The sequence below is a fragment of the Panthera uncia genome, chromosome A2 (assembly GCF_023721935.1).
Source record: "Panthera uncia isolate 11264 chromosome A2, Puncia_PCG_1.0, whole genome shotgun sequence".
Lineage (NCBI taxonomy): Eukaryota > Metazoa > Chordata > Mammalia > Carnivora > Felidae > Panthera > Panthera uncia.
In genome coordinates this window covers 131,057,679-131,129,767 of record NC_064816.1, presented here as the reverse complement: position 1 = coordinate 131,129,767, position 72,089 = coordinate 131,057,679, and the positions used below count along the sequence as shown (strand labels likewise).

The 72,089-nt window shown below is 38.7% G+C and overlaps 1 long non-coding RNA gene and 1 pseudogene across 1 annotated transcript; one reads left to right on the top strand and one right to left on the bottom strand.

The window, feature by feature from the left end:
• Positions 1-31,118: 31,118 nt before the first annotated feature.
• LOC125930084 (FAU ubiquitin-like and ribosomal protein S30) lies at positions 31,119-31,515 on the bottom strand (annotated as a pseudogene).
• A 1,070-nt stretch (positions 31,516-32,585) lies between these two features.
• On the top strand, positions 32,586-44,902 carry LOC125930082 (uncharacterized). The gene is made up of 3 exons (XR_007460058.1): positions 32,586-32,853; positions 40,192-40,326; positions 44,552-44,902. It is a non-coding gene; the product is annotated as an uncharacterized LOC125930082 (long non-coding RNA).
• The last annotated feature ends 27,187 nt before the right edge of the window (positions 44,903-72,089 follow it).

Below are 72,089 nucleotides of genomic sequence, written 5' to 3'. Positions count from 1 at the left end.
TTTACAGCTGAGGAAATTGAGGCTAAGAGAAGTTAGTAAAACTTATATTTGAGTTTGTTTCTGAAACAGTGCTTTCTGATTATTGTTACGTCAAAACATACTGCATTTATTATTTTAGCTTTATCTTCTGCACATCAGGTAGAATAATGGACCAGCCTTCTAAATAGAGGTTTCTAAGAAAACCAAAGCAGGAGGCATCACAATTCCAGACTATTGCCTCTACTACAAAGTTACAAAGTTGTAATCATCATGATAGTATGGTATTTGCACAAAAGTAGACACATAGACAAATGGAATAGAATAGAGAACCCAGAATTGGACCCACAAATGTATGGCCAACTAATCTTTGACAAAGCAGGAAAGAGTATCCAATGGAAAAAAGACAGACTCTTTAGCAAATGGTGCTGGGAGAACTGGACAGAAAACATACAGAAGAATGAAACTAGACCACTTTCTTAAAAATTTTTTTTAATGTTTATTCATTTCTGAACAACAGAGAAAGAGCACAAGCAGGGGTGGGATGGAGAGAGAGGGGGACACAGAATCTGAAGCAGGCTCCAGGCTCTGAGCTGTCAACACAGAGCCCAATGCAGGGCTCGAACTCATGAACCACAGGATCATGACCTGATCAGACGCTTAACCGACTGAGCCACCCAGGCACCCCAAAACTAGACCACTTTCTTACACCATACACAAAAATAAACTCAAAATGGATGAAAGACCTAAATGTGAGACAGGAAACCATCAAAACCCTAGAGGAGAAAACAGGTAACAACCTCTTTGATCTCAGCCGCAGCAATTTCTTGCTTGATACGTCTCCAAAGGCAAGGGAATTAAAACACAAAAATGAACTACTGGGACCTCACCAAGATAAAAAGCTTCTGCACTGCAAAGGAAACAATCAACAAAACTAAAAGGCAACCAACGGAACATGAAAAGATATTTGCAAATGACATATCAGATTAAGGGTTAGTATCCAAAATCTATAAAGAACTTACCAAACTCAACACCCTAAAAACAAATAATCCAGCGTAGAAATGGGCAGAAGACATGAATAGACACTTTTCCAAAGAAGACATCCAGATGGTCAACAGACACATGAAAAGATGCTGAACCTCACTCATCATCAGGGAAATACAAATCAAAACCACACTCAGATACCACCTCACACCAGTCAGGGTGGCTAAGATTAACAACTCAGGAAACAACAGATGCTGGCATGGATGTGGAGAAATGGGAACCCTCTTGCACTGGTAGTGGGAATGCAAACTGGTGCAGCTGCTCTGGAAAACAGTGTGGAAGTTCCTCAAAAAATTAAAAATAGAACTGCCCTACGACCCAGCACTAGCACTACTAGTAATTTATCCAAAGGATACAGGTGTGCTGATTCATAGGGGCACATGTACCCCAATGCTTAGAGAAGCACTTTTAACAATAGCCAAATTGTGGAAAGAACCTAAATGTCCATCAACTGATGAATGGGTAAAGAAGATGTAGTTTATGTATACAATGGAATACTACTTGGCAATGAGAAAGAATGAAATCCTGCCATTTGCAGCAACATGGATGGAACTGCAGGGTATTATGCTAAGTGAAATAAGTCAGTCAGAGAAAGACAGATATCATATGTTTTCACTCATATGTGGAACTTGAGAAACTTAACAGAAGACCATGGGGGAAAGGAAGGGGAAAAAATAGTTACAAACAGAGAGGGAGGGAGGCAAACCATAAGAGACTCTTAAATACAGAGAACAAACAGGGTTGATGGGAGCATGGGGGAGAGGGCAAAGGGGGTCATGGGCATTGAGGAGGGCACTTTTTGGGATGAGCACTGAGTGTTGTATGTAAGCGATGAATCATAGGTATCTACCCCCAAAACCAAGAGCACACTACACATTGTATGTTAGACAATTTGACAATAAGTTATATTTTAAAAAATAACAATATAAATAAATAAATAGATAGATAATAAATAAATAAATAAATAAATAAATAAATAAAGGTTTCTGCTTTGTGTATTCTCCATACACAGTTAAGCCTCGTCTTCATTACTGATGTTTTTGCTCAGTACTCTCTTTCTAGTTGGAATAGTAGCTTAAGAACTCTGAGGATACAATCAAACCTATTTTTGAGTATTGTTAGGACCTCAACAAAGGAGATCCTTGGAGGTCTGTTCCCATGAGAAACATCTTGTATCTCCTCTACTTACTACTTGTGATACCAGCTACCTTGAAGGAGGAAAGTGGCAAGTTGTTTTTGGTGTCTTCTCTACCCAGACCTACCTGCCCTATATCTAATAGACATCAAGATCTTCTAGCTTGTATAAGGTATTTCTGTTTTTGTATTCTTGGGCCATTTCAATGAGGATGTGGGCATAGAATAGGAAGTTAGAGGTTTTCTAGAAATCCATCATGATCTTTAAAGGATGAGTAAATGTCTGTTTAGGCAGAAAAGAGGAGTAAGACATTCTAAATAAGAAAATTATTCATAGAAAATGTAGAAGTAAGAACGAAGCTGCCTGGAGCTGGTGTGATTGCAATTAGAAAGACATAAAGTAGGAAAGGTAGTTTGGAATCCGATTGTGCAGGGTTTTGTATGCCAACTGAGATACATGGGTTTTGTTCTTTAAGGAACCATAAGAATATTCTCTCCACAAATGACAATCCTTCCAACACATGAAATAGCTAACATATTTCCCTTGAGATTGTCTTCTGCAAACTAATATGTCCACTTTCTTTTCTCACATAGCGTAGTTCAGTTTTATTATTTTTTGATAGTTCTCCTGTGAACATACTTCAATTTATCTATGGCAGTTACTAAATGGACTTTATTCAGTTTCCTTTTGCATCTTTAAAATTCTGCTTCCATGTATATAATACCTTGAAAACACAGGCTTTATCATTTTCTCTTTTTTATACTCTCCTACTACCACACACACAATACCTCCAAACACACACAAAATACTGGAATCACTTTATTAACTCAGTATACAAATTTTGGTGAATAAGGTGATTAATTGCTAGTATCAGCAATCAATTGTATTTGGTAGTAATGCTGCAAACCTCTCTCTCTCTCTCTCTCCCTCTCTCTCCAACAGTGTATCAGCATGTCTCTTTTTCATTTCGTCTCTGAAATGAAGTGATGCCCAAAGATCAAAATTAGGAGACATCCAAACTCTCAATCGGGGACCTGTTAATTAGTACAAGTTCTAAAATCTTCCCAATATTTTACCCAAATGCAAGAGAATAATTTATTTGGAAACTTTTAATATCTATGGTTTCCTTAAAGCTGGTTTTACAATAGAGCTGAACCATTGCCATACTTCCATTAAACCAAAAATGGGGGGGGGGGGAGGAGAGTAAATGTTTCCTACTTGTTATATCCCTTAAATTGTCTCCAGCCATGCAGAGTATCTTTAATGGCATTATTGTTAGCTTGGAATGCTGTGTAAGAACCTTTGCAGATGTACCAACTTAAATAGGAAAAAAAAAAAACAAACCAACAATGGTTAACCATGACATAAAAAAAAAAAAAGGTGGGATAATAGCATACACACCCTGAATAGTTTAAGCAAATTTCCTGAAAGTTATCCAGTGGAAATTTGGAACACTGTCTAGTTGTCTAAGTCTGAGGTAAAATGTACTGTATTGGATACTGTTAAAGTGATCTTGAACTGAAATACATGATCAAGAAGAATTTGAATTAAAGAAAAAAAAAGAGTCCTGGTATGACAAAGTAGTGGGGAAAAACATACTATGGGAATATTTAAGTATTCCATAGCAAAAGTTGGCTCCTGGATGTTTAATATCATCTGTGACTATAAGGGTTAGTATGTTAGTATATGCGGGTGGGGATGTGTCTTTTGGTAAACACCTCAGTGTGCTGTGCTATTGTGTTCAGTGGGCAGCATCGATTCTGATACTGAATTTTTTAGATAAACAAATGATTTCAGAAGCAATAATAAGAAACTCAACAAAATATACCTAAACTTGATGAAATCTAAATTTTAACAAGAACATAGATGTTTGTGATTATAATTGGATACTAAAATGAAAATATTTAATGAAAGCCTTAGCTTTACTTGAGGCCTTACAAGTGTGCAAACTACTCCTGTGTTTTAAAATGAGGTATGAGAGTACTATACATATGGGACTTGCAAAGGAGATGGTCAAAAGCTAGGTTTGTGTAGGTCTTCACCCACGTTGAAGGCATAAAAGGGCAGGCATGGAGATCAGAAGAGTGTTTATTATGGGAACAGCTGTCAGAAAACTGAGTGCTCTACCCTCTGCCTGCCTCTTTATTATGCTCAGGAAAAATAGGCATCAAAATAACCACTCAGAAAGCTTGGCACATGTCCCTTGCTACTTGGAAGGCATAGTGGACAGTGTCTCAGGCCAAACAAATTAAAGGGTAGGAAGCTGGCTGTGGTTGGCTGGCTGCCTTGATGGTAGAACTGAGAGAAACCAATACATTGGGGCAGTCTGTTCTTTTCTCCCCGAATTTCTTAGCGGCAAAGAATGTGTGATGGTTTCTCACAGACTACATGAGGGAAAAGAGAGACAGAGCAGAGCAGGTGGGGTAGCTCGATTTTTTCTCCAACAATATTCTTTCAGAGGAGAGAAGCTGGAGGTGAACCCTGGATGTCCAGGGACTGAGGTATGCTGTCAACCAGAAGCGGTACTTTGCTCTACACCACAGGAACTTTGGAGAAGCGTTCCCCAGCAATAGGCTTCTCTCCAAAGAACCTTGAAAAGCATTCCAAAAACAGAACTAGAGCTTTAAACACCTGCCAAGCCTGGAGAATGTCATCTCCCGTTCTTTATGACAGTGTATGATGAATAAAATCTTTCCTGCTACCTCATCTTCCCAAACCCACCAGCTCCACCTTGGGAGAAGTCAGAAGCCACGGATTTGCAAGCTGGAGGAAGAGAGGTAGAAGCATAAAACAAACAGAAATAAAGCTGATATTCCTTTGAGCAGGTTTGATCTAGGGAGCAGAAGATTTGGTATAAGTATAGCTGGAAGTTTTTACAAGTCCACGGGACTGGTCATTTTATTATTAGAACTGTGATTTAGGGGGCTAATATGACCAGAGGTTACTCTGAAGGTGACCAAAAAAGGCAACGGTGCCTGCCCTAAAGTTCATCTTTTTTTTTTTTTTAATTTTTTTAACGTTTATTTATTTTTGAGACAGAGAGAGACAGAGCATGAACTGGGGAGGAGCAGAGAGAGAGGGAGACACAGAATCGGAAGCAGGCTCCAGGCTCTGAGCTGTCAGCACAGAGCCCGACGCGGGGCTTGAACTCACAGACCGTGAGATCATGACCTGAGCCGAAGTCGGACGCCCAACCGACCAAGCCACCCAGGCGCCCCCCTAAAGTTCATCTTTTAAAGCGAGGGAAGAACCAAGCCTGCAGAATGGGTTTGGATGGACAGCTATTTCCTGGTTGCGCATTTGATTTGTTCTTGTTACTGAACAATGTGATTAGTTGTTTACCTCTCCCCAAAGCCTTCTAGGTTCCAGACTGAGGCCATTTGGCTCCCATTGTTAACTTCATCCTAGCCCCAAAATAAAAGGGCCCCTTCATCCCAACATACCTCAGTAGTTCAGGATCCTTTTACCTCATTGCTCACCCCTCTAACCTTATACTTTGAGCCTTGTTTTAATAGCCATCATTTTGTATCCTTCCTTGGGACCAAGCTTCCATCTTCTCTTCCAACTCTGAGTTCAGTTTTTGATTTGCACCTGACATCCTCCAGCTGTTCCTCCTGTGGCCTGAGCTCCAGTCCCCTGATTGGAGTACCACCACACATTGACAGTCCACCTGCCAGCCAGCCCTCCTTGTTTCCAGACACTTAGGCTGTGCAGAGTTTACCTACTGGGCTATCCTACTCACTCATTCACAGAGCTCCCCGAAGCAGAATTCCTACCCAGACTTTTCCCTGCCTCTGGCTCTTTGTTTCATATCATTGCTAAAACAGACTCCTTTTGCCTATGTTGAGCCTCCTGATACTCTTTCCTTACTACTGAGAAAAACCTCAGTTACTGTCCCATGCCAATGGGCCTACCTCATTTCCTGTCCCAAGAACTCCTTACAGATCAGGCCTAAGCCCTTTCAGTCTTCTAGACTTTGGTTAAGACCATGGAGAGCATATTCCTCAATTTAAAAATGTTTATTTAATTGTCTAGTCTGGGTGTTTTAGAGTAACAAAGAAACATATCCCTGAGTACCCTCATGTGAGGAAGACCCATTTATACAATGCTTAAACTGATGAAAAGAAAGTTTAATGTATTTTTAAAAATCCACTTCTTTATTAATTGCTCTTACACTTTTGTATTCCTTTCTCACCCAACCCTCCTGAATGACAGTTCTAGCAGGGAAGGTGCCTTTTGTAATCCCAAGTCAATTTACCAGGCCACCAGGATAGTAAGCCTCTTCCAAAGCCATGAGCACATCAGGCAGCAATGCCACCTTGTAGAACAGGTATATCAAGATATCTAGGTTTTACCCTGTACTTTCATTTGTGGAAACCCGTATTCATGATTTATAACCTACACCAGCTTGATCAGCAGGAAAAGCAATACAGCTGTAATGGTGAGGATGTTGCCAAGAATGTAGGCTTGGATTTATGCATGTATATAAAGCAAACTCCCTTTCTTTCTTTGTCCCCTCTTTCTGATCCACCCAGATTCCCATTCAGTACCACCTTTGTGGCAGTTGCATGGTGAAGTCTACCCTTGCATCATATCCCACACCCGTCCCTATGATGTCTTTTTAATAAAAAGTGCTAGAACAATATTAATTTTTTTAATATTTTTATCCTTTTTTAATTGCTATAATTTCATTTAATTCTTACAGTTTACACTCAAATTTAAAGTGGGCACAGGGACCAAATAGTGCCATTTTATAAGGGTATGAGTGACACCAAAAAGTTAAGAAATTTGACCAAACTTAGTTGGTAAATTGGGTAAGCCCCTGTTCTCCCAACTCCCAGCCCAGCATTCTTTCCATTATGCCAGCCCTTATCCTTATGACTTCTATTCTATTCTTTTAATTGAGGTATAATTGACATACTATATATGTTTCAAGTGTACAACATGACAATTCCGTATTTGTGTATATCGATAACTACCATCAGTCTGGTTAGTATTCTTCACCAAACATAGTTACAAAACATTTTTTTTCTTGTGATGAGAACTTTTAAGAATTAGAACAATATTAATTCTAAAGATTAGGTTTGGTTGCAAGTGATAGGAAAACAAAACAAAACAAAAAATAGTGGTTTAAACAAGACAGAATTGGATAATTTCTTTGCTATCCTCAATACCTGGCTTTTCAAGATGACTACTCAAGTTCCAGTCATGAGGTCCACAGTCCAGCTAACAATACATTTTTCCCCTTTAAGGACATTTCCTAGAAATCATACAGGACACTTTTGCTAAATTCCATTGGTCAGAATTTAGTGACATGACCCTAGTTAGTTTCAAGGGAGGCTAGAAAGTATAAGCTTTATTATATGTGGTCACAAGCTTTGATAAATTTGTAGGTTCTATTACTGAGGAAGAAAAGGAGAGAGGATATTGAGGTGATAGCTAGCAATGCCTACCACAGCTTTGCATTTTATTGGCAGAGGTCTGTTTTCTTTAGATTATCTTTTTATTTGTATCCACTTATTTCTGGAATGCTGTGAGATTTTTAGGTCTCTTATTTTGTACCTGTGAACTGAGTACCATAAATGTCAGTAATGGTAAAATTATTTTTAAATTTTATCTTTGCCCTAATTAATCTTTAACGTGACATCTTGCTTGGGTTTTAATTAAGAAGGTCCTGCATAAACATTTTCTTTGACTTGTTTATCATACAAATCATGGTATTGAATACTCAGATATATTGATTAATAAAATAAAGTATATTATGCCACCAGTTAGACCAGTCCCTCCTTGTTACTCATTTGGACTCTTAATAATAATCAGTCTCAAACTCTTCCTCTTTTTTTTAAATTATTTTTTTAATGTTTATTTATTTTTGAGAGAGAGAAAGAGACAGAGCACAAGCGGGGGAGGGGCGGAGAGAGAGGGAGACAGAATCCAAAGCAGGCTCCAGGCTCTGAGCTGACAGAGCCGGACACAGGGCTCAAACCCATGAACTGCACAATCATGACCTGAGCTGAAGTCGGGCGCTTAACCGACTGAGCCACCCAGGGACCCCACAAACTCTTCCTCCTAAATCTGTTGAAAATTTCACTGCTGAAATAATTTCCCTGGAGTATAGCTATGATAATGTCACTTCCCCATGTAAACACCTTAATAAATCCCCATTTCCTGTAGAATAAATCCAAAGTTTTTAGCCTAGAATTTACCACTTCCCCCAATATTATACAAACCGTAATCTTTAGGTTTGTCTTTCACTATATCCTTTGTAACATTCATCCTTAGTGGAAATACTCCCTATATCCCCATAAATGCCTGGCACTTTTGCTCCTCTCTAACTTTGCTTCTGAAGTTTTGAATTAAGTACCTCCCCATACCTCCCCTGCACCTTTTCTCCCCTACATCTCTTCTTCTTCTATATATTTTATCATTCTTCAAGGACGTATGAAATGCCACCTCTCCATGAAGCCCTGGCACTGATATATTTTTTTAACATTACTACAGGTCAAATTTTAAGGAATTTATGCATCTCTTATCTCATCATACATTTTATTAAATAAATTTTATTTAATTTTACTCTTTTTTAGTTTATTTATTTTTTTGAGAAAGAGATAGAGCAGGGGAGGGGCAGAGAGGGAGAGAAAGAATCACAAGCAGGCTTCACACTGTCAGCACAGAGCCCGATGTATGGCTTGAACTCAGAAACCATGAGATCATGACCTGAGCTGAAATCAAGAGTCAGAGACTTAACTGAGTGAGCCACCCAGGTGCCCCCAAATACATTTTATTTAATTTTAATTCACCCCATAAGACTTTGAAGATAAGGTATATACAATAAGTGTTTATTGAATGAATGAATAACATAATGTTTTGACTTTATGAGTCAGGGCTCCTTGGAAATAACCTCATGAGATTTGAAGCAAACTTGGGCTCTAATATTTTACATCTAGTTTAAATCTAGTACCAGTTAATAGTAAGTGAATGGCATTACTCCTTGGGACCAAATGAACAATTCATAAGCTAACTCAGTTTCAGTGTAACATTTTTTTTGCAAGAAAAACAATAGCAACAAAAACACATTACAAACCCCACATATTTTGTTCTCCTAAGTGGTGGTGTATCTTTATTAATCATACCATTCATTCAGGATGATAGTTTAAACTTACAGGCAAATATTGTCTCAACAGTTTTTAAAACAGCAAAAAGTGGGTACCATAAATTTGGAGCAATTTGATTAACCTTAAATTTGGGCAGCACTCAGAACAGATAATTGAACTGGTAATGTATGAGTATTTATAATAGAATGTGGTGTCCATCAGAAGCCATAAAATACAAATTACACCAAATTAGATTTGCTACCTTCTTTTGACAGGTTTATCATAATGGAAAATCAGGAAGCATTATGTACCAAGGATATCTTGTTTTCTTTTTTTAGTTATTGAATAGTGTTCTTTATGTAATATAGAAATTATACTCTAATAGCAGTGAGAGAAACAAACATTAACCCCATCTGGTCATCTAATGATCGTCTCTCTTTATTCTTCCAAAATCCCTCCAGTTCTTTAATTCATTTATTCACCAAACATTTGTTGAACATCTTCTTTGTATTTCATATAGAATATTTGAATTTTTAATAGTTCATTTGACTTTCCAGATATCCATGTGAAGAAGAGGGTGAAATATAAATTTAGGGATAATATGATATGCCAGATCAATTCCCAATCTATCAAATCATACCTAAAGAATGTGGATTACTGATTTGGTATCAACCTAAAAGGATGCTAAAATTTCTATTTTCGGGCCTATTCGTAGTCAATATATTCATAATGGTCTTTACTATTGAAAGAAGTAATGCTTATCAAATGTGCAGATGTGCAGTTAAGACAGAATTGTTGGTGGTATCACAGATGATAAAAACTAGAATTTAATTCTGCTCCCATTTTCATGTCATAAGCCCCAGGATTTGTGTCTACATCATTGATAGTAATGATATTGATGGAAGTTAATGCTTTGAAAAGAGAGCTGTTATGTATCAGCCATGGTGCTAAATTTTACCAATTATATTTAATCCTCACCAAAAATTTTAGAATGAGACAGTCATTTTATAGATGAGGAAACAAAGGTTCAAATTGGTTGGGTAACAAGGCCCCCAGCTCAGTGAGGATTAAAATCAGGATCCCAAGCTTGATCTTCTGACCATAGAGCCTGTCTTGCTTTTATTTCAAATTCTTTGTATTTACGTATAACTAGGAAGTTCTTTTTTTCAGTATTTGCCCCATCCTCAACACATTCTGAAGGATTTCTGCTATGTCTACACTCTATTTACAGACCTGTAAAATTAGAAACAAAGGATAGATTCACCACAGAACTTTCTGTGAGACACACAGATCACTTTAGTTACCTCTCCCTCCTTTCTCTTTCCAGGAATGCTTTTGTAATCTTATTCCTACTTTTTCCTACTCTCCTCAGTCCATCATGGGAGACAATAGGGTTAGGCTAGTTTTTGATTATTTACTTTTTAAAAAATACTGAATTTGTTAAAGCAGTGTTGGATTCGCAGCAAAATTGAGTAGGCGGTACAGATATTTCCCATATGTCTTCTGTCCCCACAAATGCATAGCTTCTCTCGTAATCAACATCCTGCACCAGAATGCATATACATTTGTAACAGTTGATGAACCTACACTAACATATCATAATCACCCAAAGTCCATAGTTTACAATGGACTTCAGTCTTTGTGTCATATAATCGGTGGGTTTGTACAAAGGTATAAATGACATGTATCCATGACATTTATCCATCATTATGGTACCATACAGAGTGTACGTTTACCTCCTGAAAAATCCTGTCTGTTCACCCCCCAACCCTAAATTCTTTGCAACAACTGATCTTTTTACTGTTTCCATATTTCACCTTTTCCAGAATGTCAGATAGTTGGAATCATACAGTATGTAGCCTTTTCAGATTGGCTTCTTTTACCTAGTAATATGCATTTAAAGTTCCTCTGTATCTTTTTGGCTTGATGGCTCATTTTTTTTTGTGCTGAAATGATATTCATTGTCTGGATGTACTGCAGTTTATCCATTCATCTACTGATGGACATCTTGGTTGCTTCCAACTTTTGGTAATTATAAATAAAGCTGCTATGAACTTTGTGGGCAGGTTATTGTGTATACATGTTTTCAGTTCATTTGGGTACATACCAAGGAACATGATTTCTGCATTGTATGGTAAGGACATGCTTAGTTTTGTAAGAAAGCACCAGTCTTCCAAAGTGGCTGTCCCATTTTGCATTTCCACCAGCAATGAATGAGACTTAATGTTGTTTCACATCCTCACCAGCATTTCATATTGTCAGTATTCAGGAATACGTGAGTAGTGGGACTATTTACTCTTTCAAAGATTGATGACCTTCTTGCCAATGCCTGGTACCTAATTCCTTGGCTATTATAAATTCTTAAATGGCTTGGTTCTAAGGTTTTCATCAGTGTCTCTTCATCAACCCCCTGCAGTTTTCACAACCAAGTTTAGACTAGCGGTTTTCTTTATCACTTTCTCTAAAATCTGAAAAAATGATACTGTCTAGAAGATAAGGTAAATATTTACGGATGCACTGATTTTTAGCAGAATATAGCTTTAGAAAATGTCTGGACAATTTAGACTTCCCATTATGTGTATCTTTTGTTTCTGGGAAAGCCTTGTGATTTGCCTTTGGCAGCACTTCCACACCTTTTACCTGACTGAACAGCCCACAATTATAGAACCATGACATTTTCATTCATTTTATCCTCATCAAACTGTGGTCCCTACACCTTTATCTTTAGAAGATATCCAAAGTTTGTTCCAACATCAAGATTCTCTCATTTTTGTTTTGTGCAATTAATTGCACAAAACCAATTAATTGTAGATACTCTATATGTCGAGTAGGATGTCCTGAATGCATAATGTTGACATTTATTTATTTGTAATTTTCTCAAATTTGTATTTGTATTTGTATTTTCTCAAATAAGAATAGTCATTTTTAATTGTATAATTATGGTGGAACAGAGAAGAGGTAATTGCATCTTAGCTTGTTAAATATTTTAAACAGAGCATGAATATCTATTAATAGCAGCTACTCATGTAAATATTTAATTGAATTTTCCTAAATGAATTCCTCAGAGAATCACAAAGCAGCTGCTACTACATTAATTGAGATAAGAGTCAGATTTATAATGCCAGAAAGGAACTCAAGATTTAACCCCAACTTTCCTTGACTAAACACAAAGTCTTAGTTCTGTATCATTTCTCTAGTTCTTAGAGCTAGAAAGTTCAGGTTAGTTGTTACTATTGATCAGATCCTTTTTCTATGCAATTCAGATAGCTCTAATTCAATCAATACAAGGCACAAAATCTCTGGAAAACTCAGAATTATTTTTGATATTTGAAAAATGATGGCTTGGCATCACGTGTGTCCATAGACATACACAGAACTAGTTTCCAAAGCAACTGTAACAAAGTTGTCCTTATAAATTCAACTATGTGAATTATTTATTTCTCAGAGATTTTTCAGTAAGGATAATAAAAACAAGTACACCGTAGCTATCCCATATTTAGAGCAGCTGCCATTTAGGAGGAAAATCTTGTTGTATTTAGAAAATATGATATTTTGAACTGCTACAATTATGCATTATTTGTCCCATTTACCTTCTCCTAATGGTATGGAAAAAAATGTATAAGAGGAGAAATGAATGTTGAGCTTTTTATGTCATACGTAGGTTAAGTAGGCACATTTTTCTCAACAGCGATGAAAAGGTAATGGATAATATCTAAGTGCCATTCTACCAGCAAGACTCTAGCTATTTGAGTAGAGAGGTATCCCTCCCTCTATGAAATGAGGTCATTTATCTATTCTTTCTGCTGATGAGTGAGCAGTGGTTCAGTAGGTAATAGGAGAGAGAGAGAGGTGATTCCACAAGCTGGAGTCAAAAAGACCCAAATTTCATATGCATTTAAGCAATCTTTGATAGCCATCCACTATCACTGAGGGATGAGATTTTTCTGTCATCCTTCCATAAGGAAGTTTTCCTCATACCTGCACTTTAAACCTGTTTTCACCATATGCAAAGGTGAATGGTAGTGTTGAGTATTTAGCATGTCCTATATTAGCACCCTTGAGGCATAGCTTCAGAATGTTACTCTTACAGGTTTATAGCATGGAGGGTATTTAGCCCAGTTTTCTGACATGGACATATAGCATGATGCCATGTTTTCCTAGGTTGCTAGGGCTCTCCCTCAGCTTGTATTTTATGGCTTCTGTTGGACACCACATTCTATTCTAAGTACTCACAAGTTATCAGCTCAATTATCTGTTCTGAATGCTGCCCAAATTTCATATTAATCAAATTGGTCCAAACTTACAATATCCACTTTTTTCCTTTTTGACAGCTGAGGCAAGAAAAGCATTCATGGATACATAGCATAGCTGTTCATTAACATCTCCTATATATTGTCCTTAAGAATGTAGTTGAATTAAGCAAAACCAAAACTATCTGTTTTGGACCCATTTACTGAAAACATGGGCAAATTATTAGAAGTGATTCCAGTATTTTGTAACTGTTCTTTTAAAATTACATTAAAGATGTGAAACACTTGGCTTTATTCATTTATGGAGGTTTGAACTACTTTTTTTTCCCCTCTCAGGTGACGCTCAGTTTATAATTAATTTTCTAAAGTGTATTTATTGGCATTTAGCAATTACCTAATCAGTTCATGACCGCTGGGGTATCAGTTTCCCTAATCTGATGAGAAATAATTGCTCTTAAAATAGAGTCCACTGATAGCCACATTCCACTGAAATTATATGATTTTGACAATTAAAAAGCAGTAAATGGGCTGCCATTTTACTACTGGACTATCAGTGCAAAAATTAAGAACTTCCTGACTTTTAATAGCTTATAGGTTCTTGTTCTCCTCAAGTTTGGGGACTGAGGTGCCAAAGGCACGCTTCACCCGCTAAATATTTTTGAGTTGGGAGAGAATAGGGAGTCATGTACTGGCAAATAATAACTATAGTTGTTATGAATATGGCAATATGAGGTACCAAGATGTAAATAAGGCATTGTTTATTTGTTTTTATTTTCACTTATTTTATGTTTTAAAATTTTATTGAATAATAATTGCATACAATATTGTATTTCAGATGTACAACACAGTTATTCAATATTTATATATGTTACAAAATGGTCACCACAATAAGTCTAGGAAAGTTCTGTTTATTCACTTGAGCTACAGATTTCCTCATTTTTCTGTCCACACCCACATGGGTGTATTTATAGTTAACTCATTCATACATTTGAAGAGTCTTGATGTATATCAGAATTGCGGTAGACACAGGCAGTGGTGAGACCCAGTTGCCCTAAGATTTGCAATGAAGTAAAAATGTTAAGCTCCACAAATGTGTAGGAAGTGGAAAAAAGAGGTAAGCAGAAAGGTTTAACTTAGGAAGAAACATTTGAGCTGGTGAAGAAGAAAGAGAGAAGAGTATTCCAGCCCAGGGGTAAAACCAAGTGATATACACAAAGATGATGTGGTTGGGAGCACACCATATGTATGAATGGTTGGTAAGTTTGGGGACACAAGGAGAGAGAGAGGGGAAGAAGATGAAGTTGGAGGGGTAGTCTGTAGAAGAGGACTCAGCGAGCTAGGAATGGTGTTTGGATTTCTCATTTGGGCCCTAGGGAGAACCTGAATTTTTTAACACTGAGGATTAACATGATTAAATTTATTCCTTTGAACAAAAGTAGACTGCAAAGAGGAGAAAATGGATCAAAAGGGACCAATAATCAGGTCACTTATTTTTGTTTCTTATTTGATGCAATGTACAGACTCAGTGAATGTTTAAGGAAAGAATAAATTTCCACTTGTAAATTTAAACTATCGATGTGGAACTGAGAAGTGAGATGAAGGTATATACGGGTGGCCTGGAGTATCATTTGGGTGAGGTGCCCAGGAAAAGGAAGAAAACATAGGGTAGGGCTCCAAAAACACCAATATTTAGGGGTAGGTAAAAGACAAGAAACAAGCAAAATGTCTAGCGGAATGGGAAAAAGCATGGAGAATGTAGTGTCCATGATCCTGGTGGAAGTAAATTTGAAGAAGGATAGAAAAAATGAGCAAAATAAAATGGTGTGCAAGATGAATGTTGGTTTTCCTTTGAAGGCCATTGCTGGCCGTTATGACAGCAGCTTCAGAGTGACAGCAAGGAGGAACCAACCTATGGTGAAGAGGATAGGAATATATGGTGAGGGTAGTCATGGAGGAAGGAAAAGGATGGGATTGTAGCTGAAGTGGAAGATAGTGCTAAGCTTTTTTTTAGTACAGGTGGAGCTGAACTTGTTTATAAACTAACTACAGACAGTAAAAAATTGAATAAGAAAGGGAGAGACAGGGAGGATACTGATGGATGAAATTCTGAAGAAGTCCCCAAGCAGTGGGATACCACTGTATTGGCTGAAAGATGTTTTTATGAGAAGAACCTTAGAGCTTAAAAAATATTTAAAATGGAAGAGGCGTAGGGTTTGAGCTGGTGATTTATTCATACATCTGCCACAAAGAAATTGATCTAATTGAATCCCTAATCCTGTTAGGAAGGGGTAAAACCCTCCGTTTGAAAGAATAACTTTTATTATTAACTATTCACAGAGTCATAGATTTTTTTTTTTTTATCTGAAAGGGAATTAGAAGATTCCCTAAAATTTTATCGGGTCAGTGAAGTTGCTGAAAATGGAGGAAAATCATGACTTCGCGGCCTCTTTTTCTGGATCCTGCTTCTAGTGGTTGGAGTGGTTAATGGAGGGAGAGAAGTGCTCCTTTCTGCTTTCTGCTGAGGCTCCCCTCGCTGCAGGGAGGTCCAGATGGTAGGTGGGAGGGAATGGGCACTAAGATCAGTCTGGATTCTGCTGGTGCGTGCACTGAGGATTTATGTTCACTGTTTTGGATTGGTGGTTGATCTGTGATGAGAGTGAAGCAAGAATCCTTTAGACCTCATAGCAGATAATCAAAAGCATTTTAAAAGTTCAACTGGAATAAGAAAATATGAAGTTATAAAACCTATAATACAGAAGCTTTCATCTATAATATAGATGCCAATACAAAGTGATGACACCCTAGCAACACTGCTTGCACAATGGAAGCTGTATTTAATGGGAATGTCATAAATGCTCAGTATTTCTAAAATACATATTAGAGAGTAATAAAAAATTAATTTCAATGTTACTTTATTGAAAAATGGATTTGCATTAAAAATGTGTAGTTTTTCTGTGGTTGAGTCTACTTTCTTGGTTGGTCTTTTTTTTTTTTTTTTTCCTTTGTTCGTTTTGTTTCTTAAATTTCACTTCTGTGGGGAGATGGATAAAATAGGTGGTGGAGATTAAGGAGGGCAGTTGTTGTGATGAGCCCTGGATGATGTCTGGAATTGCTGAATTGCTTTGTACACCTGAAACTAATTTAACGCTATATGTTAACTATACTGGAGTTAAAATAAAAATTTTAAAAAAGTAGAACAAAAAAATGTACTTTTTATAATATAACTTTCAACTCTGAAAAATAATTGGTGTTTGAAATATTTCATGAACTACTTTTTAATTTGAGAAGGAAATAATTTTATTTTCTTTATTATAAAAATAATGCATACTCTAAAATATTAAAATATATGAACACAAAAAGAAGAAAGTTTTAAAAAATCATATAACATACCACCATCTAGAGATAAATATTGTTCATATTTAGGAAAATATCTCCTCAGATATAGCCCTATAAAAGCACCAATACACATACTCTTGTCAATTTTACTAAATAATTCTTTACTTTTTGATTGATGTCATAAAACATTTCAGAATTTAATTTCCAGGGCTTGGATCCTCTGGCTTCTAAACATCTTTTGTGTTTTGGCCTATACTGCAACAAGGATAAACATACATTTGGCCTGTAAAGATATTTTTTTTAATTTTTTTTAACATTTTATTTATTTTTGAGAGACAGAGCATGAGTGGGGAGGGGCAGAGAGAGAAGGAGACACAAAACCCAAAGCAGGCTCCTGGCTTTGAGTTGTCAGCACAGAGCCCAATGGGGGGCTCAAACTCAGAAACCCTGAGATCATGACCTGAGCCGAAGTCAGACACTTAACCAACTGAGCCACCCAGGCACCCCAAGATATTTTGTTTCTTCACTTTAGTAGGCAGTTTTCAATTAGGAGACCAGTTCAGAAGTTCTTTTGTGTCTGTAAGTGATTTTTCACTGTTCTTTTCATATAAATCTTTATGATGTCTTTCTTTTCCTACTAGCTGTGGTTTTCCTCCATAAAATGAGGCAAAAGCACAGTACTTGCTCATGGTAGTTTTTTTTCCATGCATGGATTTACAAATTACTAAGAGAATATTTTATTCCATTAGGCTGAGAAGTCTTAGTAACAACTTGAAGACATGCTGTGAGGAGACTTAACTCAGAATGAAACTTAGAAGACCTTGGGGGAGGGGAAGGGGGAAAAAATTACAGAGAGGGAAGGAGGCAAACCTTGAGAGGCTCTTAAAAACTGAGAATAAACTGAAGGTTGATGGGGGAGTGGGAGGGAGGGGGAAGTGGGTGATGGGCTTTGAGGAGGGCACCTGTTGGGATGAGCACTGGGTGTTGTATGGAAACCAATTTGACAATAAATTTCATATTAAAAAAAAAAAAAAGAATGAATCTTTTTTTCATTTCAAGAAAGGGAATCTTTTTTTTTTTCTTTTTTCATATTGAAGAGAATGTAGGAGAAAAGATCATGGCCATGTCAACTAGAATTTATTCTCTGACAAAAGGAGGAACCCAAAGAAGGCATATGAAAAAGGTGGGACAGTGCTCATAAATTCCTAGAGAGAGCTCAAAGCATCCTGTTTGCTGCAGTTGTTTCAAAAGAGCTAACCTGTTTTGGTGGGAGAGTTTAAAAGGGGAAAGGAGGGGCGCCTGGGTGGCACAGTCGGTTAAGCGTCCGACTTCAGCCAGGTCACGATCTCGCGGTCCGTGAGTTCGAGCCCCGTGTCAGGCTCTGGGCTGATGGCTCGGAGCCTGGAGCCTGTTTCTGATTCTGTGTCTCCCTCTCTCTCTGCCCCTCCCCCGTTCATGCTCTGTCTCTCTCTGTCCCAAAAATAAATAAAAAACGTTGAAAAAAAAAATAAAAATAAAAGGGGAAAGGAAAATAACAGAGAGCACAGGGAGAAATAAATAGAGTCAGAAAGAGAAAATCGAAGCAGGTGGTGGATGTGGGTGAGCCAGTACCTCCAATGCCCACGAACCCTTGTTCCTTTCTCCACCCAGAGCGGCCAAGCACCGAGCTCTGGTTTCTGCCCTTGCAGACAGTTGCTCCTTCACCTGGGCCCGCATGATTTATTCCATTTGTTCTTGTGCTTATGCTGTTTGGATTTGCTGACCAGTCTTGGATTCCTATGTTTCTTTTGGCCTTTCTTCTGCCTACCTAGGAAAGCAAGGTTAAAGCTCTTACCAGTGAGTATCTGGATAAAAGACACCTGAAGGAGAGAAGACATCCTGAATGGCCAGGGGAGCATCATGTGTCCATCTCTTTTCCTTTCAGAACAAGTCTCCCGACATCTACCTCAAACCAAATGAGCCCCAGGCAGTGACTCTGACCCCTCCTAGAAAACAAGGTAGCAATCTTGGTTGCAAACCTAGAATATAACTTCTGTCACTAGTTTTAGCATTTGGTATCACATGTTCTGTCAATATTTACCCATCTGTATTTTTCTTACTGCTGTTTAAAAGAGACTGTTGAAAGGTTTTTTTGAGTAGTCAGTCCTTCTTTATACTATAGTTTCAGTTAAATGGCACCTTTGGAGTGGTTTTTCTATGTGGATTCCAACAAAATTAAGACAACAAATAAAGTACTTCCTTTTCATTTTTTGATAGATGGGGGAAAAAAATATATTTTTGCTTTTCCATAGAAAGTAAAATAGAAATTTAACCCCTTAAGCCTTTTGCAGAATAACTAAATTATGTTCTAAGCTTTACCGCAGGTTTCATAGTCTCTAAGGATACATAGAACATAATCTTTATTCTGGGGTTGATTATTTCTTAATTTAAGGAATGATTAAACCTGCTTTATAGTCTACAACCTTTGCCATTCTCCTCCTTTTCTATAGTCCCCCCCCCACAATAATTTTGTTTCTAAATGTTACAAGGTAGTATTTTGCTTAAAAAGTGACTGAAAGTACATAAGACAGTATTAGCTATTGTTTATTCTAGTCACAGGGAACATTGTTATGTTATTCTTTATGCTTTTCTAAAAATTTCAAGTATTTCAAAAGAATTTTTACTGAAATCCTTTTTATTTTGACATAATTTCCAATTTACCAAAATAATGCAAGAATAGTACAAAGAATTCCTACATACCCTTTGTTCATATTCTCAAAAATTAACATTTTACTACACTCCCTTTACAATTCAGTCTTTCTACGTGTACATGCTGTTTGTTTTTTTCCTGAACATTTGAGAGTAACTTGCACATATGATATCCTTTTACCCTTAAATACTTCAAGGACATTTCTTACCTAACAGTACAATTTTCAATATCAGAAAATTGATATATTAGCATTGTATTGATACAACACTAGTTGCTAATCAATAGACTGTATTCAAGTTTTCTCCATCTGTCTCAATAATGTCCTCTGTAGGGAAAGGACTCAAGTATGATACCTGAATGCGTTTAGTGGTCAGGTCTCCTCAGTCTGCTTTAATCTGGAAGACTTTTTGTCTGTCCTTACCTGTCATGACCTGGACATTTTTCATAAGTATAGCTCAGCTGTTTTTGTTCAGTGATCTTAAACTTAGGTTCTCAAATTTTTTGTTTTAATATTTTAGGGGAAATAGCCTTCCTGTTTCTCAGACTAACTTAAAACTGCATCTAATATTGCATTCATTTCCCCTCCACAGACCTAATTCTCCTCCATATCCTATATCTGTAAAAAGGGGTCATCATTTTACCAGCTTTTTAATCCAGAAACCTAAGCATTGCCCTCCTCCTTCTCATTCAGCTTCCCTGACAGAAGTGCTATAAAGAGATTTTTGTAGTTCTGCTCTCTTCTCCCCTCACCACTACCCCTGAGTTCCAGCCCTCCTGTCTTCTCACTTCCAGTAGCCTCCATCTGGTCTCTACTGTGTCCACCTTTCCACATCTTCCCCTCCCCATGATTAGTCCTTCCTCCCTAACACTCCCAAAGCAATTCTTTACATCTAAACCAGGAATCAGTGGTTGAGCATCCAACTCTTGATTTCGGCTCAGGTCATGATCTCACAGTTGGTAAGTTAGAGTGCTGAGTCAGGCTCTGCACTGACAGCAGGGAGCCTGCTTGAGATATTCTCTCTCTCTCTCTCTCTCTCTCTCTCGCCCCTTCCCTGCTCGCTCGCTCTCTCTCTCTCTCTCTCTCTCGCTTTCTCCAAATAAATAAATAAAATTTTAAAGAAACATAAATTTTTCAGTGTTTCCCTATTAGTAAAGATACTTAAAGGATTACACAGAGTTTGTGGGAGAAATTACAGATGCCTTTTTAGTGCACCAGAGTCTGCCTCTCTGGCTTTAATGCCCAGCTCTCCCTCTGTACCTCCCAAGCTGCAGTCATATTGAACTACTTGGAAACTTCCAAACAACTGTGCTGGTTTATGCCTTAGAGCCTTCACATATATCACTCCCTTAGCCTTAAATATGTTCCTCCCTCCCCAACTACACATTCTTTTTTAAAAATTTTTTTTAAATGTTTGTTTATTTTCTGAGAGAGAGAGAGAGAGACAGAGAGTGCAAGCTGGGGAGGGGCAGAGAGCGAGGGAGACAGAATGTGAAGCAGGCTCCAGACTCTGAGCTGTCAGCATAGAGCCCAATGCGGGGTTCACTCACGAACCGTGAGATCATGACCTGAGCCAAAGTCGGACGCTTAACCAACTGAGCCACGCAGGCACCCCCCCTTTTTAAAAAATTTTTTTTTTCCCATGCATTCTTTTTTACTCATCTGATTGCTATTCTTCCATTAAGACTCAGCTCAAATAGCACTTCTTCTGACAAGACTTTCCTACCCTCATCTCCCACCTCCAACAATGAGATTTTGTTCTTTTTACTATGAGCTCTGAAAAGGAAAAAACTTTGCACCAATCCTAACAGCCAGAGAACACTTTCTGGTAAACTAAGCCATTCCTGAACCAAACCAGCAGTCCAGAAGACAGAACTCAATGCACCACCCTAAAGAGCAAAAAGGGCTCTTTTAGTTTATTCTCCCTGTTTGGTCCTGCCATAGTTAGCTTCGTCTCTGACTATTCCAAGGTGTTTACTTGTGTGACTGGTTGAGTGAAGTTTCTTATGATGTCGTTACTACACTTACAAACAGAGGCTTTTCCTCCCGGGAATAGATTCCTGGCTGTCCTTTAAAAATTACATCAGTGCTAATATATACGTAAATCACAGAAGTTGGCATTGTAAGAATAGTGAGTGGTAGCAGTGTTACTGCAGCAAAGGTTAATTCGACAGGAAAAAAGTTCCATGTGGTTATTATTGTCAGTATGTTCTGTAAAGTATGATAGTTGGTACATCTGGTTTATGGGCCTCTGACTAGGCTTTCTCTGCTCCAGGTCATTTTGTGCCTAGCAGGATGCATGGAACTCAACCAATATTTGTGAAATAAATAGTAGCTTTGTCCACCCTAGATATAATCAGGCCTATAAGTACATGGAGAAACTATTATTCAAGTTATCTGCTTCGAAGAAAAGTCTTAGCATTTAGCACTGTAGGGATTAAAACTAATTTTGATTTGCTTCCACCCAGGTCTCTGAGACTGTGATCAGAGCCTTGCCCTGAATCATGCCATAGCTCATATTTTCTATAAACTGACTCCAGCCTGTGTTTAGTTTCTAATTTACACTCCTGTAAACCAGTGTTTTTTCAAATCTGCCTTCACATGAAAATCATCTGAAGTGCTTTGAAAAATAATGAAGGCTGGGACCCATCTCTAGAGGTTCATATTTAACTCTCCCAACACTGGAATGTTTGAAATTGGGCATTTGAATGTAAAGTGCCAGGTGAAAATCCTTGCTGGAAAAGAATGTATTTTATTTCTGTCTAGCGTCTGAACAAATTTTCTTTTCAATTTCACTTTTGTATATGTTTTATTTATTGTTTTTAGAATTTGCACGGGGCTACCATGCTAGTTATGAGTTGCATAATCATTAGAATTTGCACGGGGCTACCATGCTAGTTATGAGTTGCATAATCATCTTTATATGACTGTAAATGTTACTATATTTCTCATGTCGTTTCTTCAGAGAATAGCAGCGTAAAGACACTGGAAGGATTTAGTCATTTGAATTCCCACATAGGATTCCTGGGAAAACATCAGTATAACTGATGACACTGAAGTTATCAATGCATAAATAAAGACTTGTCCTAAACTGCTACATTGTTTTGAGTGATGAAATGAAAGCTACTAATGGCATTTTCTGTTAGTTCCAGGAAAAGTGAAACAGCTAGGAACTCTAGTAGCTGAGTGGATAGAAAGTCTTTAACTGATGAATGATTGTTGAGTCGTCTGCTTCTTTAAGTGGCAACATGTCCAATCTTTCATGAAAAAATATGACTTTCATTGATACAACAATAAATTAAAACCATTAAGCATTATTGTCAGCCATCATCTTGCATAGCAATTGCAAGAAAAGATAATTAAGTAACTGGCTGTTGCACTAATGTAAGATTTAGGTGTCAATTTAAAACTTGAAATAAAAAAAAATACTCTTTTTATTAAATGTTGTTTTTCCACATTATGGTTGCTATTTGGCTTCTAAAATGATAGTCTAGGGGCACCTGGGTGGCTCATTTGGTTAAGCATCTGACTCCTTGATTTTGGCTTAGGTCATGATCTCACTGTCCTGGGATTGAGCCCCAGGATGGTGGTCCATGCTGAGCATGGAGCCTGCTTAGGATTCTCTCTCCCTCTCCCTCTGCCCCTGCCCCTTTCCTGCTTGCATATTTTTTCTCTCTCTCTCTGCCTCTCTCTCTCTCTCAAAATAAAATAAAATAAAATAAAATAAAATAAAATAAAATAAAGGTCTAAATTCAGTCCATTTTGGTTGGGCATATAAAAAAAAGAAAGGCTAAACAAATTGAATTATGGTTATCTAGATTTTAAAAAAATCTATTATAATTAAGATACAGTGTTATATTAGTTTTGGGTGTGCAATATATTTATTCAACTTTTCTAAACATTACTTTGTGCTCATCACAGTAAGTGTACACCCCCACCACCTCTTACACCCTTTCCCCCCACCCACTTCCCCTATAGCAACCACCAATTTGTTCTCTGAGAGTCTGTCTCTTTTTACCTTTGTTTGTTTTGTTTCTTAAATTCCACATATGAGCGAAATGATGGTGTTTGTCTTTCTCTGACTGACATTTCACTTACCATTATACCTTCTAGGTGTTGTTGCAAATGGCAAGATGATTTTTAAAAGTTCTAGAAATTCAGCCCCGCTGATTATAAAATCTCACGATGTTAAGCCCCTCTGGTTTTCAAAGCCAAATGTTGTGGGGATTTGTCTTCCCAATACAGGTCCCCTGTGCCTGGGGTGCCTATGTATCTACTCTTCTCCCTTCTCTGTGCTTGTGGTGGCCCTCCCTCTCCTGAACAATCTTGAGGTCAGCTTGATTCCAACCACTTGTCCATTCTTCCTGTGGTTTTTGATGTGGCCTCTTCTCTATGTTGAGCTGTGGAAAGTCTGTTCTGCCAGTTTCCAGGTCGTTCTCTGGGTTATTTACATTGATGTGTGTATTATCTAGGTGTATCTGTAGGACGAGGTGAGTTTGGGAACCTCCTCCTCCACCATCTTCCCCCTAGCAATCTAGATTTTTAAAACTTTGACACCAGATTAATATATTAAAAAGTCAAATTAGGGTTATGAAGACGTTTTTAAAGTGACTCAATCCCTGTACTTTGCAGGGAGAAGAGTGGGTGAGAGTGCTCAGAATAATGTATAATGGACCAAATTCAAGTCCCTTGTTCTAAAACATTATTAAAAAAAAAAAAACCATTTTGGATATCAACTAACTCTTACAGAATATTATCAACATTTAAGTGTAAATGAGTAAGAAACATGTGCACTCTGTTTTCCTTAAAATGCAATTTTTAAAAGGCTGGTAAAAGTACAGAAGAGAACAAAGGAGCAGCCGGTCTCCAAGTGCCCCCTGTACCCACACAAGAGCTGGCCCTGATTCTGCTTCTCAGATGGGCCCAAGCTTCTTGGCTAATGTTCTAGTGGAAGGACTGTTCCTATATATTCATCTCCAGCAAAAAGGTAAAGTACTAATCAGCTTGATCAGTGGTTGTAATACATGCACTATAGTGGTCCTCACTTAGCCATGGTTTTGTTTTTGTTTTCTGAGGTTTCAGTTACCCAAAGTCAGCCTCAGTCTTCTGAGATTAGTAGCAGTAGCCTAACACTATGGCACAGTGCCTAAGTCATTTACCTCATTTCCTCTTATCACGTGGGCATTTTGTCACTTCCCATCATGACAAGAAGGGTGAGTACAGCATAGCAATATATTTTGAGAGAGGGTGACCACATTCATATAACTTTTATTACAGTTTATTATAATTGTTCTATTTTACTATTGGTTGTTGTTCATCCCTTGCTGTGTCTAATTTATAAATTAAACTTTATCATAACTGTGGATGTAATGGAAGAAACATAGTATATATAGGTTCAGTACTAACTTTGCCTTCAGGCATCCACTGGAGGCCTTAGAAGTGTCCCCATGGATGGGGGGGTACTATATTTACAGAAAACAACGTGAATGTCTTAAATGTGTCCTGTCTCACATTGGAACATAATGACCACAAACACAGTAAAAGAGCTGCCTCAGAAGTTATATGACCCATTTGACAATATGCTTGCTTGTCACCTAGTTATCTTGTGGGAACTTCCTTGCCAATAATCTTTCCTCCTTGGCTCTGACTTTATGGTTGAGAGGTATCAGACAATTCAGTACTAGGCTTCAATTTTTTTGATCAATATTCATTTCTGAGAAGACTTGCTATTTCTGTGGCTCTGCTTGCTCATTCGCTTTTTTTAGGTAATCGAATATCCCCTTTGCAATAATCTATAAAATGCATAATGCCTCCTGGGCATATGTGATTTTTCTTTTAAGAGTAGCATAGTTGCACTTAGGTGTCTCTACGCTGCTTCTGTTGTCTGGCTGAGCAAGAGATTGTCATGACTCCTACTGAGAGTTTCTGCTGGCGAGTGCCACACTTTTTCTTCTTCCATAATCAGAGAGCATCTGATTGTTTAAAACCAGAGGTAATACAAGTTAATGGGTCTGGAGAGCGCCATGGGATGTCTTGGAGGGCTCCTCTGAAGTGTTGGGTTTGCATAAGGATTAAATATTGAGACATGGCTTGGATACTGATTTAGGAGATTTGGAAGAGAAATTGGAAAGAAAAAAAAAGTCAGTTTCCATCAGCCAGTATGTTCATTCATCCTGTATCAGGCATGAGAGAAGAGTGAAGGCTGTCAGCTCCATTAAATGGTCTCATTTGCTTGAGAGAAGTGGGTATAGTTGTGACAACTCAAATGAAGGTGATTTTGTTGAAGTTGTTACACAGTTGTTGGCAAAGCAGACTTGCTGCCATTCAAAGCAAAGGACACTGGGCAAACCACTGCAGTGGAGGTGGGTTCAAATGCTCACAAAAGAGGAGATACTCCATTTTCTACCTCTAGCATCTATAAAATGGGACAGGTTACATTTTGATCAAGAGTTTGAAATATCTGCTTATTTCAAAATAGGATGTTATTTTGGGCATCTGAGGAGAAAGGTTTAAACCTAAGGTTTTGTAGCAAATTTTACATGTGTTGGCCAAGTAGAAAAGGACTCGTGCTAGGTATATCCTTAGCCATTCACATTCGTCACCATAAAATATAGCCTCACTAGCACAGATGGAAAGAATGGCTCAGCTTTTCACAAAACTTTTAGGAGATACTGTGTGTGTGTGTGTGTGTGTGTGTTTAATATTTATTTATTTATTTTTGAGAGAGAAAGAGAGAGAGAGAGATGTGGGATGATGGAGGAAAGTGCATGAGCATGGGTGGGAGGGGTGAAGGCGGGGGGGGGGGGGTCGAATGGGGAGCGGGGGGGGGGGGAAGAGCAGAGAGAGAGGAAGACAAGAGAATACCAAGCAGGCTTCACAGTCTCAGCGCAGAGCCCAATGTGGGGCTCAGACTCAGGAACCTGAAATCATGACCTGGGCCCAAATCAAGAGTTTGATGCTCAACCAACTGAGCCACCCAGGTGCCCGGATACTGTGTGCTTTGTATGGAGTATTTTAGGATCTTAATCTGTTCAGATGAGAAGCAATGGATACTATTGTATCATAAACACTTAAAAAAAAATAGATGACCACCACCTAAAGGATTGCCAGTTTTTTTACCACTCTGATTTTAAAAAAGGAAGAAATAGAACTGTTTCATAAAAAAGGGTGCAGTATTTATCTTAGCCATTTTAAATATTGACGACAATGTTTTTCAAATACTCTAACCACCTCCAGATGAAGCACCCTGCAACATTGTGAATTTAGGGATGATATAAATTTGGTCACAGTGTGATCAGTGATTGACCAGCCTCGCATTTCATTTACCTAGCAAATTGTTACCCCCACAATCCATGCATCTGGAGTTTGATCTAGTGTATGATGGATTTTTACTTTGTGGTGAAAACTGTTTCAAAACCAATCAGTAACTCTTAGGACCCTACATATTCCTCATGTTCCTTCAAGTATACTTGGAAAGGAAGTATTATAGGCAGTGTCAGATCTAGAGACATTATGATTCAGAAGGAAGAATGGTAATGAGAGTTCTGAGACTGAACTCAACTTTCTCTGATGACCTTGCTTCCTTTCATAGATGGGAAGAAGGGATGAAAAGGACTAGCAATATTGGGGGTGGGTATGAAAACCTTAATTTTTCTAATTAAAGATAAATTTCTTCTTGAAAATTTGTCTCTTCCACATTAACCCATCTTGTTGGAGATGATAGTTTTACATAATTCCCTCCCCTTCCTCCTTTGCTTCTAACCAGATGGTGTGTAGGTACCAGAATACTTGTGAAACCTTGTGACCTCAGAGGGATAGTTATCTGATCCACATGCTGACCTGGGATGGTCCCTGATAGCTCTGGGTGCTTCATTCCCTGTGGTCATTATGATATTCTAAAGCAATGGGTTCCATCTGTATTTGGGTCAAGTCAACAGCTGTTACTATTGATGTTTGTGGTCCCTGTCATAGCCTCTGGAAGTGACATCTACATGCCTCATCCCCACCTGGAGAACCCACAAGTCCATGTACTCTCTCAACAGTTTTAGCCCCTGGTGGGGGTGGTGATGGGGGTGGAGGGGAGGGTTCTGGACCTTTCCTTGGCTTGCATAAATCCTAGAGAACCAGGAGCAAATGCTCCCTTGAGATTCCCTACTGACATAAACACAGATAATTGCTGTCTCACCCCATGTCAATCAATGCAGATCACTTTGGTGCCAGTTGGGAAGAGAAGTGTAAGTCCTCTTTGCTCTCAGATCTCTCCACCTTTCCTTTCCTCCAACCTCCACCCCAGCTCCCAGTCAGGATTTCCACCTTGGAAGAGGGGAAGGGCCAAAACACTATCAGAGGCACCACACTCACCTCATTTGTGTCTCCTTTCCTCATTCTCTGGTGCAACTAGACATTGTCTCTAAAAAGATCATAATGTACACCCTTTCTCCCCTATAGCTTATAGTAAATCTCTATGCTTTATGATTCTAGACCTTTAAGAGGAAGCTTTAGGAATTTAGAAAATCCTTTTCTTTCTCCAGTGCAAGGCTATTGTTACAGGAAGCCTATGCTTCCATGATTTTTGTACCTAACTTTTAACAGTTTATTTTGAGACCTAAAGATGAATACTTTCTTCTTTGCTCTTGGCTGGTTCTGCTTATGCTCTGAAGTAATTGTGGCTTCATTCTTGTTGGGTAAAGTGTTAGACAATAACAGTTATCAGAAGTAAAGATTATGTCAGATAATATTTCAAAATATCCTATTATGAAATTATTAACAACTTGCAATTATTCCCAAGTATAATTATATTCTTCTTCAGGGACAAGCATGATAGACAAGTTATAAGAAGTGAAGTAGGGGTGCCTGGGTGGCTCAGTCAGTTAAGCATCTGACTTTGACTCAGGTCATGATCTCATGGTTCGTGAATTCGATTCCTGCATCGGACTCTGCTGTCAGCACAGAGCCCACTTCGGATCATCTGTCCTCCACTTTCTCTGCCTCTCCCTTGCACATGTTGTTTCTCTCAAAAATAAATAATGAAAACATTTTTAAAAAGAAAGTAGTATTCAGTGATAGAGTGAAATCATGCTATGAAACAAGTTTGAACAACATAGACTTTCTGCATTTTAATTCATATGGGCCTAGGTGAAGAGAGGGACTAGGAAATAGGTTGGATTAATGTATAGCAGGCATCACATAACAAGTTATGATGTTAAATTTATATGTTGGCCAGGTTAGTTTACTAACATTACCCCTACTCTCTCAAGACCTTCTCTGAGATGCAAACATCTGTATTTGGTGACAGACAGCTGAGAGCAGTAGGATTGAGTTATTCACTAGGAATAACTCTGATTAATCAGCTTTAAGTAAGGACTAACTTCCAGGCAACCATCTATGCCATTACTAGAACCTGGAAGTTCCCATTTATATTCAATGTCAAGGGTGAAAAGCGAAATTTACTTTGAAACAGCAAAACCTATTTTAGTCTCTCCCTTACTTTCAAAAGGTAAGCACTTGTAAGTAACAACTTCACTTGTTTTCAAAAGATTAAGAATATACGTATCTTGTCTATGTTCTCTGATTTCTTCACAGGGGAAGATTGTACCTTTATAATAAGATAGAGTCTTTAAGAGGAGTGGCCATGCAATACATGTATTGTGTATCCCTGAGAATACCTAACAAATATTGGGTATGTTCTAAATAAATTGGTATATTATACTCAATTAGTTGATTGATGTTCCATAACTTCATGGTAGATACAGAGAAATTGTTTAAATCATTTTGCATGATATATAGAATTTAGGATTTCCCTTGAACTTTGCAAATGGATGGGCATTACATTCGGAGAGAAAAGGAGGTTATAGTCAGTGGTAAGGCTACTGAGAGTGAATACAATGCATTATGAGAGCATGAACACATCCATAATAGAAGGAGAAGCCAAATGTTGGAATGCTCAAAAGCAAGCAACAAAAGTAGTGATGTGACATGATGGAAGCAGGTTAGGTCTATATTTTCCATTTTCCACCTATGTGGAAGATAAATTGGGACCTAACAGTACAAAAGAAACAAGGTGCTTTCTGGCTTTAGGTACCAGCTCCCTTTAGATTAGAATTACTGAATTCTAATTTTTTTTTTCTGCTGGTGTTCTCTCCAATTCCCTGTGATGGACTCTAACAATGGCTGCATGTATTCTGCATTGTTGCCATGACATCGCCTGTCGTTTCTGATGTAGATAATGTGGCTTACTACCGAAGTCATAGTCATGTCTCCTGATTTTGTTATGCCTCTGATATCCATTACACTTAACTCCTCCCATTTCCTTTGCTACTCCCATCATATATTACACTCTGTTATTTGCTCCATGAAGCAGCAAGCTATTTCTTATCAGGGCTTTGCCAAAAATTATTATCACAGCCTATTACCCCCTTGGTTCCAACCATAAGTTATAGAGGGAGAGGAGGAAGCTAAGAAACAATCTGGATTTATATACACATAAACTGTTGTATTAGTTATCTATTGCTACATAATAAAGTGTCCCAAAACTTAACAGCTTAAAACAGTATGCATTTATTATTTCATGGTTTCTGTCAGTTAAAAATTGAGGCTTAGCTGGGTCCTTTGGCCCAGAGTTCCTCATCAAGGTGCAATAAAGGTGTCAGCAAGGGCTGTGGTCTCATCTCAAGACTCAACTGGGGGAGGATCCATTTCCAGGCTCACTCACGTAGCTATTGGCAGGACTCCAATCTCTTGCCGAGACACTAGTTCCTTGTCACATTTGCCTGTCATAGGGCAGTTCACAGCATGACAGTTGGCTTCCCTCAGAGCCCCTGAGGGAGAGAGTGAGTGAGAGCCAGCAAGATGAGTTAAAGTTTTTTTGTAAATAAATCTCTGAAGTGCCATCTCATTGTTTTACCATTTTAGTAATATTCTATTTGTTAGAAGCAAGTCAGCTGGTCTAGCCCGCATTCAAGGGGAGAGAATTACACAAGAGCATGAATACCACAGAGGAAAGATCATTGGGACCATGTTAGTAGCTGCCTACCACAACTGTGGAGAATTTCCCTACTTTCTGTTGACCATACCCTTTTAAAATCTTGAGTTCCTTATGCAACTACCAGGCAAACTCAGACAAATATGAATTTGGATAGGCTCTCACTCTCAGACTCCTGTTTTACAGTCTCTTCAGAAAAGTAATCTGGCAGCAATATACAAGATGGATTAAGGAAGGCTTAATGTGGGCTGGGGAAATAAACCAAGAGACTATCATAATAGTACCGATGAAAAGTAGTAAAAAGTCCAAACCAGGATGGTGGTAGGGAGCATAAAGGGAGATGCAAAAGAGACAAAAAAAAAAAAAAAAAAGGAAGAATCAAAAATACTTGCTTCCAAACTGAATACAGAAAATGGAAAGAAAGGAACAATGATGACTTGGATTCTCAGGTGGCTCCAGGCTTCTGCTGGCATTTATGAAAAATGGGAAAATTTGGAAAGAAGTGCAGGTTTGGGGGGAAATGGTCAAATTTGATAGGCTAAATTTGAGGTGTTTTTGTTTTTGTTTTGACTCGACTAAGTGGCTTTATTGGGGAAAGCCAGGATTACAGCGGACTTAAGAGTTGGCATTGAGGCCCTTCTTCTTGCAAAAATGGGCACAACACTGACAAAGCACCAGTTGTACTGCATCTGCCACTTGGCTCCGCCTGTCTGTCTTCTTTTTCTCCTGTTTCACCACCTTGGGAGTCTGCCCTCTTACTTTCCCAGCAGGGGCCAGTGAACCATGGACTTTACCTCCAAGCATACGCCTAGCTACTTCCAGGGTGCTCAGAGCCTCCTCTCCACACTGACTTAGGGTAGCCTCATCCTCTAGCACTGCCTGCTGGGAGTACAACTTGACCTTCTGGAGCGATGCCCTCCAGCAAGGCTGCATGAGCCTAGATCTGGGCGACCATGTCCTGGCTGGTCACTTGAAGGGTGTGTAGCTCCTGGGCATGGACAGAGAGCTGCATGTCCGCGACCAAACTGCACCACCACAGCTGCTACTACGAAGATGGAGTCAAGAAAGAGGTTTGATTTATGAAGAATAGATATAATTTGCCTAGTTTTACGTCCGTTGGTCTCAGGTACACAAAGACTTAGAAGAGTCCCATGACTTTATAGGCGCATAACATCTAGACAGCAGGGGAGAGTGACTGAAGCCAGGGACAGAGGTCAGGACAGAAGTTGTAGATTTATTTGCCATCAATATGGAAACTTTGACAGAAGATAGAGTCAGAGGAAGGCTCCAAGTAGGAAGGTAGAAGACAGAGGGCCTTCCAATAATACTCTACATTTGAAATCTTCCCTGGGAGCTAGGTAGCCTCTGCACTATGGTGGGGTGGAGCTGTGTGCCAGAATGCTTCTCTGTCCAGTCAGACGCTTGCCTAACAAGTGGATTCTGCCTTGACATCAATACCACCAGCGCTGTGATCCCCGCACCTGCCACGGGGAAACAAAAGAAGATGAAGAGGAGTAGACATGCTTTATCTGAAAGAAAAACTATAGTCTGTTCTCCATAGAAAGCTTGTAGCCTTTGCAACAAAAGGAAATAAGAGAATAACCCTTAAAATTAAAAAAAAAAACCCAAACAACAAAATGAAGCCAATCAACCAAATAAACAGTCAAGAAACTCCAAAAGTTGTTGTTGTTGTTGTTGTTGTTGTTGTTTTCAAAACTCCTCGAAATTATCAAACAAAAAAAGGTTATTTAAAGAAGTCTGGGGAGGACACCTGGGTACTAAGTGTTGCTTAACTCCTCCCCTTTTGTCTTTCTCCTCCCCATTTACCCTCCTATCATTATTTTCTCTCCTGTCTCCTCATTCTCCCTATTTTGTCCTCTCTCCCCTGCAGAATGCTCCCACCCTCCAGTCTCTAAAAAAAATTTTTTTTTAAAGTTAAAAAACATTGAAGTTTATTGTAGGACACTTGGACAGTATGGGTAAATGGAATGGAAATGCTGGCAGTCATTTTGAGAATCATCTATGATGTGAATTCTAAAATTGCTACAAGCAGGATTTTATTCACCATGATGCTTTCTTTTGTTTCCTCTTTTCATTTTCTTTATTTTCAGTTTCAGTTTCAAGAATGGATTTCTCCATGTCTCAGGGATTTTAAATCTTGAGGAGATGATCTTACCTCATGGCAGCCAGTCCAGTGTTTTTGCCACATGACCAAACCACTTCCAGAAGGACCTTGATAACCAGTTTGATGGTCAGATTGTCCATTTCGATGACTTTGTCAGTATAGAGTTTCTCCAGAAGTTCGCACAATGACTTGGCACCCTGGCCTGTGACATCATTGGCCTTCCAGGTATGATATGTTCCTGTGGGGCCAGGCTCCCAAGGGGCGGGAGTGTGAGGGTGAGGATAGGTTGGGTTATGGAGGGAGGGTGGGGTGGGAAAGAGGCAGCCTCAGAAGCAGGAGCTTAAGCTCAGACTCCATGAGCCTAGGAGGCCCATAGGGAGAGGACTCCTGACTCCTGGCAGCAGGCATGGAGAAAATTTATTGGTTTTCTCTTTTCTCTCAACTCATCTATAGCAGAGTCCAACAAAAGGCAAACAAAATGTTTTCTCGACAAATATAAATAAAAACAATAATAGAATTTCCATATTGTAGGATGCTATAAAAGAGGAATACTTCATTTCCAGTGTCTCTTAAAAATGAGGACTGTTAGTGTAAGGAATATTCTTTGGAATGCTTTTCTTTTTTTAAATTTAAGTTTATAGAATATGGAAATGACCAAGAGTATTAACATAAAACTTGATTATGGATATTTTGTAGGAAATAATTCAAAATGTCAAAAGAATTTTTAGCATGGAGTTTTTAGCATAGCAAAATGTGTTACAGAAATGTGTAAAAATGAATCCGTGGATCTATAAATCGTGGTGTACACATACAATGAAACCTTATGCAGCTACTAAAAACACTTCTTTCCAAGTTTTCAATGATATATGGAGGTACCTAAGTAGGAAAAAAACAGTATATCTTAAAAGCAAGGTAAAAAATTGTGATCAATCTGCATGTATTGATATGGAGCCATTTTCAAGACAGATGACATAGCAAGTAGGATTTTTCATTGTCACAAGCTTTGTTTTACAAAAATACAGTTGACCCTTGAACAGCATAGCCTTGACCCCCACATGGGTCCATTTATGCACATTTTTTCCAAAAACACAGTCCAGTAAATGCATTTTCTTTCTTATGATTTTCTTAATAACATTTTCTTTTCTTTAGCTTATTTTGTTGTCAAAATACAGTGTATAATACATATAATATGCAAAAATATGTGTTAATTGACTGTATGTTATCTGTAAGGCTTCTGGTGAACAGTGGGCTATTAAGTAAAGTTTTGGGCAAGTCAAAAGTTATATGCCCCTAACCCCTGGAATAATGCAGGGGTTATATATATATATACGTGTATATATATATATATATATATATACACGTATATATATATATATTTGTAGGACACTTGTAGGATATATATATATATATATATATATGTGTGTATATATATATGTATTTACTTGTCCTTAATGGCTGTAATATCTGACTCTTATTCCCCATCATCCCTGATAGAAGAAGAAATAATTTAGTCATTTCTAAGTAGACTCTGTCAAAGGCAGTGATTTCTCAGTCAAGCAAATCGAGATGTTGGATGCTGGAATTCTACCATACTGTTGACCCTGCAACACCAGATGCCTTCACTACTGTGCTTGCCACAAGGCACATGCACATTACTTTATTTTTTAATTTTTTAAAATATTTATTTATTTTTGAGAGAGAGAGCAGGAGAAGCAGAGAGAGGCAGAATGAGAGAGAGAGAATCCCAAGCAGGCTCTACGTTGTCAGCATGGAGCCAGCTGTGGGGTTCAATCTCATAATCATGAGATCATGACCTCAGCCAAAATCAAGAGCCGGATGCTCAACTGACTGAGCCACCCAGGTACCCCTGTGCATTACTTTATATAGTCAGCTCTGTGTCCAAACCTCACTGTGGGTTCAACTGATTGGCAGATAAGTTACATGCTTCTCATGGTTTCAAGGCAATGTTAGAAATGTCATTTGTTGTTTTGTTTTACTTCCCAGCTTCTCTGATATATAATGGAACTTATATAGGGTTGAAACTATTTGATAATGGAACCATAAGTGGCTACAGCATCATCCCTGTTAGGATGACCAGATTGGTCTACAGTTTGAGGTTACTAACAGTGTACCAGCCCCATGGTACCTAATAAGTGATTTTAACAATGCAATTTAATTATTCAACTTGATTATTCAATTTGATTGAAAACGAATGACTTTAGTGGTTAAGTTTCCCTTCCCAATTATGCCAGATTTACCCCTGTGGAATTGCAAATATCTCTCAGAATGATAACATTTGTCAAAGGAGACAGTGTATTCATTTAGCAATCACTCAGAGTATCCACCGAGCACCATGTGCAAGATAATCAAGTAGAAATCTATTGTGTCTTATATTTGCACAGTACTTAGATTTTGTAGAGCATGCCTACATGTCTTTTCTTACTTGATCCTAAAAATAGGTTTGTGAGGTGAACTGGGAAGAGATCCCCATTTCATAGATGAAGAAACAGGGATCAGAGTTGAACCATTTGCCCTAAATCAAACCAGTAGTATATGGTGATGTTGGGACCAGGACTTAGCTGAGGATATATTGGGTACTGTTTCTAGTATTTCACATTGTCACATTTTCTATTGACTCCATAAAGAGGCTTTTGTAGGGAGGCTAGAGAAAACCTGAGGAATGGGAAGGAGACATGTCTCAAATGGTGAGGATGAGGGAGGGCATCTTTTAGGAGAGGCTAATAGAGCTGAGGGCCCATTCTTCTGCTAACTTCCCAACATTGGCCAGGGCCAGCCCTCCATGAGTAGGTACATCTCCAGCTCAGATTCTGTACCTTCTTCTGTCCCCGATATGCTGCCTTTTGTGTGTCCCTGGCCAAAAAATACCCTGACCATTAGAAAAAAGTTACAGGTTATGAGATCCCACAAGATCCCACTTGTCAAGGAACACTATAAACATCTGTGGTGCAACAGCCTTGGAAAGGGAGCTTTCCTTCATTTTCAGAACTCTGTGAACCTCTCTACCTCTGATCTGTAAACACAGCATTCTCTTTAGGGCCAGAGACTTCTTTGGTGTGTGCTAAAAGGACAACAAAGACTGGAAAAACAAGCCCACTGATTCTGAGAAAAACCACAGTCTAAAAGTCACAGCATCTCTGCTAATATTTTGTATTCTTAATGTTTGTCATGGTACTTGGGAATAATTCACTAAGGCGCCATTAGATTTACATAAAGACAGTAGGCTTTCTGCAATCACAGGTGAGGAGCGGGTGGGAGGTAGGAGGTGATGAGAGCAAGGCTGTCCATGTAACACAGCGGAAGCCTCTAGTTTTCTATAGCAGCTCAACACCCAGTGTCAGCAAAGGAAAAGAACAAAGGGATGAAGACAAAAAACATCATGTCTTTTGCAGGAGAAAAGAGTGAAGGTGGAAATTCTGCTAAATAATTTTAACTACATGAGGCTACCTGTTTAGCGAATCATCAGGTTCTTCCCATGTGTGTCTCTCAGGAAAATGTTTTCACATTTGTGTTTGCTAAACTAAGCACATTGTGATTGTTAAGCTAAAGTTGTGGGTTTAGTTAGTTACATGTTTGTGTATTCATTTATACTTGGCTTTGTTCTAAAAATGCTTTGAGGTGACAGTGTCCAATAGCTCATTGTGCTTTGTGCATTGATCATATTTAGTCAGTTATTAAAAGCACAAGTGATCATTTCAAAGGGTACCTGTATGAATAGAAGAGTACAGATTTATTACCATAACTAGGAAAACATGCCACAATGTTTGTTTTTTTTTAATCATTAAACTAACAATAGGTCTGCAGCCATTTCAGCGATAGATGATGGTAGGACAATTTTAGATAAAAATGATCAACAGCATATATGCCCCAAAGGATCATGAAGGCCCATTGAGGCTGACAAACTCAACTGCCATGCCTCTGGTAGACCCAGAAGTGCATTCCTGTGATCCTCAGTCTCAGAGAAGTTTGGCCCAAACCAATGCTTCTTTTTTCAGATAAACTATAGCATAGAAGTGCTGAGATGTCACTAGAGATTGAACAAGATGTTTACATAATTACTGATCATTTCATTCCATCTCATTTTAATCTCAAACCAATTTGGTTTCTCTCCAAGGTTCAAGAACAAAACATTTATTATGGCAGAGTTGCAAAATGGCTAAAAGTGAAATCTCTGTGTTTAGAGAGATGGGTTTGAGGATTACTGCAACCACTTTCTAGCTAGTTCTGTAGCCAGTGCTATGGGTTTGGACAAGTCCCTTAAACTGTCAGTGCCTTAGTTTCCATATTTGAAAATGGGGTAATAATAACACCTACCTCATCATCTTGTTGTATCAAATGAAATAACACTTGTAAAATGCTTAGGCACAATGTGAAAGTTTGTTGATGTTGGCAACTTAGGCCTTTCAGATGCGAAGATATCTTAGTCCATTTGGGCTGCTATAACAAAAGGCCATCAACTGAGCGGATTATAAACAACAGAAATTTATTTCTCACAGTTCTGGAGGCTGAGAACTCTTAAGATCACAGTGCCAGCAGATTCGATGTCTGGTGAGAAACTACTTCCTGATTCATAGGCACTATGTCCTCACACAGCAGAGGAGTGAGGAACTCTATGAGGTCCCTTTAAAAGGTCACTTATAGGGGTGCCTGGGGGCTCAGTCGGTTGAGTAACTGACTTCGGCTCAGGTCATGATCTCATGGTTTGTGAGTTTGACCTCCGCATCGGGCTCTGTGCTGACAGCTCAGAACCTGGAGCCTGCTTCAGATTCTGTGTCTCCCTCTCTCTCTGCCTCTCCCCCACTCGTGCTCTGTCTCTCTCTGTCTCAGAAATAAATAAACATTAAAAAAATTTAAAAAAATAAAATAAAAGGTCACTTATCCCATTTATGAGGCTTCCATGATCATGACCTAATCACCTCCCAGAGGTCTTACCTCCAAATACTATCACATTAGGGATTAGGATTTAACATATGAACTGGGGGGAGGGAGGGAGATACACATATTTAGTCTATAGCACAAGATGATTAAATAATCTGCCCTCAAGGAGCTTGTATTAGTCTGGGCTCTCCAGAGAAACGGAACCAATAGCATATGGAGGTAAAGATTCTTTTTTTTTTTTTTTTTTTCCATCAGACATTTTTTAAAAGCTAAGACACTTTTTCCAGTCTGGGATAAATAGCTTTAGTTTCAGTAGCATACATTAAGTGGCACTAATTACAGTGGCAGTAATTATAAGGTGACTAACATGAAACCACAGTATAACTTTGCCACCGCCACATAGACTTGGCCTTCCTGTCTGAGCACATTTTTTTTAAAAACTGGATGCTCGCACCAAAACTATGCCAATGAAATCTGTTAAGGAGTAAAGCTCCTCTAAGTGGTGACTCACTAGAGTACCTAGATATAAATATAGATTCAGATTTACTGTAAGAAACTGGTATAGATAGAAAGAGATTTACTCTAGATATAGAGAGATTTACTATAAAAAAAAAAAAATCTGAGAAGGAAGCCGAGAAGTTTGAGACCTACAGTCATCAGCAAGCTGGAGACCCAGGAGATACAATGGCATAAGTTCTGATCTGAAGCTGAGGCAAAAGATAAGAAGACCAAAGGCCCAGCTCGGAGTCAGTCAGGTAGAGAGAAGGGATTCTTTCTTATTCAGCCCTTTATTCTACTCAGGCCTTCAATGAATTGGATTAGGCCCACCTTCCCTGGGGAGGGTGATCTGCTTTACTTTGTCTACAGATTCAAATGTTGATCTCATCCAGAAACACCCTCACGGGCATACCCAGGAATAATGTTTAACCCAATATCTGGATACTCTATGGCCCACTCATGTTGACACATAAAATTAACCATTAGAGTTTGCAGTGAGGTACAAAAGACTGATATATAAGTAAGTATTACAAAGAAATAAATGAAGTGTAGAATTAGAAGAATATACAAAGAGCTGTGAGAGTCCTGACAAGGGAGACTCCCATGAACCTGGGGTGGCTGGGGAAGGTTTCCAGATGTTTGGGTGCTTGGCCTGAGGTTTGCAGTGTGGGGAGGAGTTTTCCACGTGTCTAGAAAAATGGAAGGGGCACAGGACTCTGGGCCATTTCTCACCTACTTAGTCGCTAACACACTAGTCCAAGCAACTTCCATTTCCCCTACACTCTCCTGCTAGCCTTCTACCTGGACTCCTTGCCTTTGCTCTTTGTACCTCGACCATTAATTATCCACACAACAGCCTACGGAGAGGCCTTAAATCCATCAGTCAACTCATGGTACACCCTGCTGTCAATGATCTAGTAATTTTCCATAATACTTGGTAGAAAATTCAAAGCCCTAACACTACAATGCCCCATACGATATGACTCCCCATCACATCTCCCACCTAATTTCCTGTGACTTCCCTTCTCTGTTGTGGGAGACCTTCCGTGAGTCTGACGACCTGCTTTCGCTTCAGGGTATTTGTTTCTACCCAGAACACTTTTCCTACAAATAGTCATATGGCACTCTCTCTTACTGCATTCAGGTTTTCGTCCAGAGTCAGCATTCTTCAATGGCACAACATCCCTGTTGTCAGTTTATCCTGCTTTCTATAGTTTGTATAGTCAGTTTTGTTGTTGTTTTGCACATATCTGGAAACCTTCCTGGACAAGGTGATGCTTGAGTTGTATGTTGAAGGATGAGATAGCAGGTAAGAAAGAGGGAGAAGAGAATCCCAGGCCAAAGGAACAGCATGTGCAAAGGCTCAGCATCAAGAAATAGAATGCCACCTTGGAGAAATGCAGGTGGTTCCATTGGGGTAAAAAGTGCAGCATGGGTGAATGAGAGAAAGGAGCTAGAGGAAGACAGGGCCATCTGTTGACATACTAACAGTGGTGCCTGTAGGCCCACTGCATCTGCCAACACCCCATCCTTCCTCCTTCATTCAGAGGGGCTGGTCTCAGATTTCATGTCTTAGAGCAGTGTTTCTCAACCTTTTTTTCATATTGTCACTCCACCCAAGTCTACTTAAACATTTTTTTTCTGACACCACTCCCTATGAAACTTTAATACCACAGGTATGCTGTGTATGTGTTTATCTACTGTATATGCTTATCTGCACTTTTTATATAAAAATAGGATTTTCTCCTCCTGAAAGCCAGTTTTCACCTCTATTGAGAATGTATGTTTTATAATTTTCACTGATGGCATGATTTTGTCTCTGTCTTGTCTCCTCTGTCTCTGTTTCCTTCAGACATACAGTTTCCAGGGAGCATCTAAATACAATAGGATATCACAGATGTGACAATCTTTGAGCCACTCTAGCATAGTAGTAACTAAACTTACATAAAACTGGAGTGATTTTTCTTTAATACCCTGTTAATTCTGCCCTGTCCCTCATATCTGGACCACCTTATTCTACATCAATGCTTCTTAGTGGCATTTGAGACTCTGAAACGTTCCAAGGAATGTCACATATCAGATCCTTAGAGCTCTGCCTTCAGTGATAACTGATTTATTCAGATGCTATTTATCCTCAAAGTCACTCCTCTGTCTCCCCACCCCGACCAGGGAAGCGAGCTGAAAACACCTGCAAAGGGCACAGGAGGAAAGCAAAAAGGCCTCTGAGTAACCAGCCTGAATTCTACACTGCAGCAAAGCTTGTGTATTTTTTTTTAAAAAAATCAGTTTTTCCAGCTGTTGAATGTAAGTATTGAATCACTAAATTGTACACTGAAACTAATATTATACTGTATGGTAACTAACTGGAATTTAAATAAAAATGAAAAAGAAAAAAAGGAATAGAACTAAATAAAAGGAAAGATATGCCATGTTTATTTAAAAAATCAGCTTTTGGGGGCACCTGGGTGGCTCAGTCAGCTAAGCATCCCACTTCAGCTCAGGTCATGATCTTGTGGTTCATGAGTTTGAGCCCCACATCGGGCTCTGTGCTGACAGCTCAGAGCCTGGAGCCTGCTTTGGATTCTGTGTCTCCCTCTCTTTCTGCCGCTCCCCTATTTGTGCTCTGTCTCTGTCTCTCTCTCTCTCTCTGTCTTAAAAATAAACAACATTAAAATTTTTTTCAAAATCTTTTTTATACAATATCTATTTACATTTAATATACACAATTCTATTAAGATTTGTAAACTTATTTCCAAACTCATGATTGATTTGGGGTAGCAAAATAGAAAAGGGAGAAAAGGGCTGATGATAACAAGTAAAGTACAGAAAAGCAGTGCTAATCACGTTTAATAATATTAAAACATGTCAGTCTAGGCCCAGTTAGTACCGGGGCAAGTGGACCCAGGTATGTCACCAGGATTTTACTGGTTATAATGTTGTTCCTAAATGATCATATGACCTTTTGTTTAGGAAAACAGAATATGAATCTTATTTTCCAAAGCTTCCAACTAAGAATAAAGTTCTTTGCTTAAAATAATAAAGCTTCCTCTAACTGGAAAATTTAGCTATCCATAAGGACTTATCTCCATGAGGATCCTGGGCAGTGTCTGGTTTTAATAATTGCAGGAGCTGTCACATAGAAATAAATGCAGGGTGTTCAAAGGTTCCATGAGACAAAATACAGACTTTGCTCATTTGGAGTAATGATATATGGTATGAGTGAACCTGAAATGAAAAAATTAAAAGGTTATTGTTTTACGTGTCCAAAATTTAAAAAATATAATTCCATATCACAAGTAGTTTCAACACTGGCCAGCACATGCTGTGATAAAAGCTTAGCTAATTCCCTTGATGGTGATAATGGAAACTAAATGTGTACAGAGACTTACATCAATATATGTAAACGAGTTACCCAATGATTGAGCAGTGTTGCATAGCTAGCAGAATTGTGTTCAGGTTAATGTTGCCTGCAGAGATAATAAGCCATTAGGATAAATTCTTCACTTCCCCCTAATCTAATACCTGAGCTTCATTGAGAGAAAAATAAAGCAATATCTCAGTTGCAGTAGCAGTAGCAGTATGATGATCCCCGAAAAGGACTTTGGGATCAAGAATCAAACAAGATCGGGGTGCCTGGTGGCTCAGTCAGTTAAACATCTGACGTTGGCTTAGGTCATGATCTCATGGCTTGTGGGTTCGAGCCCCGTGTCAGGCTCTGTGCTGACAGCTCAGAGCCTGGAGTCTGCTTTAGATGCTGTGTCTCCCTCTCTCTCTGCCCCTCCCCTGCTCTCTCTCTCTCTCTCTCTCAAAAATAAATAAACATTAAAAATAAGAAGAATCAAACAAGATCAATTTGTTGAATATGGCTGGGTGATGTGGATGGGGGTGGGGTACAGACACATTCTGGCCCACAGGTGATCGATTATAACTCTTCCACCTGTATTATCAATAGAAAGATGACAATCAATTTAGTCACAAAGGTGGGCACTTTTCTTTCTTTTTCTTTTCTAACCAGTCACCCAGTTGGTTTCAGTGAACTTTTCTCAGAATTGACCGAGTCAGGTTTATGAAATTGATTAAATTAGCTGCTCAAAAAGAAACAGACTGAGAGATTTAAAAATAAAATTAACCAAAAGCAAAGCTTAAAAAAAAATCTTTCTTAGTATAAGGTAGTATGGTAAAAACCCATCAGCATCGAAGTCTCAAGGGAGAGTAATTGTGGGTGAAGAAAAGGGACCAGATCCAAAGGGAAAAGGCATGTGGCACCATTGGTTCTTTTTGCCTGCTGTCGCTCTCCTCTAGCCTGTGCAGCCAGTTGAGGGGTCCTCTGGCCTGCTTTCTAGACACCGGGCTCAGGAGGCTCTGAGGAGCTCCTTTATTTGGAGGAGATTCAAAGAAACTTTAAGGAGAAAGTGGCTGGTGATTTAACATAAAACCTTGACAAGGCGAAGGACTGGGTTATATGCCACAGCTGAGTTGTATTAATAAGAGAGAAACTCCCATTAATTAAACAATTTGCCCTGTTTCCTTTATTTCTATTTAACTATTACAACTTTAAAAATAAAAGCCTAGACTTGAAACATTTTTAAATTTTAGAGAGTCACTCTTGTGTAAACAGTCCTTGAATTCCAAGCAGTGAATTTTATAAGGTAATTTCAAGGACTAACATTTTGAAAATGCAGAATTAGAGGCCATTATGTTCACCTTTCTTAAAACTCTCTTCTCCCTGGGATAAAGAAATTGTGGTTTATATACACAATGGAATACTACTTGGCAATGAGAAAGAATGAAATATGGCCTTTTGTAGCAACATTGATGGAACTGGAGAGTGTTATGCGGAGTGAAATAAGTCATGTAGAGAAAGAGAGATACCATATGTTTTCACTTTTATGTGGATCCTGAGAAACTTGACAGAAGACCACGGAGGAGGGGAAGGGAATAAAAAAAAAAGTTAGAGAGGGAAGGAGCCAAACCATAAGAGGCTCTTAAAAACTGTGAATAAACTGAGCGTTGATGGGGGGTGGGAGGGAGGGGAAAGTGGATGATGGGCACTGAGGAGGGCACCTGTTGGGATGAGCACTGGGTGTTGTATGGAAACCAATTTGACAATAAATTTCATATTAAAAAGACAAAAAACAAAAAAAAGTCTCTTCTCCCTGATCTACACAATTAGTTTCTGGTTCTTTCCTACCTGCCTGACCACTCCTGTTAGCTATGTCTACTTTTTCCTTGTCAGAACCCACATCAGTGCATTCCCCATGGTTTTAGTCTTGGCACCTCTTTGCCTTCTCCCTCTAAATACTCTGTCTTCGGAGTTTGGTTTACTTCATGGATTCAACTATTACCCATATTCTATAAGAATGCTATATGAAAAGAAAAGAAAAAAAGTTTTCCAAAGAATAGTCCTTACACTAACAGCCCATGGTTATAAGAGAAACTGGAAATGAAATAGCCCTCTTTATGGTATTCTATGATATGAAAATTCTACAGTAGTCTTATTTATATTTTCCCAGAAATCATTTTACTTACCCTTGTTTGACTCTGCTGTGACTGAGTTCAGAGAGAATAAAGAACTCTCTCCATCATGATGGATGACCTGCCAACCTGAGTAAACAAGTTACTCTCAGAGATGTACTGTAGCACAACAACATGGCATTGACATTTTGGTCTTAATTTAAGTGAAAATGTGATTTTTAAAACTCAGAATTCATCTAATTTTTTTCATCATTGAAATTAAAGATTTAACGCACTTAAAGTGCTAAAATTGACACAACTTTTATAGAACATGTAAAAATATAAATGTATAAAAATAGTAGAAGCTCAGTGGATAACCTAGAGGTGGGTGGGGCTAGACTTTTCCAATCTGCTTACACAGATGGCCAAGATAGTCATTTGGTGCCTGGGTCTTTGGTAATTCATGGGATGGGATTCTCCTAGATCTTCCCACCTTCTATTCCCTGTGTGATTTCTGTCAAAACTGGACCAGTTTATCTTTCAAGTACCAGGGGCCCTGAATGTGAGCTGAGGAGGGCAAGAATGCCACCTAGCCGGGGTGGCAGGGATCACCTGCAGGGATCAGGTTGGAATTCCTGTTCCCATCAGGATCCCAGGGACTCTGAGCTGGGACTTCAGCTCTGGCTCTTGGATCTGCCTCTCACCCACCCCATCCTCCAAGCAGGATCTAACTTGCCTTCAACCACACCCCCAGCAATGGGAGATACTATAGGAATTAGACTGGAGGAGGCGGGAGGAGGAAAGACAGAAGGGCAAGGGGATGAGAAAGCTAAGGAGGGAGAGCAGAGGAGAAAGGAGAGGAGTTGGAAACACGCTGCTTCCAGATATCTTCCTCAGATTTCAGATGAGCCTGCCTCTTGTTTGATAACTTTGAGGACTTTTTTTTGTTAACAGCCTTTGGGTTTTTTGTCTGATTGGTTTGTTAGTTTGGATTTTTGTGTGTTTGTTGATTTGTTTTGTTTGATTTTTTTTTTTTTTTAATTTTAAGAGTTGTTTTATTTTATTTTGTTGCCAGGACTTCAGGAAGCGTTCCCAAGGCCCCATCTGATGCAAAGGCCTCCCCTGTGCTTCACCACTGCTTGTCTTTACCCTGATCCCAGCACAATGGCTCTGCTTGTTGTCTGGTTTGCCACGTCTGTTGTTAATTTAAACCACCAGGAAGTCAGGGACGGCTCTGTTTTGTTTGAATGGCATGCGTTCACCGGAAAATAATCTTCTCTCCAATGTAGAATCCTGAGCATGAGAATTCTCAAGACACACTAGGTCAAGAGTGAGAGGAAAGTACAAAATATATGTTCACTGTCTTATATGGTGTTTCTTCTTGTGAACATATGGGTATAATCGTGGCTCAATAAAAGATGTGCTCCAATTATCTCTCTTTGGTCCTCCCTTTGAAATACTCCCTAATTGGTAACACATTTGCTTAGCCACTCTACTAGGTAGTTACTACTTAAAAACTGGAGAATTTTTAAGAGTTTAGCAGAACATCTGGGAGCTGTGAAAACTGATTTTGGCTGAACTTCTCTTCGTTTTTTTCCAGTGTTTGGTTTTTTTTTTTTTTTTTTTTTTTTTTTCTATACAATTACACTTGCATCCAACTTCTGTCAAACCTGATTGTTCGGGAATTTTACCCGTAGTACTCTTATTCCTCACAGAACCCTAGAAACCTGAGCATTGATCTTTCCTGCTTGTCTCCAGCCCATATCTGAGTCTGACATTTATTACTTTCTTCAGCTGTAACATTTTAATCCATTCATAACTTTGCTTATATCTCTGACTTGGAGATCTTGGGCCACCTTTTAATTTATTCTTTTATGCATTCGTTCATTCACGTGTTCAACAAATATTTACTGAGTTGCCTTGGCATCACTAGAGATAAAAGATGAATAATGGTTCCTGCCCTCAAAAACTTTACTATGGGGAAATAGTCAAACAATCCATTAAAATACAACAAAATAATGCTATTTATTCATTCAGGTAGTCTCTGGGTTCCTACTCTGTCCCAGCACTGTGCAAGGCAGATGTTACAAATAGATTGCCATATAGGAGGAATACCTAATGGGGGAAGGGGAAGTCTTCCAGAAGAGATGATCCCAAGTTTGGTCCTGAATGATGAAGAGGCTCTAACCAGGGAAGTTGGAGGCAGAGAAACAAGGAGGGATTATTATGTTCACAGCAGAGGGAGCAGCATCTAAAAAGTTTTAGAAGGAAGAAAGATGTGCCAAGGGCATTGCAAGCTCTTGGCTATGGCCAGGAACTGTGTCATAGTAGCATTTATCAAATATATGCTGAATGAAAGAGTAGAGAGAAATAATGCTGTAGAAGCAAGGAGGGATGAAGTTTTTTTTAATGTTTATTTATAAATTTATTTTGAGAGAGGGAGAGAGAGAATCGCAAGCAGGCTCTACACTTAACACAGAGCCCAATGTGGGGCTTGATCTTATGACTGTGAAATTAAGAGTTTGATGCTCAACCTACAGAGCCACCCACGTGCCCCTTAAGAAGCCTTTTAAGTTATGCGAAGGAGTTTGGACTTCACCTTGACAATTATGGGAGACCATTGAAAAGAATGTTAGGATGATGGGGCTGAGAGTAGGGGTACAGAATAGATATGATCAGACCTGTATTTTAAATTTCTCACTTTGGTCTTATCATCAAGATTGACACAGGCAAGAGTGAGGGCAGGGAGCCCAGGAATGAAGCTGTTGCTATAATATAGATCTTAGTAACCCAGAATGTGGTCCTGGACCAACAACATCGTCTACATAACTCAGGAGCTTGTTATAAGTGCAGAATCTTGGGGCACACCAAGATTGAGTCAGAGACTGCATTTCATTATAATAAGTTCACTCAGTGATTCCAATACATATTAAAGTTTGAGATGCACTTATCTAAACTTAATTATGTTAGTGGTAGCAGGGTTAAGAAGAATGGGAAGATTTGAGAGGTATTTCACTGGAACAATCAACCAGATTTGGTGAGCTAATGGATGAGAGGGAAGGATAATAAACAGATGTAGTATCTCTAAGTGAAGAAAAAGGGTTGGAGAGAGAGCTGGTACTGATCTCTTGGGCCTGTACTTTAAAAAAATTGATTTGAAATCTATTCATAGAAGTAATAAAATTGTTATATAGCTAATCTCTGCTCTGAAAACCACAGCCAGGGGAACGCTTAGAATTATAACATAGAAAATATTATGGAATCAAAGATATCTGCTCAGTAGGGTAGCACTTTTTTGATTACATTATACCTCAAAACTTCTCTCTTTATGGCAACATATCAGAGACTGAAATAGCACTCTTAGTTTAGGTTAGCATGTGTCTAGCAGACCAGAAAGGGAGAAAGGAAAGGAGCTTGCTCAAAAGAGAGAAACAGAGAGACAGAGACAGAAAGACCGAAGAATTTTTCAAGTCACAGCTCCAGCCTGTTGGAGAGCCTGTTGGAGAAAAGTGAACTTCTTTATACATAAAGATCACAAAAGTTCTAAACCTAAGTAAATTTGCCTTGAAAATTTAAGGGAATTGATAAGATACCTAATGATTTTGAATGCTAACTATGTACCAATCACTGCCTATTCACTGTTAGTATTTAATGTCACTTGTTTTTGACAATCCTATAAGGTAAGTGTCTCCCTCCTCTTCTTTCAGTTAAGGAGATTGAGTATCATCAATGTGAAAGTGTTTGCTGGAGGCAGATCAGCCAACCACAACTTCCACCCAGGATTTCAACCCTGTATGTCCAGGCTTTTCCTACCATTCTGTGCTGTCTTTTAAAATAGACAACTCTTTACATTTGACAATCCTTTAAAGGAACCAACATCCAGCACATGTGACGTGGGACATAAAACACCTTGCATGGAATACATAACCAGTTCAAGAAGAGGAGAGCATACAGACCAGACAAGGTCAGAAACATTCCCTTTAGCCACACAGCTAAGAATCCATCAGTTCCCTAAAGTGAAGATTAGAAAGGTTAACACCAGACCCATAATGCATATTGTTTGTATTTATATTACATTCATATATATTATTGTATTTTATTAGTTACATTCCACATGTTGCTACATTCATTCTTGTACATTCAGTTCTCAACATTTTGTTGTCTTCGTATTGTCGATGGAATATAAGGTCTTTAATTTCATTAAGCAAGGTGAAGATAAATGACAATTAGGGCCAGGAATTTGGAACCAAGCAAAAGCAGAAACATGCCTTAGGAAGGCTATTTCTTGTCTGTGCTGGAAGTTACCAATTTTGAATACATTTTAAGACAAGTCATTGCAGAAGATACAAAAATCAATAAACTAGGAGTTCTGCCATCAAGTACCTAGCAATCTAGGGTGGGAGACACAGCAAGTTTAGTAATAAAAATAGTGAAAGAATATGTTAAGTACCATATGTGACCATATAGAGATAAAATGAGAGAAGTGAGTTTCCATTATTATGGCTGTGTAACAAGTTATCCTGAGACTTAGTGTTGTTAAATACCCATTTATTCTATGGTTTGGGAAATAAGACAGGGAATATCAGGGATAAATTGTCTCTACTTCATGATGTCTGGGACCTCAGTTGGATGACTTGAAGCTTAGGGGTTGGAATCATCCGAAGGTTCATTTGTTTGCATGTCTGGCAGTTGATGCTACCTAGACTCAAAAAGCTGGTCTGCTGGGATAGTTGAGCTTCTCAGGCATCTCACTCTGTCTTTTTGTGGTCCCTCTACCTGGTCTCTCTATCTTGGGCTGCATGTTGAAAGAGAGCAGCAGGTGGCTGTATGGCTTTTTCTAACCCAGTCTTACTTAAAAGTCACTTCTACCACATTGTTTGTTGGAATCAATTCACTAGGGCTAGCCTGTATTTAAAGGGAAAGGAATTATACTCTACCTTTTGTGGGAAAAGAGTCCAACAATTTGTGGGCATGTTCTAAAAACACCACACTGGAAGGGCACCTAGGTGTCTCAGTCGGTTGAGTGTCCGACTTTGATCTCACAGTTTGAGTTTGAGCCCCGCATTGGGCTTGCTGCTGTCAGCACAGATCCCACTTGAGCTCTTCTGCCCCCCTCTCTCTCTGTCCCTTACCCGCTTGCACTCTCAAACATAAATAAATGTTAAAAACCACACTGGGGAATCAGGGAACACTTCCTGGAAATACTATCATTGGAGCTGGGTATTGAAAGATGAATGTAATTTGAATAAGCGAAGGTAATATAAGTGGAAGTAAACACAGGGATCTTTATCTGCAGGTAAACCATGCAAGAACATAACAGACTGATAAAGCTAGTGCATTGGGAGTACAAGAAATAAGCCTGAAACATAAATGGGGCCCAAGGTGTGGCAGGAGTTCAGCACCAAGCTAAGGAGAATGGATTTGATTCAGCTGGCAATGCAAATCTATTATAGTTGTGGTTCTCAACCTGAGCCACCATTGGAATCATCTGGGGAGCCTTAAAAATACCAATGCCTGGATCCCACCCCCTAAGATTCTAATTTAGTTGTTCTAGAATACAGCCTAAGCTTCAGGACTTTTGAAAGCTTCCCAGGTGATTCTTTTGTTAGCCAACGTTGTAAACTAGTACACTAAAGGCGTTTGAAGAGATGAGATATTATCAGAAATCAGTTTGCATGCTCTCTCTGGGAACCAGTGAGTAGTTTACAGCAGGTTAGTTTTTATTTGTTTGTTTGTGTTTTACTGAGCCAGACTCCTGGAGACCGTTTTGGCTATTTGGGGTGCCATGGAGGCCAGTAATTCTGACTTCATTAAAATCTGGGCTACTCCTTTTTATCATTTAATATTATAGTTTTAATGTAATCTTCAAGGGAGAAAAACCTACTGCTGTGTTTCCTCTCTCCAGAAGCCAGGATTTCTGAGGAGCTGCCACTCAGGCACTGAGATCCTAGTAGATCTGCCTTAGCTTTGAAAATGAAGTTCTTATTCAGTAATCTTTTTTTTTTTTTACTGTTTTTATTTTATTTTTGAGAGAGAGAGACAGTGTGTGAGTGGGGGAGTGGGGGGGGGTAGAGAGATGGGGAGACAGAATCTGAAGTAGGCTTCAGGCTCTGAGCTGTCAGCGCAGAGCCTGACGTGGGGCTTGAACTCACACACTGTGAGATCATGACCTGAGCCGAAGGGACGCCCAACCAACTGAGCCACCCAGACACCCCTATTTTTTTTTTAATGTTTATTAATTTTTGAGAGAGAGCACACACACAGGGGAGGGGCAGAGGGAGACACAGGATCTGAAGCAGGCTCTGCGCTGTTAATGCAGAACCCAGTGCGGGGGTCGAACACATGAAACGCAAGATCATGACCTGGGTGGAAATCAAGAGTCAGAGAGGCTTAATCGACTGAGCCACCCAGGCGTCCCTTACTCAGTAATCTTTATACCATCCCTTGTATCTGCTCATGCCAGGGAAATGGTGAAGGTTGCCAGGTTTTAGAACTTGTAATCTCCTCAGGCATTTTTTAAAAGGCCATCAGGGGGCGCCTGGGTGTCTCAGTTGGTTAAGCCTCTGACTCTTGATTCTGATTCAGGTCATGATCTCACAGTTTGATTTGTGGGTTCGAACCCCACATTGGGCCTGGCACAGAGCCTGATTGGGATTCTCTCTCTTCTCTCTCTCTCTCTCTCTCTCTCAAAATAAATAAATAAACTTTCAAAGAAGAATAAAAGGCCATTAGAATCCCCTCCTTTCCGTACCTACCTTCCCATCTAGCCCTGCATTCTAAGAATAAATGGTAGGTGTTTGTACTAAGTACCCATGGCAGAGGTAACTACTGTCATAAAATTAGTATATTCCCAGCAGAATGTCAATTGGAAATTTGATAAACGGAGACTTTGGATATTCTCAAACTATCAGTGTCACCTTGGGTCATCCTAATAGTCTATATCTTAGTGATTCCAACGAATTATTTCATACCTTGTATATGATATATCCATTTGTGCTGAATGTACATTCAACTAAATCATTGTATTTATTATTCAGGGGAGATCTTACTATCCCCATTTCACAGATGACAAAATGAGATTTAGAGGAATTGTGACTTGTGCAAGGTCATAGAGCTAGTAGGTAGCAGAATAAAATTGAGTACAGCTATTCTGATTTCAAAGTTAGTGTTTTTCACACTATACACAATTTATGCCTTGAGGGGGTTAGAGCATAGTTTCTTCCAATTGTATCAGTCTCAGAAATTTAGGACACTTAAACATTCCTGCTTCCTTGAATATATATTTTTATGTTAAACCCTTTTTAAAAAGCTCATACACATTTTCAGCATGTGTACCTTGTGAAGTAATGAGATATGTACATTTACTGTGTGCTTTGCAAATCCTTTTTTATTTGACTTATATTTATCTCTTAAATGTCACAAGATGCCTCATATTTATTATATACTGAATTTTTTATCGAGTTGGGGGGGATTCCATCCATTTTGTTAGTTTTATTCTAAATGCTCTTCAGCCTCTAACTTTTAGACTTATCTTTTTCAAATCTGCAACTACACCTTTGCTTACACCATCCCATTGTTCTAAATTATCATACCAGGTCTCCTAATGGTTCATTTTACAAAATACTTTTTAAAACCTATTACGTGCCAAGAACTTTGGGGGAACAATGATGAGTAAGATTGCAAGCCTTTTCCAAATTGACTCTCTTCTTCTGGAGGTACAATGACAAGAAGTGCATGAAGCAATTCAGGCGAGGCTATAACATTTTGCGTACAAGGGATTGATAACATTTTATGTCCACTATTTATCCTTACTATACCCATATCTTGGCCTTGTTGGTTGTCAACTTGTATGATTACAATCAATAGCCTTCAATTCACTTTGAATAATTTTTCTCATAAGACATTAATCAATCAAACTGACCTTGCAAATCATAATTTATAAACCTTACAACTTGAAGTTTTATTTGTTACTTCATTAATATTCTTAACATTTTTTCCATATCAAAACTATTTTGTTTCTTTACCTTTATATATCTCATTGGAATTTATCTCCATCTGCATAGAATTCAATTATCTACAACATGACTTTTATCTTTAGGCTTACAAATGGCACTGTGCTCCCATTCCCTCATCATTACCATTTATAAAATATTTAATAAGACAGCTCTCGACACCAATATTATTTGTGTGTCAGTTTTGCTGAGTTGAGCATTCAGATTTTCTCTGAAGGGAGAAATAGACCTGAAGAAAAAAAGTTTTTTAAATTCTACAATTAAGCCGGAAAGTAAAATAAAGTTTGCAGAAGTCATCTACCAACTAAAAATAACCATTACAATAAACATTGACTTCCTGATTATCAGGATGAATCTCAATGACTATCATATCAATCATGTTTTTGTGTAATCTACTATTGCATTTTGCATGCTGGAATCTTCCTATATCTTATTGGTTAGAGATCCTAATAGTGATAATTGTAGAATCAGTTGATAAGAAAAACAAGAACCTTAAATAAAGTATCAAAAAATTTATTAGTGTCTTTGATATTCAAGGAAATACTCCTTGAGGTCCATTTCTGATCACCAAAAGTATAATTCATTTCACAGGTTGAATTAGAATTCATAGGGGGTGCCATGCACCTCCATTCTAGTCTCAGATCCCGAAGTCACACCAAGGGACCTCAGACTCAGAGAGTACCACTTCTCAAAGATTCCGATCTTGGTGCTTTTTTTTTTTTATCTGGCCCCAATATCATGGCTTGTTCACTCTTCCAGAATCTCCTACTCTCTCAACTTCTCTTTTAACACCAGAGGCCATCTCACAGTCACCTGCCCATTGACTTCCTCCGGGTTTCTATGGCCAATCTTCATCCGCCCGGTTCTCCCCACCAGCCTGGTGTGCCAGATAGCCAGGAGATCAGGTTCTGACTTCCAGTCTGGAGTTCTAGTCCTGATTTTGCCCATAATTACTATGCACACTTATTCCCTCATGAATATATCACTGTCTCTTCATTGTAAAGAGGGATATACAAATAGTCGCTATACTTTCTTCTAAATGTTCTACTTTTCTGATCAGGTACAGAGTAGCATGGGCAAAAGAAATGTATATTCTATTAATTTTCCTTTCATCTTTTTTACTTTCTTAGCCCCTTTCAAGAAAACTTTTAAGGTAGTCCTATGGCTGAATTAATTCTCTCTTCCAACTTTCCCCAACATTCATCTGATTGGATGTACTGACAAATGAAAAAATAGTTGCAGAGGTTAAATATAGCATGCTAGGAAACTGCTCCTTTACACTGGTTAACTATGTAGATGTGAGAGACAGTGCACTGCATGAGGAAATATGGAATTTTTCGGTGAATTTAAATTCAAATTGCATTTAAAAATATATATTCCATGAAATTGGGGAATCACCATTGGTGAAGGGTTATGACACCCTGATTCACCTAAACTAGCCAGTTCATTTCCCAGTTGTGCCATAAACATTTCTAATTCTTTGACCGCTGAAATGCCTTCTCCCCTCTTTTTCCTACTTGTTTAAAGTTCTGCTTCAGCTTCAAGATTTTGCCTGAATTCTGATTTTTTTATGTAGGGAGATTTTTTTTCAGCTCCCCAAACCCATAATAACCTCTTGCTGCTTTAGAATTGCTAGAGCATGATTATCTGCTCCACTTACTTTGTACTGACCTTATGCTGCCATTTGTTTTTATTTATCTCTTGATGACTATATCCTATCTTTCCAACCAAATCTTAAACCTATTGTAAAGGACCATGTCGTGGCTGTTTGTGTCCTCAGCATCTGGCTCCATGCCCAGCACACAATCATCACCCAATAAAAGCTTATTAGTGGTAATGGCACATAATTCCTTGAGAATCACTTAAATATTATTGACTGCATATTACTTGAGAGATGTATTGTCTGGCTCTTATTTGGCAAGAACATCAGATCTTCATTCATAAGGAAACTATCCTTGCAGCCCTGAACACCAGCTAATGGATGGCCAGAAATGGAGTCTATTGAACATTTGCTGTGGACATGACAAGTGTTTAGTAACTGTCAAAATGGTTGCCTTAATTCTTTCAGGCTTCTACAATAAAATACCACAGACTGGATGGCTTATAAACCACAGAAATGTATTTCTCACAGTTTTGGAGGCTGGAAATCCAAGATCAGAATGCCAGCATGGTCAGATGAGAGCCCCCTTTCAGGTTTCTGACTGCTGACCTTTTGCTGGGTCTTCACATGGCAGGAGAGTCTAGGGATCTTTGTGGGGTCTCTTTTATAACGCATTAACTGTCTTTATGAGGGCTCTAACCCTATGAACTACTACTCACCTCCCAAAGGCACTACCTTCCTAATACCATCAACTTTGGGGATTAAGATTTCAATATATAAATTGGGACTGGAGGGACAAAAATATTCAGACCATAGCAATTGGTCAATACCAATGAGCCAGTAGATATCACAGAACTTTTATGTGGTTTTAATCCTGGAGGAATTAAATGTCATTAACAGCCCTAACTGTATATCTTAATCTTACTTATCTTACTATGTTAGTAAAAGGGATATATAAAATAATCATAGCTTATGCTTATAGAATATTTTATGCATATTTACTTACTTAATATTTACGACAACCTTTGAAATAGATAATATTCCCATTTTATAGAAGCCATATTTTTCGTAAGGAAATAGGACACAGAATGGTTAAGTAACTTCCTCAAGATTGCACAGCTAATAAGAGAGAGAGGTGGGATTTGAATGTAGGCAGCCTGACTCCAGAATCCAAAACTATTATGCCATGAAATAAGTGGGCTTCTTATATTCTATAACGACTGGGTAGATATGAAGCTGTAGAATTTATTTTAATTAAAGAAATTTGTGTATCAGGTGGCTTTTCCCAATGGGAATAAAGACCACAGGAGAACTGAAAAGCCCCTGTGAGGAAATGCATTGCACCAGCTCAAGGTCAGCCTGTATACGCCATTCCTGTTCCATCTTTAAGTTATTTTCCACTAGTGTGTAAGTGGAAGCCGGAAGCCGGAGCCCTGGCTGAGGTGAACAGGGTCTTTTATCTTCCAAGCAGAGGGACCACTTGGGAAAGCAGGCCAATGAGAACTGCAGGGGAGCTGAGCCATTTTAAAAACACATGAAAGCAAGAGCTTAAGAGAGAATTTTTATGAGGATGGCAAAGCCGAGGGTGTATTCTCATGTTCGCATTCAGGAAACGTGGGTTAAAACTGATCAGTGATTAAAATTCCTTAGACCTTTAAAATGCAAATGATTTGAAAAGTGTCATATTTTTGAAAAGTAAGTATTCTCATTTATGGGAGCTACAACATGGTACATTATTCTTGAGAATATTTGAAGTTGCATGAAAATCACTAGAGCTCCAGTACAAATTATTAGACAAAAATCTTGCCTGCTGGGGCTTGGGAAAGAATTTCATTGATTTCTCATCCCCACCTTTTTATCCTTAAGAAAGCAGTGGGGCAATTAAACTTTGCCTTTTTTACCCTTCGTGTAGATAATGGCACCAAGGCTTCAGTGTAAATTGGAAAGACAATGTCACAGTCTCCTGTTTTTCAAAGCTGTAAATTCCAACTCCCTGTTCTGGTTTCTTGGAGATTGAAGTCAGGCACACAGATTTTCAATGACACCCATTTTTTTTTCTTTGTCCTTCTGAACTGGCTGCTGCAGTTTCTCTCACTAACGCCTGCTGCCAGTCAGGTTCTCCAATATGAATAGTGAATACTCTGGCTCTCTCGCTGGGACCTTCTAATTACAAGGCTAAGTTTGAAGATTTCAACTTATTTTGGCACACGGGGTGGTGATTCAAGATTTTAATTCTCTCCTCAGGCTATCTAATTAATAAAACTCTCTAATTTTTGTCAGGATACATTCAGCAGGGGTTTAAATAACTAGTTCTCAAACAGCCCTATTTTGCTATTGTCAAAATCTGTTCTTTAAAGGTGCTAAAAATATCCCAGGATACAGTAAAGGGAATGCACAGCTTCCTCCCCTCGTGAAGATATGGTGAGTTCCTTTTGCATTTGGCTGTTTTAAATATATGTCAAGAAGAGTAGGAGGAAGGAGGAGTGGAATTTTGGCACCAGAAACTACAGGGCTCGAATGACTAAAGATGTACCTTCTCCATCTATAGGGATTGAGGAAAGAAAGAGTTTAAAATGCTTAAGCTTATCCTTTTTTTCCCTTTTTCTTTCTCTCATTTAAGTCTGCATATACTACCTGAACAAGTGAACTTCATCACAAAATGAATTCAGTTGGAGTCGTTTTCTTCTGCCAAGAAATAAGGTAGGGAATTTTCCCTTTAATGTACTTTAATTAAATTCCACCATGATTAGCAGTCAAAGATAGGATATCCAATAGATTAGTGATAAGAAACAGACATTACACATGAAGGTCAAAGACTATACCATTATTTTTAAAATATCTGTGTGATAAAAAGATTCTCAAACCCCAGTTATGATCTACTTACAGAATGGTATACTCTGTACATTTTGCAGTGAAACAGTGTCTCTAATTCACTGCAGTGAAATTTTTGCTCATGTATTTTGTGCTTTAAATATTAGGAAAAGAATTCATTAATTCAATGGATATTTATTGGGCATTTTATATGTACCAGACAGTGAAATTTGGCTCATGTGTGTTTATTTTGTTTCAGAAAAATAATGTATTTGTTCATTCAATGAATATTTACTGAGCATCTTCTATGTAACAGACAATGCTTGCTAGGTGCTGAGAAACAACAGAGTGAAGCAGACAAAAATCTGCTCCTTCCTAGAGTGTACATTATAGTGGTGTAGACAAAAACAGAAAAAGTAAGCAAATATATACTATTTTAGTGACAAGTGCTAAGGAGAAAAATAAAATAGGTAAAAGAAATATAAAGTGTCCTGAGAAGTGGGAACAGTAATTTTAGAGACGGTGATAAGAAAAGGTCTAGCAGAGGAGTTGATATTTGCATAAAAACTGGAAGAGGGATGGTGCCTGGGTGGCTCAGTTAGCTGAGCAGCTGACTCTTGATTTCAGTTCAGGCCACGATCTCATGGTTTGTGAGTTTGAGCCCTGCATCAGGCTCTGTGCTGACTGTGGAGTCTCCTTGGAATTCTCTCTCTCTCTCTCTCTCTCTCTCTCTCTCTCTCTCTCAAAATAAATAAATAAACTTAAAGAAAAACTGAAAGGAGGGGATTGGCTGATATTTAGAGGAAGAATGTTCCAGGCAGAAGGCGGAGGCAAAGGCCCTCTGAAGTTGGGGCAAGCTGGGCAGATTTGAGGCACATCAAGGAAACCAACATGATAGAGCAGAGTGAGCTAAGAGGAGAGGTGACAGGATGAGTCAGAGAGGTACTGGGGGCCCCCGTCATGGAGGGTTTACACATAATTATGAGGACTTTGTCTTTTGCTCAGAGTGAGATTTTTGAGTAAATGAAGGTTTGAGGCAGAGGAATGACATGATCTGACAGATTTTAAAAAGATTGCTCTGGCAGCTGCCCTGAGACTATGGTGAAGGTAGGATAAGAAGAAAAGCAGAGAACCAGATTAAAGATCGTCACAGTAATCCAAGTGAGAAAGATGATGCATTGGACCAAGACAGTATCAAGGGAGGTGGTGAGATGTGGTCAGATTTTGGAGTTAAAGATAACAGAATCTATTAATGACCAGAACTGATATATGAGAGAGTCGAGAATGATCACAGCCACTGGAAAGATGGGATTGCCATTTACTGAAATCATGAGGAATGCAAGAGAAAAAATTTGGGGCGGGGGAATGTTAGTAGCACAACTTTGGACACATTAAATTTGAGAAGTTCCCATAAGACTCCTAAGTGAACTATCAGGTCTGGAGTTCAGAGGAGATGTCCAGGTTGGAGAGAGATCTATATTTTGGAGTCTTCAACATATAAGTGGCATCTAAAGCCCTAAGATTCATCAAGATCTCCAAGCGAAAAAGCGTCAATGAAAAAGAGAAGTCCAAGGACTGAGTCTTAGGGCACATCTACACTTTGACTTCAGGGAGATGAAGAGACACCAATGAAAGAGACTGAAAAGCACTAAAGAGCCAGGCAAGTGTGGTAGGTTAACCCAGATCCTCTGTGCAGAGGATGGCACTAAAGATAGAACTAAACATGTAAGTATTTTATTAGGGAAAATGCTTGTGAGGAAAAGCAGAGGAGGGAGCCCCACAAGACTGGGACAGCTGGCAGACTGCAATGAGAGTCTGATCACAAGTGAAAAAATTTGGGTGGGGGAGGTTGAATGGATGCAGTTTAAAGAGGGCTTAGGAAGTCCACAGGGAAGTCCTGAAGCCAAGTCAACCATCTGGAGAAGTGCTGCTTTCCCAGGAATGGGCCTGCCTTGATATTCCTGCCACACGCAACCATTCATATGCTATGCAAATATGACAGTGCATTCCAGAGATAGCAGTTGGGTGCCCTCGGTCAGTTAGACTCCCTTTAGTCTGAAGCCATGTTTTCATGTTTCCTAAATGGGGTGACACAGTTATTTATTGCTGTATAAGAAACCAACCTAAAACTTTGTGCCTTAAACAAACAACTTATTATTATATGTCAAGGCTGTATGAATTAACTGAGCTCAACTAGGTGGTTCATGCTTGATGTCTCTCCTCTGGCTGCAGTCAGATCTTGGCTGGATCTGTAGTCACTGTAGGCTTGATTGGGGTGAAAGACCAAAGTTATTATGTCGCTCACATGTCTGGCACCTCAGTACTGTTCCATATGGCCTCCTGGCCTTCTTAGCTCAGGGTTCAAGGGGGCAAGAAATAGGAACTGCCAGTCCTCTTAAGGGCTAGATCTGGAACTTAAAGTGTTATTTATATTAGTCAAAGCATATTCTGTTAGTCAAAGCAATGACAGGCTAGCCTAGATTCAAGGAAGTGGAGGAATAGACACCATTTCTTAGCAGGGGAGTGGCATGCACTTACAGGAAGGAAAAGAATTGATCACGGCTACCTCACCAAGTGAAAAAATATTTGGAGAAAGGAGAGAGTAATCAACTATGCCAAATGCAGGGTTTTTGTTTATTTATTTATTTTGAGAGAGAGAGAGAGAGAGAGAGCAAGTGAGAGAGGGACAGAGAGAGAGAACCCCAAGCAGATTTTGCATTGTCAGCACAGAGCCCAATGAGGGGCTTGAACTCATGAACTGTGAGATCATGACCTGAGCCGACTTCCAATGCTAACCAACTGAGCCACCCAGGTGTCCCTGCCAAATGCTATTAAGAGGTTATTAAAAATGATGATAAGATGTACTTAACAACCTAATTTTGTTAAGAAAATAGTCCCTGCACATGCACCCCCATGTTTATAGCAGCACTATCAACAATAGCCAAAGTATGGAAAGAGCCCAAATGTCCATCAATGGATGAATGGATAAAGAAGATGTGGTATATATATACAATGGAGTATTACTCAGCAATCCAAAAAAAAAAAAAAAAGAATTAAATCTTGTCATTTGCAACTACGTGGATGGAACCGGAGGGTATTATGCTAAGCCAAATTAGTCAGAGAAAGGCAAATATCATATGACTTCACTCATATGAGGACTTTAAAAGACAAAACAGATGTACATAAGGGAATGGAAAAAATAATATAAAAACAGGGAGGGGGGCAAAACAGAAGAGATTCATAAATATGGAGAACAAACTGAGGGTTACTGGAGGGGTTGTGGGAGGGGGAATAGGCTAAATGGGTAAGAGGCACTAAGGAATCTACTCCTGAAGTCATTATTGTACTATATGCTAACTAATTTGGATGTAAATTTTAAAAAATAAAAAAGAAACTTAAAAAAAAGAAAAAAACATTAAAAAAAAGAAAATAGTCCCTGTAATAATGATATATGTGAAAGTATGACTGAAATGGTTTGAAGGGGTATGGAAGGAAAAAAAAATTGGAGCTACATAGTAAAGGCAAATATTTTTAAGGAGTTTTGTTGTAAAAGGAATGAGAAAAATGAGATAGCAGAAGCAGGGAGAGGATAAAGAAAGGGTTATTTTAAATTGTGGGAAATATTACCATGTGTATATTCATGGTAATGATCCAAGTAGGGAGGGAGAAATTGATAAAACCTTAAGCAGGGAAAAGAAGTTGGAACTAATGTATAACTGGAGGGACTGGCCTTCCAAGGACACATTATGAGCACAGATGCCAATAGTTGGGTAGATACAGTTGGGGAAATGAATTTCTCTTCAGATTGCATCCATTTTTTCAGTGAAATAGGAAGCAAGGTGATCTGCTGTAAATAGGGGTGGGGAGAATACTTGAAGTTTTGAGGAAAGAAGAGAGACCTGAAAGTCATCCAGAAGACTGGGAGAAGGAATTGGTCAGGGGCGGAATGTCATGTATCCTTAGGAGCCCTCTGACGTTCATGAATTTAAAGGGTGACCAATCATGGTAGATCTGTATTTTACTCATGCATGTGTAGCAGAACATGTGAGCATGGATGGTAGGATAGATGGATTTCAGCAGGGTGTGGTTTAGTCAAGGGAGTAGGATACAGCTAAAGAGAGGCAAGCGAATTGTAGGTACATGCAAGGAGCTGATTATAATAATTGACCATGGAATTTAACATGTTGATTTTGATCACTAGAGTGCTGTCCATCTAGTACTATACTTTTGTGTATTTCTCCAATGTTTGTTTTATTCCTTCTTTTATTTAGTAAGTTAAAACTTCCCAACTTTGAATGGACTTGCCCAGAACACAGGGATTTCTCTAACTTTAGAAGCATCCATGAAAATACTGAGCAGATGTTTTGTGTCAGATATTTAAAAGAATTCATACTTCAGGAGCACTTGGGTGGTTCAATCAGTTGAGGATCTGACTCTTGATTTCGGCTCAGGTCACGATCTCACAGTTTGTGAGATTGAGCCCTGGTTCAGGCTCTGCTCTGACAGCACAGAGCCTGCTTGGTTCTCTCTCTCTCTCTCTCTCTCTCTCTCTCTCTCTCAATAAATAAATAAATAAATAAATAAATATAAAGAAAGAAAGAGAGAAAGAATTCATACTTCAGAAAAATGTTGGACCAGAACATTTTTAAGGGTTCTCTGGGGTTCAACTCTGATATTCTATGACTATCATAGGGATTAATTGTGCACCTGTTATGTGCAGTTCTGTACAGGACGTACTATGGGAATTACAAAGGTACATTTGATGTACTCTCTGACCCCAGGATAGTTGTATAATTCAGTATCTTCTAAAAGTAAGTTTAGAATATAGACATACTTAAGTATTTACTAGATGATGAAAATTGACACTTACTAATCTGTTAGTTCTGCTCATATGCTACTGCCATGGTGGGCTAACCCCATGTTTATTCTGAGCCTGTTACATCATCAGTAAGCTCCAGAGTCCATCAATTTTGTCTCCTAGAAACCTAGATTGGAGGAAGAAATAACTGGCTGGTTTTATTTTAATAACATGTCTTTAAAATGATGGATTCAGGGGCGCCTGGGTGGCGCAGTCGGTTAAGCGTCCGACTTCAGCCAGGTCACGATCTCGCGGTCCGTGAGTTCGAGCCCCGCGTCAGGCTCTGGGCTGATGGCCCGGAGCCTGGAGCCTGTTTCCGATTCTGTGTCTCCCTCTCTCTCTGCCCCTCCCCCGTTCATGCTCTGTCTCTCTCTGTCCCAAAAATAAAAAAAATAAAAATAAAATAAAATAAAATAAAATGATGGATTCAAAGGATTTGTTCCTATAGGGTCATTGGCAAATGTAGGAAAATGTGGAGCACTTTGATGACTCCAAGAAGGAAAGAATACCCTCCTTTGACTGCCAGGTAAACAAAATCATAGTCTTCTTTATGTGGAAGAAAATGTTAGCGGTATATAGGCCATTTCTATATTAAGCCTGTGCATTAAACTGGGGCACAGCTGATGCACTCATTTCAGACAGAACCAGTTGCTGCAGATGGACTTTTCATTTCTCAGTTGGCATATTCATTAACTTGACAGAAATGATTGGTTTCATTGTACCACATTCTGGTTGTTTTATGTATAGAGTCCTGGTATTACCCTAGATTGTTGGGGCCTTCGGGCAGAAAACATCTTCAACATAGAGGTTTATGACTCTTGACATTTATGTCATCCAGAAGACACCAGTTCAGGATTGAACCCTGTAGGCTGTCACAGCTGGGATGCTGTGGAGAGGGCTTTCTCCATCAATCTAGTTCTATACTGGCAAGTGCTGTGGTAATGCCCAGTAATACTGAAATGATCCTTCTTCCATAGACGAGAAGTATTATGAATGATGGAAGTTATGCTCAAGTTGCTGGAGTGGTTCACTTTAAGAAGATCGAGTATGAAAAATGTACATTAGGGGACAAGGATTCATAGCACAAATGAATCCTTTTCAATATGTAAATGTTTATCCCAGAAATCCTTTATATATTCAACTACAGCTGAATTTTTTAAATGTCCAATTTACTAAAAATAGTTTCATATTTATTGCATAGCGTGAGTTTCAGGAGAATATTGATTTCACACTTACTACTTACAACTGAAACTAAAGCAAAAGGTGAGGGAGATTTTGTGGGTCAAATTTGCAATGCTCAAATTGCAAAAACAAAACAAAAACTCTGCAAAGTTTATTCTCTACAAAAACAGAAACAAAACAGAACAAAGAAAATCATGTGTCAGATGAACAGACAAAGCCCGATCCATAGCTCAGGCAAGCAGGTGGGCAGACAAGCAGGCAGGTGGGTGGATGGTTGGGCCTGATGGAGAGATGGGTGGGCAGGCTGGCAGGCTGTTCCATCCATGTACAGGGGCGGATTATTAGGCAGGATCCAGAGAATGACATGACAGATTGGCAACAAGGGAAACATCAGAAAATATGGCTGGAGGACTTCATTGTTAAGGCAGAAACTTTTTTGTGCTTTCTCTGTGTGGGAAAATCACCTGTTATGTGTGGGCAGTCCTGGCCCATAGGGTTACAAAGAGCCAGAAAAAGTCAGGAGCTCAAGTGAATTCTACCCATGATCAGAGATACTAAAATTATCCCCAGACTAGCCTTGTTAATGTGAAGAAGAGAATCACTAACAAAATGTTCCCTTTGACTCTGGGAGTTGATGATAACAGTAATAACTCTGCAATCTCTACTGGGGACTTGAGTCATGCAACAGATGTCACTGGAGGTTGAGGCAAGTATGTGGCCCAACAGGCCAAATGGCCTTTCTTGATGTCACAAAAGACCCTGGTAGGATTGGAAGTCAATTTCTCTTAAAATTCCTGCTTGGATATCCCTCCATGAAACATTAGTAAATAAACCATGTGGCTAGTATTTTCAAGTTTGTGAGAAAAGGATTGATTGAACTGGAAACAGTGAAAAAGGTAGCATAAGTCAGGAAGACTGTTGGGCCCTTCGGTAAGGTCTTAACATTCTGAAGACGCAGAGGTAGTCCACCACTAAATACAGGCATAATAGAAATAGAACTCATGGGGCCAAATAAGATTTCAAGTGATTCATCCACTAAAGATGGTCTGCATATTGATGATCCATAGTGATGATTCTAAGAGATGTATCTATCCTTCTAACAAAACTAAATTCCTTGGCTTTTATGTCCTAATTTGGCTTCATAATTTTCAGCTGAGGGAAGCAAAAAGCACATGTTGGGTTTTCAGTCCCAGATGGTAGTATCTGCTTCCAGGTATACTTATTCATTATTTTGTCGTGTTTTCTTAGAACTAGGTATAGCAAATTATATAGGGCTACAAAGACCTATAAGAGGTCACATGAGTTAAAGGCCACCTACTTTGTTCATACTCTCAGTCTTATCTTCTGACTATCTTCAGGATACTCAATTCCTCCAGTGGTATTTTAAATTTTGAAGTTTTATGTAGTTCCATTTCTGGCCTCTTCCCTCAGTAACCTCATCAATTTCTATGGCTTCAGATACCATCCCTGTTCCAAGTGACTTCCAAATATCAAGCTCTACCTCTGTTGTTCTAAAAATGTGATCCCTGAGTCAGCAGTAACAACATCTTCTGGATCCTTGTTAGAAATTCAAGTTCCTGCCCCTACTCTCCCAGATGTATAAAATCAGAAACCCTGAGGGTGAGGTCTGGTAATCTGTATATGAACAAGCTCCAAAGCCGATTCTGATGCTAAAGTTTGAGGATTACTGCTTTAGTTTGTACTGGCTTTGTGAGATGCATGCTGCTGTAGGTGACCAACTAGAATTTCATGGATGTCTAAGCAACAGACATGTCCAAAATGGACCCATGATCTTTCTCTACTTCCCAAACTATCCCACTTACAGTATTCCATATTTTAGTAATTATCATCACTCAGTTTCTTAAGCCAGAAATCTGAGAGTCACCCTTGACACTTGTTTCTACCTCCCCTTCCACATTCATTTAATCACTATACTGTGTTTAACTCTACCTTCAGAATGTATTTTATACCTATCTGTTTATTTCCATCATGAAGACTACCACCCTGTGCTAAGCCACCATCATCTCCTGCCTAGACTACTGAGATATATCCAGCTGGTATGTCTCTACCCTCTTCTGGTCCCCAGTAATACACTTTTCACTGCTCCTTCCATGGTCCTGAGCATGTCAACCCTTAACTTATATCTTTCAAGGGGGTTATCCTTTGCACTTAGAATTAGGACCCACATCTTCAGTAGGTTCTACTGCTTCCCAAAGTGTAAGGGGTGGGGGTGAACTACTGCATTAGAATCTCTTGGGGGTAGAGCTTGGAACTTTGCATTTATGATATTATATAAAGTATTCCAATTATAGTCAGTCCTCGTAAAATTTCATATTATAAAATGTTCCAGATTATAATGTGTAACCAGTTTTTAGCAGTAAATGCAGTTGCCTTTCACTAAAAGCCTAAGAAAAGTTTGATTATTGTTCATTTCATTTAAGATTTTTCAATTAAAAGTATACCTTTTATGTTTAGTTCACTGACATTTATAGTATACTTACACTGTTTTCATCAAGGATATATTACTAAAAATTATAATTGTAACCCAATCCAGAAAAAAAAAACATAACATTGAAAATCTCATGGTTAGAGAAAATTAAAAATTTAAATTTAAACCTATGCAAATATTTTGTTACAGATTAGAATGATATGATCAACAAAATGTTTTTCAAGCACAACATATATAAGGATAAATATCTAGGAGGGTATAGTAGAATAGAAATATGACTTAACAAATAAAAATGAAAGAAAGTTTCTAGATGTTAGGGAACAATTTAATATACTTTAAAAGGATTATGGTAGTTATCAAATTACAGCATTCGATTTCTCATGAAACATTTAGAAGAATGTTGTAATAGTTTCATTTTTAAATGTCAGTTCTTACAGTGTGCCAGAAATTAAGTGCTGTGTAACTATTTAATATTATGATGATCTTTTCCCTTGAAAATAAAAAATCTTTGAGGCAATAAATGATTTTTCAAAATTATTAGAAAGGGTACATGAACAAAAATAACCTAAGGTAGTGGTGTTTGGGGCAAACTCTTCATCTTAACTAGTTTGAACTTTTGACTAAAATAAAGGTATTTAACAAATTAATTTTATTTGTGAGCAGGAGTTGGAGGAAGCATACTTCTATGAATTATTGGGCATGAGGTTATGCCCCAGATTGGAAAAAGTCTAATAAGAGCCGCTCCTATTCATTCACTTCCCTAGAAGAGAACTCAGAAAAAGGTGTGGCCCCCAAAGTCATAGATAAAAGGACGGTTGATTATACAACCAGTCTCATAAGGGTCCATTTAATCTCTAAGGTCCTGGAGACATAAGTAAAGGCAGTTCTTGCTATGCTGATTTTAAATGACTCTATTTTTTTTTTTTTTTTATTGATTTTTGGGACAGAGAGAGACAGAGCATGAATGGGGGAGGGGCAGAGAGAGAGGGAGACACAGAATCGGAAACAGGCTCCAGGCTCCGAGCCATCAGCCCGGAGCCTGACGCGGGGCTCGAACTCACAGACCGCGAGATCGTGACCTGGCTGAAATCGGACGCTTAACCGACTGCGCCACCCAGGCGCCCCTAAATGACTCTATTAAGAAGGACTCTAAGAAGGTAGAAGTATGCAGAAAAGTAGACCCCATCAGACAGGAAATATCCAAAGAGCAGAAAGCCTGATATTTTCCAAGAGTTATATCACTGTTGAGAACTTCATCAGAATTGGGAGGAGCTTGCCTGTTTTCCTTACTTTCACAGTAGGTGTCTGGAGATCATCTCTTCTGGGTAGATGTCTTTCCTATCATTTTTCTGCATTAAATAATATTTTAGCCTTCTATTATCTTACACGTCTTTACCTTTTGCACAGACCTGCCCAGTGAATACCCATTTTCCCTTAGAATATTTCCCCCTTCCCTGATTATATAAAGGATTTTTGCTATTTTGATATATTTGGTACGGATTGAAATTAAACGGATTGAAGTTGGACCTGTGTGGGGGGAGAGGGGATTCAAAACGGTAGCTTTAAATGGGGAGTTATTGGTCAAAGGGCCCAAGTTTTCAATTATAAGATGGGTAAGTTCTGGGAATCTGATGTATAGCATGGTGACTCTAGTTAAAAATACTGTATTGTATATTTGAAAGTTCCTAAGAGAGTAGATCTTAAGTGTTCTTACCACACAGAAAAAAGAAAAAAGGTGACTATGTGAGGTGATGGATGTATGAGCTGATGCTATGGTGGTAATCACTTTGCAATATATAAGTGTTCCAAATCAACATATTGTTGTACAACCTAAACTTATACAATGTTATATGTCAATTATATCTCAACAAAGTTGGGAAAGACAAAAACCAAAGTGCTAGCTTTGATGAAAACATATCAAGTTAAATACGCCAAAGGGTGCCAAATGCTAGCAGGAGAGGAAATTCACAAGGCTAACATAGGAAAATTAGAGAGAAATTAAGCTTGCATTATAATAGGCAAGACAATAAACAATGTAAATAAGTAAAATGTATGATGATGAATGCTAAAGAGAAAAAAAAGCAGGGAAGAAAATATGTGCAGGGTAAAAAGGGAGGAAGTGAGCTTTGGGACTCTCTCAGGGAAGAACAATGCAAAGACCTTGCAGTAGGAGCATGTGTAGTAGACATCAATGAGGACAGCATGGCTGTATTTGAGTGGCCATAAGGAAAAAAAAATTAGGAGATGAGGCCAGAGAGTTGGTGGACTAGGCCCTGCAGAGCATTATGAATAACTGTAAGGACTTCACTTTTCATCTGCGTGTGCTGGGAAGCCAGTGTTGGGCTCTAACAGAGATGTAGTGTGATGTGACGAAATCCCCCTGGCTGCTGGGTTGAGATTAGACTGAAGTGGAACAAAGGTAAATTCCAAAGGCTACTTGGGAGACAAAGATATTACAGGTAAGATCTGATGGTGATTTAGACTAAGGGACAGACAAATGGGGGCGGGGGCGGTGAGAAGTGGTCTGAGTGTGGATAAGATTTGAAGCTATACTAGGTTTTACTAAGTAGAAAAGGTTTATAAACAGTTTATAGGTTTGCTAAAAATAACATGGTATCAATAATATCTAAAGATCTTTCAAGCCATACCAGTTTTTTGTTTCCCCTTAACACCACAAAGACAAAAGAGAATGAAAAGAGGGGTTCTTCTAGCAGAAGCCAAATGCCAGGAAACAGGTTGTTGGCTCTTTGTGTAGGGAATGCTGGTCTCTTGTTATTGACTGAAGCCAGAAGACGGTCAGTGGCCTTCCCAAACTTGGCCAAGTTGGAAGCAGGGAGATAGGATTGTGACACAGCCACAAAGAAAGGACAGGTGGAAAGCACCTGATGCTGCCTAATGTAATTAGCTCAATAATAAAGATGCACAGGCATGTGACAAGGGTGAAAATTTGAATTTGTAGCCATATGTGTCCCCTCTAGAGGGATATTTTCTCAGCAGGCTGGAGGCACAGGGTTACAGAGGTGAGATGAGGGGACTGGTACAGAAAGTCAGAACACATGGAGTTGAGCATTTGTTTCTGAGCTGAAACAGATTCCCCTTCCAAGTGACAACACACTCAAGGCCCTCAACTTTGTTCCAGAAGGTTCTTTGTTCTCCTATTCAAACATACATCTGCTAGCTGACAGCTTGGGAATTTGAACATTTAATTCTCTTTCCTGCCAAAACCCAGCCCTTCCTGCTAGACTCAGGACTAAGTGATTGCCAAAGTAGACAATTAGTCTTGTTTCCTTTCCAAAGAGACACCAGCTACATTTTCACATGAAAGGGAACATTCCCAATAAAAAAAAATCCACAAGAATAAAATGACAGTGAGGAAGTTGGACAGAGGAGAAAGAGGGTAGATAATATAAATCCACCATAAAAAATTGAGTGAAATATGCTAAGAATCTAATCCAGGTCCCTTATGCTCACATTTTATCTTGGGTGATAAAAGTTTATCAGAAAACCATGGAATAACCTAACAAGTACTGTATAGGATGATTTTTATCTAACAGTGAAATATTCATATGTCTAGTGATAGAGGTAAAATAACCTTTCTTGGCATATTGCGATGACTACATTTTTCTTTTTTCTTCTTTGCTTCCACTGGCTCCCATGATATTCTAGATCAAACCGACCACAAATCTCTAAATACCTCTTCAAGATTATTTACACATTTTCTACCTTTCCCACTTCTATTGTCTCCTCTCTTTAACCTTTTCTAATGTACTCACACATAATTGTATAGAATTATAACATTCTATTAGGCCACGTTACCTAGCCTCAAAATTTACTACCATTAGGTCAAAGCCAAGGGCCACTAAACTTTCCTAGGATATTAGTCTCTTTGAGAGAGACACAAATATATAAAGACTCCTCAGACAAGTCTCCTCAGCTATGAGGGCTATAATAGTGTGCTTGGCCAGTGATTTTAGTGGACTCCAACTTTATGTCCCTAGGCAAGCTTTCTGAAGGTTAGCTCAGACCTCAGTGCCCTGCATAATTTTCCTAAAGATAACTAAGATGTTTAAAACTTCTAAGCATTAAGCAAGGCTACATAATTAAGAGCCGTTAGATTTTTCATTATACAATCCCAATTTTTGAGATCAGCACAAGAGGTTGATATAGCTGTCCATGGTTCTGAAAGGGTGGTAGTTTTGAACTAATTAATTTAAGAAGGTCTAATTAATTTACTAATATCTAATGGATTCCCAGTATTCTGTTGTGTAACTTGTATCAATGACATGTCCCACAACTCGTTGGTTTGACATTCTGCTGTGAATGACTAAAATATAGATTGGTCTGAATAGTCATTAAACCCATGAGAAAACATTTAGTGATTAAAAACTTCCCAGTCCATTGGGGTGCCTGTGTGGCTCAATCAGTTGAGCGTCTGGCTTTGGCTCAGGTCATGAGCTCGCAGTCTGTGAGTTCAAACCCTGCATTGGGCTCTGTGCTGACAGCTCAGAGCCCGGAGCCTGCTTCGGATTCTGTGCCCCCCATCTCTCTCTGCCCCTCTCCCACTCATGCTCTGTCTCTCTCTGTCTCAGAAATAAACATTAAAAAAATTTTAAAAACTTCCCAGTCCTTAATATGTAACTCTATGGCTAAATCCACTGAACTATGTGAAAATGAAGTTTAAAAATAAAGTATAATAAATAATGAGAGGATATTAGAGAGTAAAGAATAAAATAGTATGGGGAAAAATTGCCATAGAATGTATTAATATGTTCAATTTCAAATAATGTTTTAGGAAGAAGCAGACTATAAAATCTGAAAAGAAAAATTTAAACTAAAAACAAAATCAAAAGTTTAAGGATGATATATTTATGTCAATTTAATAAAAACTAGAATCTATAAAATAGAGTAGAAAGTAAAGGTCTGCATACTTTAGATTAGAGAAGCATCATATGGTTTGCACACTTTTAGAATACAACCAGCCAGCAAGGGAATTATCTCAAAGAAGTGTGCTAGAGCCAAATGAGATTATTAAGGACAACAAACCACTTTTTTTTTTTTTATTACAATGTCACATGTATAGAATGAAGTGCATATAAAAAACCTAATTTCCACACTGAATTGGAGACTATCTCATTGGAAACCTGGATGGAGTCAAAAGAGAGAACAAAGATAAAAATGACTACGGGTTTTGCATAAATGTGTAAATGTCCAGATGAAGCGAAGACTATTTTTGGAGGAAAGCTGATTGCATTTAGTTACAGAGAAACTTCTGAATGATTTCTTTCCAGTGTGGATTGCCTGTTTCCATTGCCTGTAACAGAGGGGCCCATGTCATAGGTCTTGTTGTAAAATAAATCAGTAAATTATTTGACACACAATAACTCTGGTCTGGTCCTTGTTACTACCCAAAGTGCAGGAGCAGATGGAAGATAAAGGGGAGTTTACACAAATCAACTGATTAAAATCTTGAACAACATAAAATTTAAGTATTTTTAAAAATTTTATTGTAATTTTATTTTTTTAGAGAGAGAGTGTGTGTATAAGTGGGGGAGAGGGGCAGAGGGAAAGAGAGAATCTTAAGCAGTCTCCACACTCAGCATGGAGCCCAAAGTGCAGCTCAGTCCCACAAGCCTGGGATCATGACCTGAGCTGAAATCAAGAGTCAGATGCTCAACCAACTGAGCCACTCACACACCCCAAAATCTAAGTATTTTAAAACCTTACCTTTTGCTATTATGAAAATGAGGGTCACAACAAACAGGAAAACCAACAAAAAACCCTATTGGATATTTGGTTGGTTGGACCATATCAGGATTTCCTGGCAATTCACACACCATTAGCATTTAGTATGCAAAACATAGACACACCCCATGCAAGAAAGTTCTTGTACTAGTGTACAACCCTTCAAGTCTTACGTTAACTTAATAATTCTGCCAATGAAACATAGTACACGCATAGTGCCTCTACTATTATCATTATCGGTTGAGCCTAGGCAAAGAAATCAACCTGTCAAGACAAGGACTCTTATCACTTCTTGGAATCCAGGATCTGAAAGAGATACTGTGTGCTCCATAAGATGCTGATAAAGGACTCACATATTTTCAGACTAACCTAACTCTTTTAAAGCTTTACATTTGTTTGAAACCGATCATGAGAAAATGCATTCTTGAAGAAATACACAGAGGTACAGGTCAAATAAATGTTGTACATGTAATGGAATGGGAGTAGGCCAAGTTCATCTTGATGTGAACATTTTTAATGTTTTGGTCGTATTTACTTGTACTTTAAGAAGGCAAACTACCAAGTTCTGGAGAAATTCCATTCTGAAAAAAGAAACCACTGTGAAATCATGGGGTTTAATCCACTATAATAGTCATCTCAATTAGAATAGACTCGTGAATAGACAACTAAGACTAAACTACATTCCTCTCAGATTTATCTTGTTCTTTCTAATCTTCTTAAAGTTCAACTGAGGGTGGGGGGATAGGAAAATAATCAGTTTTTCCACCTGACTCAGATTAATGCTTCCATAGGAAAATGATATAGTTGTTGGATGTGCACCTATAGCTTAGTCTAAATTCATGAAGGTGTGCATCTCATCAGTGTTCCAGCCACATGGCCCATCTGGGACCAGACTCCTCTCTCTTAACCAAGGATATTGTTTTGGAATAAGCAAGACCCTTCCAAACAGTATAGATGGGCACCAATAGGTAGAAAGTTCTGGAATTGAAGCCCATATGGCCCCTTCAGTGACAGGTTTGTATAAAGACAATTTCACTCTTAATTATTTTTCAGTACATGTAGCCAAGGTAGTTTTTGAGTGGGGAAAAATTATTCTTCTAAATGTTACTCTTTGCAAATTGGCTTGTGAAAATGAGACTTACCACCTATCTGAAAATAGCACCCTCAATGCAGCTGTTACCCTACTGCTAACTGTTCAGTATCCGTAAAATTCTGCACATTGAGATTACACCTATCTGAAGTTTCATCCTTTTTGTAATCTGTAGCTTTTCTTTCATTTATTCATGTCAAATATATTTTTTCACATGTTTATATTGGAATATATTCTGTAAATGTGAACTTAGCTGAGAAACGGATAATGTCAGAACAATTACTAACATATGTCACTAGAATAGTTGTTCTTATGTACCTGGAATAAAAGGAAAACTCTCAGAATTTTCCAGTTGCTTTGTATCCTGTACCACGTATACTTAACAGCAGGTATGGAATACATCTCCAGCCAGAATCTAGGACAAATCTGGCTCAGCATCCTAGCCCTGGTCATTTGCCTGTTTGCTTTAAGACCCATCCCCAGCCTCCAGCTCTGCAATGTATTGCTGAGTGAAAAGTCCTGCAAAGTATGCTTCTCAGGATCCCTTTCCACCTGGCTTCCTATTAGCCTCAGCCAATGGGAGGCACAGGTGTGAGATTGGAGAGCAAGTGGAAGGGAAGAGCCAGGCTTTCCTCCCTTTCTCTCAGCTTTAAAAAGTATCTCCAGGGGCACCTGGGTGGCGCAGTCGGTTAAGCGTCCGACTTCAGCCAGGTCACGATCTCACGGTCCGTGAGTTCGAGCCCCGTGTCGGGCTCTGGGCTGATGGCTCGGAGCCTGGAGCCTGTTTCCGATTCTGTGTCTCCCTCTCTCTCTGTCCCTCCCCCGTTCATGCTCTGTCTCTCTCTGTCCCAAAAATAAAATAAACGTTG